Source organism: Chiloscyllium punctatum, chromosome 9, assembly GCF_047496795.1.
Source record: "Chiloscyllium punctatum isolate Juve2018m chromosome 9, sChiPun1.3, whole genome shotgun sequence".
NCBI lineage: Eukaryota > Metazoa > Chordata > Chondrichthyes > Orectolobiformes > Hemiscylliidae > Chiloscyllium > Chiloscyllium punctatum.
Window position 1 is genome coordinate 86,884,279 of NC_092747.1, and position 72,089 is coordinate 86,956,367.

Genomic DNA, 72,089 nt, shown 5'->3' on the forward strand with positions numbered 1-72,089 from the left:
GAGCATCCTCCTCCAGTTGTTTAATCATTCACCATCATTCACAACTGGATGTGGCAGGGCTGCAGAGCTTAGATCTGATCCATTGTTTACAGGAACATTTAGTTCTATCATTTTCTGCTTATGATGTTTGGCATGCAGGTAGTCATCCTCTTCAGGTATGCCTGGTGCTTCACCTGATATGCTCACCTGCACTCTTCATTGAACCAGGGTTGATCCTCTGGCTTAATGGTGATGGTTGAGTCGGGGATACGCTGGGCCATGAGGTTACAGATTGTGCTGGAGTATGATTCTGCTGTCGTTGATAGTCCAGAGCACCTCAGGATGCCCAGTCTTGATTTGCTAGATCTGTTTAAAGTCTGCCCCATTTAGCATGGTGATAGTGCCACACAACACAATAGAAGTTATTCTCAGTGTAAAGGTGGGACCTTGTCTCCAAATGGATTGTGTGGTAGTCACTCAAACCAATACTGTCATTGACAGATGCATCTACAGCTGGCAGATCGGTAAGGATGAGATCAAGTATGTTTTTCCCTTTTTTTGATTTCTTTACCATTTGCTGCAGACCCAGTCTAGGAGCTATGTCCTTTATGACCCGACCAGCTCGAACTGTAGTACTGCTGCCGAGCCACTCTTGGTAGTGAACATTGAAGTCCCCCATCCAGAGTACATTTTGTGCCCTTGGCATCCTCAGTGCTTCCTCTACGTATTGTTCAACATGGAGGAGTACTGGTTCATCAGCTGATTGAGTACGGCATGTGTAGTAACCAGCAAGAGGTTTTTTTTGCCCATGTTTAACCTGGAACCACAAGACTTCATAGAGTTCGGAGTCAATGTTGAGGATTCCCAGGGCAACTCTCTCCTGATTGTATACTATGGTGCCATTACCTCTACAGGGTCCGTCTTGCCAGTGGGACACATCCAGGGGTGTTGATGATGGTGTCTGGGACATTGAGTATGACTGTCAGGCTGTTGCTTGACTTGTCTGTGAGACAGCTCTTCCAATTTTGGCACTAGCCCCCAGATATTAGTGAGGAAGACTTTGCAGAGTTGACAGGGCTGCTTCTGCTGTTGTCTTTTCTGGTGCCTAGGTTGATGCTAGATGATCCGTCGGGCTTGATTTCTTTGAGACTTTATAGCGAATGATACATTTGAATTGCTTGCAAAGCCATTTCAGAGGACAACTGAGAGTCAACCACACTGCTGTTGGTCTGAAGTCACATGTAGGCCAGACCAGGTGAGGATGGCAGATTTCCTTACTTTAAGGCCATTAGTGAAACAGATGTTTTTTTGTCAGACAACTGACAATGGTTTCATAGTCATCGTTAGACCCTTATTTCCAGATTTTTTTTATTGAATACAAACTCCACCATCTGCTGTGACAGGATTCAAACATTATCTGGGACTCTGGATTAATAGTGTAACGATAATAACACTAGGACATCACCTTCCCAGCACCACTAGGACATTGTCTTTCCTGAGACACTTAAAAGAATCTAATAGTTAGTGGCATAAAAAGAGAACATGGCTTTGTCTTCCCCTCATGATCCAACATTAGGAGGCTGCAGTTTGATTAAAAGTGTACTCTACATTTCTGAAGAAGCTGGGTATGGAATTCATGGCCAAAAATGACAAGTTCAGTTGTAGCACAATATGGTATGAATGGAGTGGAAATCCAATTATGACCGCAGCTCCTTGGAAGGTTCAGCCCAGTGAAACTGATACCTGACTATAAAATAGGAATTGCAATATTCAACTTAGCCACATTGTTTGTCATTATCATCAATGGAAGGGAGCGCATGTAATGACAGATATACAACCAAGTCAGAGATTCAGTGTTATTGACAAGAACCTGAAGCAATAATAGTTATGATCAATATCACAGGTAATTGAGTGATTCAATTCTCTTTAGGTATATCTCTATAGCAAGAATCCTTCCCTATGAGAACATTTGTCTTTACTTTGCAATCCACAGTGTTCATATGTACTCATTTATAATCACATGTGTTCAAAAGCAGTCATTTGACATTAAATAATGATACAGCACCATAACTGGCAATCAACTGGTATGAATTGAAATTGGGAAAATCTCAAGAAAATATATAATTTTCGATCATCTAGCATTAATTTAGTGCTCAAAAATCATCAACTGACACTGAATGGGAACAAAGAGTTTTTTTTTCTTGTGAGGAAAGGTCTCGTTCTTGAGATCATGGCAAAATCGAATAAGTTTCAGTTATCATATTCTTCTCTAAGTACCAGCTAATGGGGTATATACAGCTCGTGTTTAAATTGTTTAACAGAAAGTCAAGACACAATTATAACAAGGTGCAAGAATCTGAAGGAACAATACCTTAAATAAACCTGGCAAAATGTTTCAGAGTTTCAGATTCAGAGCTTTCATTGACTTATGTAGAGGGGCACTTACTCATAATCCATTATATTTATTACCATTACCTGCTGACTTCTACCAGTCTCCAACTCTACCCACTAATGTTTATTTTAGACTTTCCATTCTCACATTAGGACATTGTTACAATTGAGGTTGACATGTTATTCTGATTCATTTCAAGTCCCATTTATAGGATAGTTCGAGAAACCAACATTTCACGATTGACTTAGTTTATTTATATATTTATATTTTGGTGAACCCAATATGATGGGAGACTGAATGGAACACTTGGTATGTTTAGCAAAGGATCTTGTTGAATCTGTCAGGCCAACAATACCATCAAGAAGGGAAACTGTAAAGGTGTGGGATCATTGTAAATCCACCTAAAGCTCAGACATTACTGCAAAGATGTCAGTTAAAATGATTTCCTCTCTCTGTCAAGTGACAAAGTGTCTAGCAAACGCCCTCATCTAACACTGCATATTATGGAGAAAGGAAACTGATCCTGTTTAAAGTTATGATTGTGTTAATCTGCAAAGGTTTTGATGAGATAGAGTTAAGCATTGAAACATTCATGAGATTTTTGGCTTATGGAACATAGCAACAAGCTCAGAAAGTAAATGAGTTTTCAAAAAAGTACCAGGAGGAGATGAAGAACTTGAGAAAATAATTGGAGCAGACGGATCAAGTGATAAATGGTTAAAGAGGCAGGTTTGCAAGTGAGAGTGAGGAGTAAGAAAATCAGTTATTGTGATAAAAGATTAATATCAAGTCTGCATGCAGATACAGCTTTTGTTAAGTTGCAACAACTGATGCAATTTAATGGTAAGGAATAAATGGGAGTCCTGCACAGGAACTATACGATACCAGAGAGAAAAGAACTTAAACAAGCTCAGAAGGATGCAGATTATTTTCTATTTGAACTGAGTAAGTTAGAATTAAAAGAGAAATTGGTTGGGCAACAATAATTAGCCACAGCCAATGTGAGTAAAGACAAGCACCTTTATTGCCACCTAATACATAGAATGGTATGTTTCTGACACAAATGGAGAACATTCTGACCTCTAACTCCCACTGCAAGCAGGTGTGAAAAAAAAGTTTAAAAGAAAAAGTTTTGAAGGAAACATGAAAGCAAGTTTGAAGACAACCAGCTTTGTTGTGTCAAAGGGAAAAATGAAGACATGCATGAGGATGAAAAGCTTATCTTTGTATTTTTTGGGGGGACTACATCTTTTCAGCTTGAATGTGATTTCCTTGAGTAAAGGCAAATTACTGAACTAAATGTTAACCCTCTGCAGTCTGTTCTGTATGTGATTTTGCTTCTTGGTTGTCAAACATTTTCTTACAAGTATTTGATTGAGATTTTTAATAAGTTCAAATTTTATCTTGCTTTTCATCACATTTTGTACTTCTAACTTATAATCTTTAATATTTATAGGGGGCAAAGAGATATGAAATTGTGGATGTGATTATGAGTGTGCCAGTCTCAGTTTAAAACACGTAAGTTTAAGTTGCAAAGTGGATTGTCCCCAAGATCTCACCAGTAACTTCCCCAAATTCCAAAGTCTTTACGTTTTTCTCCATAGTAAACACAGAGGAAAAATATTCATTGAGGACCTCACCTAACTCCTGTGCTTCCTTGAAGGGTCCTATTCTCTCTTTAGTTTTATTTTTCCTTTAATATATTTAAAGAACCTTTTTGGATTCACCCTAATCTTCTCATTTAAAGAGTATTTTTCTCCAAAATTGGAGGTGGTTCTGAAATTTATGGTTTATATGCACTTCAACAGCCAAGGAATGATCAGGGATATTCAGCATGATTTTATGTGAGAAAAACTTGATTGAATTTTTTGAGGAAGTGACCAAGAAGATTGATGACAACACGGCAGTAGACAAGGTTTAGTTGAATTTCATACAGCCTTTGACAAAGTTTGGCAAGGTAATTGATAGTAATTAGTAAAGTTAGATCACATGGGATTCAGGGTGAGTTTGTCAATTGGATACAAAATTGGCTTAACAGCAGGAAACAGAGTGGTGGTGAAGGGTGGCACAGTGGCTAGCACTGCTGCTTCACAGTGCCAGGGACCTAGGTTTGATTCCAACTTCGGGCAACTGTCTGTGTTGAGTTTGCATATTCTCTCCATATCTGCGTGGGTTTCCTCCCACAATCCACAGATGTGTAGGTTAGGTGAATTGGCCATGCTAAATTGCCTATTGTGTTCAGGGATATGTGGGTTAGATGCGTTAGTTGGGGTGAATATAGGGGAATGGGTCTGGGTGCATTGGAGTGGACTGTTGGGTCAAAGGGCCTATTTCCACACTCTAGGGATATGTTTTCTTTTAACTGGAGGCCTGTTACTAGCAGTGTTCTGCAGAGATCGGTGATGGGTTTGTTAATTATGTAAATGATGTAGATGAGACTATAGAAGGCATGGTTAATAAGTTTGTGGATGACACCAAATTTGGTGGCATACTGGACAGTGAAGATTACAAGGAAATCTATCTAAGATTACAAGGAAATCTTGATCAATTGGGTCAATGGGCTGAGGAGTGGCAGGTGGAGTTTAATTTGGTTAAATTTGAGGTATTGCATTTTGGTAAAACAAACAGGAGCTGGACTTATATAATTAAAAGCAGGGTGTTGGGTTGCGTCATAGAACAGAGAGACCTAAGAGTTGAAGTTCATAATTTTTTGGACTTTACATCACATGTAGAAAGGGTGGTTAAGAAGGCATTTAGCATGCTTGCATTCATTGCTCAGACCTTTGTGTCAAGGAGTTGGAACATCATGTTGAAATTAAACTGGACATTAGTGAAACCTCTTCCAGAGTATTGTGTGCAGTCATGGTCTCCCTGTTATAGGAAGGATATTATTAAGCTGGAAAGCATTCAGAAAATATTTCCCAGGATGTTGCTAGGAATGGAGAATTGGAAATACAAAAATTGATTGGAAAGACTTGGATGTCAGAGATTGAGGGGTAACCTCATAGAGATTTATCAAATAGTGAGGGGAATAGATTAGGTGAATGGCAGGTGACATTTTCTAAGGATGGGGGGGGGGAGGATTTCAAAATTAGCAGGCATATTTTTAAAGTGAGAGGAGAAAGATTTAAAAAAAGACGTGAGGGGCAATTTATTGACTCAGAGAGTGGTTCATTTGTGGAATTAACTTGCAGAGTAATGTGGGTACCATTACAACAGTTAAAAGGCATCTGAATAAGTAGATGAATAAGAAATGCTTAGAGAGATTGGGCCAAGCACAGACAGGTGGGACGAGTTTTGGGATTACAGTAGGCATGGGACTGGTTGGACCGAAGAGTCTGTGTCTGTGCCATATGACTCCATGACTAAGACTCTACATGTTCTACAATATGAGAGTATTGATATCAAATGCTGCTATGACTTTTTCAAGTTGTAAACAACATTTATGACTTGTAAAATATTGAATTTTTGTTTATCAATGTTGATGTGATTAGTAACTTGTTAATGGTTCTAATCACATTCAGTGAAATAAGAATTATGGTCTGTCCTGCTTCACTAATGAATTTAGTATAGTACGAATATAAGGTTGAGTTAGTAAGATCAGAATCACAACTTTTACATCTTCTCATCCAAACCTAATTAAACAGTGCGTGTGAGAATGCTTTGGAATTACAGGATGGCTTTTTGGAACAGCTTGTCATGGAGCCCACAAGACAGCAGGCTATTCTGGACCTAGTGCTTTGCAATGAAACAGACTCTATAAAAGATCTTAAAGTAAGGGAACCCTTAGGAAGTAGCGACCATAATATGGTAGAGTTCAGTCTGGAGTTTGAAAGGGAGAAGGCAAAATCGGATGTAATGGTGTTACAGTTGAATAAAGGTAATTATGAGGGCATGAGAGAGGAACTGACTAAAATAGACTGGAAGCAGAGGCTAACCGGGAAGACAGTAGAGCAAAAATGGCAGGAGTTTGTAGGTATAATTGAGGACACTGTACAGAGGTTCATTCCCAAGAAAAGAAAGATTAACCGGGGAGGGATTAGACAACCTTGGCTGACAAAGGAAGTCAGGAAATATATTAAAGAAAAAGAGAGATCCTATAAAGTGGCTAAGAACAGTGGGAAATCAGAAGATTGGGAAGGATACAAAAGCAAACAGAGAATAACAAAGAGTGTAATAAGAAATGAGAGGATCAAATATGAAGGTAGGCTAGCCAGTAATATTAGAAATAATAGTAAAAGTTTCTTTCAATACATAAGAAACAAACGACAGGCAAAAGTAGACATTGGGCCACTTCAAACTGATGCTGGAAGCCTAGTGATGGGAGATAAGGAAATAGCAGGAGAACTTAACAAGTACTTTGCGTCAGTTTTCACAGTGGAAGACATGAGTAATATCCCAAAAATTAAAGGGTGTCACGGGGCTGAGTTGTGTATGGTTGCCATTACGAAAGAGATAGTGCTAGAAAAGTTAAAAAGTCATAAAATTGATAAATCTTCTGGCCCCGATGGGATACATCCTAGAGTTCTGAGAGAGGTGGCTGAGGAAATAGCAGAGGCATTGGTTGAGATCTTTCAAGAGTCACTGGAGTCAGGAAAGGACCTGGATGATTGGAAGATGGCTGTTGTAACCCCCTTGTTCAAGAAAGGATCAAGGCAAAAGATGGAAAATTATAGGCCAATCAGCTTAACCTCAGTTGTTGGTAAAATTCTAGAATCCATCATTAAGGATGAGGTTTCTAAATTCTTGGAAGAGCAGAGTCTGATTAGAACAAGTCAATATGGATTTAGTAAACGGAGGTCATGCCTGACAAACCTGTTGGAATTTTTTGAAGAGATAACAAGTAGGTTAGACCAGGGGAACCCAGTGGATGTGGTCTATCTAGACTTTCAAAAGGCCTTTGATAAGGTGCCACACGGGAGGCTGCTGAGCAAGGTGAGGGCCCATGGTGTTCGAGGTGAGCTGCTGGGATGGATTGAGGATTGGCTGTCTAACAGAAGGCAGAGAGTTGGGATAAAAGGTTCTTTTTCAGAATGGCAGCCGGTGACGAGCGGTGTCCCGCAGGGTTCGGTGCTGGGGCCACAGCTGTTCGCATTATATATTAATGATTTGGATGAGGGAACCGGGGAATTCTAGCGAAGTTTGCCGATGATACGAAGTTAGGTGGACAGGCAGGTAGTACTGAGGAAGTGGAGAGGCTACAGAAGGATCTAGACAGGTTGGGAGAGTGGTCCAGGAAATGGCTGATGGAATTTAACGTGAGCAAGTGCGAGGTCTTGCACTTTGGCAAAAAGAATAAAAGCATGGACTACTTTCTAAATGGTGAGAAAATTAATAAAGCCAAAGCACAAAGGGATCTGAGAGTGCTAGTCGAGGATTCTCTAAAGGTGAACATGCAGGTTGAGTCTGTGATTAAGAAAGCGAATGCAATGTTGTCTCTTATCTCAAGAGGGTTGGAATATAAAAGCAGAGGTGTACTACTAAGACTTTATAAAGCTCTGGTTAGGGCCCATTTGGAGTACTGTGTCCAGTTTTGGTCCCCACACCTCAGGAAGGACATACTGGCACTGGAACGTGTCCAGCGGAGATTCACACGGATGATCCCTGGAATGACAGGTCTAGCATATGAGGAACGGCTGAGGATACTGGGATTGTATTCATTGGAGTTTAGAAGATTAAGGGGAGACTTAATAGAGACGTACAAAATAATACATGGCTTGGAAAAGGTGGATGCTAGGAAATTGTTTCCGTTAGACGAGGAGACTAGGACCCGTGGACACAGCCTTAGAATTAGAGGGGGTCATTTCAGAACAGAAATGCGGAGACATTTCTTCAGCCAGAGAGTGGTGGGCCTGTGGAATTCATTGCCACGGAGTGCAGTGGAAGCCGGGACGCTAAATGTCTTCAAGGCCGAGATTGATAGATTTTTGTTGTCTAGAGGAATTAAGGGCTACGGGGAAAACGCTGGTAAGTGGAGCTGAAATGCGCATCAGCCATGATTGAATGGCGGAGTGGACTCGATGGGCCGAATGGCCTTACTTCCACTCCTCTGTCTTATGGTCTTATGGTCTTATGGAATCAGAGTCACACTTCTATGATACTGACAATGCTATTTAGGGTAAAATAAATAAATAAATCAGTGAGCTACCTTCACCTTCAGTGACACACTCAGTGAGCGACAAATTACAAAATATTTAAGCATGGTAAAGGCAGATATCCCATGAAGAAACCCAACTTCTGTTTTAAACTAACTCTGTGCATGCAAAAAGGAGACAAAAGTTTTAGAATTTGGCATGGCAGTCACACAGTTAATCATACAATTAATGTTTATTATTGATCAACCTGATAAGTTATACTACAGTAAGCAGAACCAATGTACTTGTTGGTACTATAACACCATATAACTCTGCTTAGCTTCACTTGACAAAGAATTACACTGTAGAATTGCAAACAGGTTGAAGACAGTACCGTCAGAACTGAATGTTCTGAAGAAGGGTCATTAGACCCAATTCTTTAATTCTACTTTTCTGCACAGATACTGCCAGAACTGCTGAGATTTTCCAGCAATTTCTGTTTTGGTTTTTGATTTCCATCAACTGCAATTCTTTGTTTTTTGAAAACAATGCTCCAATATTTCAGCAGATCAGCTACAATGCTAAAGGGTCTTTTAGCTTATGTGTCAAATCCAAACTTCCAAAGTTGATAAAAGGGAGGGGGCATAATCTGGGCTAGTTAGCCCTTACCAAGAACATCATAACTGCAACTCTACTGGTATTTTTTAATTTGTTTGGAATTGTAGTTTTTCAGTAAATGTAACCGTAATATTAGAGTTAACATTCCAAAGTTTGCAATTGTACAATTTTACAAATTTCAACAAATTGTGTATAACATCGCTTTTAGATAAGTATTTTCTTTTTTTAAAAGTATAAAGAATAACATGAACCATTTTCAGGCATTCAAACATAGCAGGAGAAAACTAATTAGAACAGATGTGGCAAAGGAAAAGTGAATGCTCAACAATAAGGAAGTATCCAATTTAATGGGAACTTCAAAAATTAAGCAAAAATTGAGACATGAGTTCAAGAATATCAATCATTGGTCATGACTGCATATATCTCACTTTTTATTTAATTGAGAAGTAAAGAGCATTCCAAATTATTCTTTAATCGAAGTATAAAAGTCATAAACTAATAGTAACAAAATTAAGATGACAAATGAATTGATTTTTGACAACTTATGGAAGTAGTCAGGAGATAGTGGGAGGTAGTTTCAATCAACGTCCATCACCCTTAAGAGCCGATAAGAGATTGATCATGAGTCCCTTCAACCACTTAGTAATAAGCCTCCCCTAACCTAGACCAATCTGGATATAATAATATAATTGATCATGCTGTGGGTCATAGTTTGGAAAGTGATGATAGCCAACAGCTTTCAGTGACCAACACGTGAGAGAGGTTTGCAGTTATCCTATTTTTCAATTAGAGGTGGAAGGCCCTCAATGCATTGCAGAGAGAACAGAGAAGGGTGCTAACTTTTGTCCTGAGTTGAACTGGAACACAACAACCATAACACAATGTAAAGCCATTGCCCTGCTTTAACTGGTATTAGTGATAACCTAAGTAAGGTTTCCTGAGTTGATACACTAGATCGGTTCAGTTGTCTTATTGTTTAAAGTCGCAAATTAACAAATTAATATTGAGATTTGCGCTAAAGCAATATTATTTAGAACTTACACTGCTCCACTAGTAACAAAAATAAAATAACCAGAGTGGTGATAGAGCAAATTATGTAGTCATTAGATTGCAATAGCTAGTTCAGGAAACAATTCAGCCAGGTTACACGAATCAAAAAAGCTTAGCAAGTTTATTACAAATACAATTGAGATAAACATGCAAAGATTATTGACAAAAGCAAGGTTTACGATGTGCAAAGATAGATACTGCCAATATTCTAACATCCCAAACTTAACAACAGGCAAACGTGGTTAACACACAAGTTATTGTCACACATGAAACAGAACACACCAAACAGCAAATGTGATCAAGTCAACTCTTAAAGATTTCTTTACCATTTCCTTCCAGCCAGTAGTGACACTTTGTGTCACACAATCTCATTAAAACTTCACAATGGCTGACCTTTCGACCATCTGGTCTTAAAACTTCTTCAAAAGTTGTTCTGTCATAGACTAACTGAGTGACTGCTGGTGGTTCACATTTCTTTCCATCCCCAGGCACAACTTCAGCTTTACATAAACATCAAGCTTCTCCAAGCCAGTCCAATGCTCACCTTGCATTTGTTTCCAGAACATTAACCCAACTCAGTTACACAAAGAAATACGACCTGTAGTTTTCTTCACCCTTGTTTGCTGTTGCAGTGAACAATTAATGACATATGGCTCCTCCTGAACTATCACAGCTCCCAGGAATTTTCCAATCCTGGATTCAACACTTACATGCCTAAAGACATCTATTACTTCTGCCTGAACTCTAACAGCATACAGTTATCCAACTGCTCTTGATTTTTCACTGGATGTCCAATCATACAGACTCAATGTAAATGTTGCCTGTTTGCAGTCAAGCCACATAATTATTTTCTATTTGAAAGTTTTTTTTTCTCTCTCTGCCTTTCACTCCAACAACACTAACCTGAGATTTCTCTTCAATGTCCCCTGAAGTGCTTTCAGTGATTCATTAAATCTTGCAACAAACCCTGTCCTTGTTCCTCGGCAAAGTTGTATATGACTAATATTTTGAAACAGTCAAATGTGGCTAGCTCTTAGAACTGTGTATTCCCTGAATTTTATAATGTACTGAAAGCAGAGACATAAAGAAATTCATTACACCTTCTTTCAGTAATATCCCAAAAAATTCAGAAAAGTAAGGTGGCAGAGTTGAGAATGGTAGCCATCACGAAGTAGAAAGTACTAGAAAAACTGAATGACCTGAAAGTGGGTAAATCACCTGGTCCAGATGGACAACACCCCAGAATCGTAAGGGAAATCACTGATGAGACAGTGGAGGCAGTAGTGGTGATCTTGCAGGAAACGGAATCAGGGAGGACTGGAAATTCGCTAACACGACAACCCTGTTTAAAAAGGGAGCAAGGCTAAAGATAGAAAATTACAGACTGTGAGCAAAACCTCGGTCATGGGTAAGATCCTGGAATCCATTGTGATGGATGAAATTTCTGAATACTTGGAAATGTGTGGCAAAATAGGGCTATGTCAGCACAGTCATATCAAGGGGAGATCATGCATTACAAATCTGCTAGAATTCTTTGATGAAGTGATGAGCAGTTTAGACCAAGGGGTTAAGAAAAAGAAGGAAGCATATGTCAGGTATAGACAAGATATATCAAGTGAATCCTTAGAAGAGTATAAAGGAAGTAGGAGTATACTTAAGAGGAAAATCAGGAGGGCAGAAAGGGGACATGAGATAGCTTTTGCAAATAGAATTAAGGAGAATCCAAAGGGTTTTTACAAATATATTAAGGACAAAAGGGTAACGAGGGAGAGAATAGGGCCCCTCAAAGATCAACAAGGCGGCCTTTGTGTGGAGCCACAGAAAATGGGGGAGATACTAAATGAATATTTTGCAGCAGTATTTGCTGTGGAAAAGGATATGGAAGATATAGACTGTAGTGAAATAGATGGTGACATCTTGCAAAATGTCCAGATTACAGAGGAGGAAGTGCTGGATGTCTTGAAATGGTTAAAGGTGGATAAATCCCCAGGACCCGATCAGGTGTACCCGAGAACTCTGTGGGAAGCTAGAGAAGTGATTGCTGGGCCTCTTGCTGAGATATTTGTTTCGTCGACAGTCACAGGTGAGGTGCCAGAAGATGGAGGTTGGCTAACATTTAAGAAAGGTGGTAAGGACAAGCCAGGGAACTACAGACCAGTGAGCCTGATGTTGGTGGTGGACAAGTTGTTGGAGGGAATCCTGAGGGACAGGATGTACATGTATTTGGAAAGGCAAGGACTGATTAGGGATAGTCAACATGGCTTTGTGCGTGGGAAATCATGTCTCATAAACTTGATTGAGTTTTTTGAAAAAGTAACAAAGAAGATTGATGAGGGCAGAGCAGTAAATATGATCTATATGGACTTCAGTAAGGGTTCGACAAGGTTTCCCATGGGAGACTGATTAACAAGGTTATATCTCATGGAATACAGGGAGAACTAGCCATTTGGATACAGAACTGGTTCAAAGGTAGAAGACAGAGGGTGGTGGTGGAGGGTTGCTTTTCATATTGGAGGCCTGTGACCAGTGGAGTGCCACAAGGATCGGTGTTGAGCCCTTTACTTTTTGTCATTTACATAAATGATTTGGATGTGAGCATAAGAGGTATAGTTAGTAAGTTTGCAGATGACACCAAAAGTGGAGGTGTCGTGCACAGCGAAGACAGTTACCTCAGATTACAGATGGGCCAATCGGCTGAGAAGTGACTTATGGAGTTTAATTCAGATAAATGTGAGGTGCTGCATTTTGAGAAAGCAAATCTTAGCAGGACTTATACACTTAATGGTAAGGTCCTAGGGAGTGTTGCTGAACAAAGAGACCTTAGAGTGCAGGTTCATAGCACCTTGAAAGTGAAGTCTCACGTAGATAGGATAGTGAAGAAGGTATTTTGTATGCTTTCCTTTATTGGTCAGAGTATTGAGTACAGGAGTTGAGAGGTCATGTTGCGGCTGTACATGACATTGGTTAGGCCACTGTTGGAATATTGCATGCAATTCTGGTCTCCTTCCCATCGGAAAGATGTTGCGAAACTTGAAAGGGTTCAGAAAAGATGTTGCCAGGTGTTGGAGGATTTGAGTTATAGGGAGAGGCTGAACAGGCTGGTACTGCTTTCCCTGGAGTGCTGCAGGCTGAGGGGTGACCTTATAGACGTTTACAAAATTATGAGGGGCATGGATCGGGGAAATAGACAAAGTCTTTTCCCTGGGGTTGGGGAGTCCAGAACTAAGGGCATAGGTTTAGGGTGAGAGGGGAAAGATATAAAAGAGACATAAGGGGCATAAGGGACATGCAGAGGGTGGTATGTGTATGGAATAAGCTGCCAGAGGATGTGGTGGAGGCTGGTACAATTGCAACATTTAAGAGGCATTTGGATGGGTATATGAATAGGAAGGGTTTGGAGGGATATGGGCCAGGTGCTGGCTGGTGGGACTAGATTGGGTTGGGATATCTGGTCAGCATGGACGGGTTGGACCGAAGGGTCTGTTTCCATGCTGTACATCTCTATGACTCTATGAGAGACAATGAATGTTATCTATCTGGGACCTCAAGAACGTCTTTGACAATGTGCCACACAGGAGCCTACTGGGTAATTAAGAGCCCATTGTGATAGAGGCAAGGTACTAATGTGGATAGAAGATTGGCTGTTTGGCAAAAAACAGAGAGTGAGGATAAAAGGTCCCTTCTCAGGATGGCAGCTGGTGACAAGTGGTGTTTGTAAGCCTCAGTGTTTAGACCACAATGTTTCACTTTACACAATAATAATTTAGATGAAGGAACTGAGAACATTCTGGCTAAGTTTGCAGGTGACACAAAGATAGTTAGAGGGACAGGTAGCATTGAGGGGACAGGGAGACTGCAGAAGTATTTGGACAGGTTAGGAGAATGGGCAAATGGCAGATGGAATGCAACGTGGGAAAGTGTGAGGTCATGCACTTTGTTAGGAAGAATAGAGGCATGGAATATTTCCTAAATCAGGATGAAATTCAGAATTCTGAAGTGCAAAGACACTTGGGAGTTCTAGTCCAGAATTCTTGCAAGGTAGATGTGCAGTTTGGAAGGCAAATTGTAGTGATGGCACTTATTTTGAGAGGACTTAAATATAGAAACAGCAATGTGCTTATGAGGCTGTATAACACTATGTTCAGACCACATTTAGAGTATTGTGTGCAATTTTGGGCCCCATATCTCAGGAAGGATGTACTGGCCTTGGAGTGTGTTCAGAAGAGGTTCATGAGAATGGTCCCAGGAATGTAAAGCTTAACACATGAGAAAAGTTTGAGGACTCTTCATCTAAATTATTATTGTGTTTATACTTGTGGAATTTAGAAGGATGAGGGAGGATCTAACTGAATCATACAGACTACTGAATGTCCTGGTCAGAGTAGAAGTTGGGAAGGTGTTTCCACTGGTAGGAAGGACTAGGACCCGAGGGTATAGACTTTGAGTAAAAGAGAAGACCTTTTAGAATGGAGATAAGAAGAAACTTCTTCAGCCAGAGAGTGATGAATCTCTGAAATTCATTGCCACAGAAGGCTGTGGAGGGCAGATCATTGAGTATATTTAAGACTGAGAGAGATAGGTTCTTGAGTATCAAGGGGATCAAGGGTTACGAGGAGAAAGTGGAAGAATAGGGTTGAGGATCTTATCAGCCATGATTGAATGGCAGAGTAGACTCGATGGACTGAATGATCTGAGTTCTGCTCCAATGTTTTATGGTCTCTTTATGATTTAGACAGGAAATTATGAAATTTTTCAAGGTAAGTTACTACCCTAAGATGTTTCATTTGTGACATCTACTTAAAGTCCCCACCTTCAACAGTCAAAGGCATATTTATTTTTTACTCTATCTATGTCTACTGTAGCTGTCACAAAAATTTCAAAAAAAAATCTACGTATAAGTACAGAGAATGAAGCACTAAGGATAGCCTTTCTGGACATCTCAAAAGTCCCCTCACTGAACATGTCATAAATCTGTGAGATTTGCCAGTGAGCTGCATCTGGGTGAGGAGTGTCCAGTTTTCTGTGGATTTTTTTTTTCTTACCTTCAGGCAAAAGCTTCCTTGAATCTTATGGTTTATCTTTGCAGAGTAGCTGACAATGTATCAGGTCATTTGCCACAAAATACAAATTTTATTGCTTCTAGATATGTTTAATAAGCATTGATTTAAAATAACTTATTTCTAATTTTTTTTTGTTTGATAAATAGACTTTTTTTCAAGCAAGATTATCAATGTGAATGATTTTGAGGAATATGATTTTATGTTTCTTTTCTAGTTGTACTAATGGCTTATTAATAAACAACATTTTCTTTGTATCTTGTTGTGAGTTTGCCTCCAAGAGAGTTTCTTTTCCCCCTGATGTGCAATGCTTATGTGATTTCCCCTTATATTAAAAATTGGGTGTGGATAAAATGGTATTGACAAATCCAATAGACATTTGTACCCTCAAGTCACATACTCTGCGACAATGATAATATCATAAATCTTGTTAAGGTACACATACATTCAGGCCATAAGGTAATAAACAACACATCTCATGAGATATTTTCAAACTAGGTAGTCCCTAGTTTACATTGTTAAATTAATAATAGTTTGCCAATGATGCAGGTTGAATTTGTCGGAAAATGCCTCAAATTGCCATTCAGTCAGTTTTTTTTCAAATTGCTGCAAGTCATCGAACAAAGCTTTTTTGAAAGGTTGGATATTGTCTCAGAGGAATTTACATACCTTGTCTCCACAGAAAGTAAAATATATTGAAATTAAATAAATACATTAAGCATACATGAGACGAGAATAGAAAACAATGATAAGAACACATGCAACAGGGAAACAAGAGATGAGAAAATGTAAATACTCAAAATTTAAAAGGAAATATTATTGTAGTTATTATTTGGGTAATGAAATAAATTCTTAAGTTCTTATAAAATAAAGTATTGAAAGTGAAATAATGTTCTTTGGGAATATAAATTGTCATAATAAAATAGTTAATACAACATGTGTGATTATAAAAATATCTGTGGAGAATCAAAAGAATGGGTAGGAGGTATTTTTCCATCTGAGGGTAAAACATGGTCATTTGAAAAGTGAAACATTTTTGGTTGGATTGAAAGGTAAGGGATCTTGGTATGAGGCAGTTGATAAAAGTAAAACCAATATGTTTATAAAGTAGGAGGGAAGGACTCTTGTGGTCCATTAATAGTATCCCTATATCTGAGCTGTGGGGCCTGAGTTCAAATTTTACCTTCTCCAGAGGTGTGAAAGAGTACTTCTGAACAGGTTATTTAGAAAATATCTATAAATTAGGAGAGTGGCAGCTGAAATTTTGTGAATTTCATTTGGTACAGGAGGTCTTAACTAAGTTTTTTTTGCAAAATGTGATAAGCATAACTTTGAAAACATTATATAAGCTGTAGTATTTTGACTGGTGAAAATAATAGCACCTATTACATAACAGGAAAATAAATAAATTTATCTAATAAACATAGAGGTGATAACTTGCAACCACCTTTTATAAGAGTTCAACTTTGATTAGTACAAATTCTTTCAGGCTGCGCTGAAACTGTTGCTTGAGAGTAAGATGTTGTACATTTTGAGTTGTGAAATTAAATGTCAGGTTCATTTACAAGAACAGTGATTGTGAAGATGAAGCTCAAAATGTGATGACTAATTGTCAAGTTAATAGGGGATAAATGGTGATTAACAGTGCCATTCAGTCCAATTAGATAACTCAGAACTGGCGATTCTCAATACTTGACTGTGACTACTGTTGTTAATTGAGCATTTACACATTTGCTGAAATTTCAGTGTAAATATGTTGAAGAATAAAATATGAAGAAAAATAGGGTGAAGAGGATGAACCAACAAATGATGCAGCCAATCTTTGTATTTGACATTGTTCATGAGAAGCTGCACCTACATTGACAGCAATTTTATTCACGTTCATGATTGGGATTGTCTTACGATCCTGTCAGATCAGGATCACAAAACATCCTTTTTCCAAACTTGGCAGCTGAGGAAATATTTTGTAAGTTACAAAAATTCACATTGATATTTGAGAAAGTAAATATGATTATAAAATTACAAAAGCATATATACTAGCAGTTGACCTGAAACAAATGCCTCTGGAATCGAATAAATGCACTGCAATTAGTAATGGGAAATGCTTAGTTAAGTCATCCAACAAATTAGCAATGAGCAGTAAGATAATGTCTTTGAGAAATGTGTAGGCGATAAACATGTGTGAAAAGTTTGGGAAGTTGCTGTAATAAGTGCTCAATACAACCTCATGCGACACAGTAAATACACAGAAAATTCAATTTTTTAGTGACCACAACATTCAACATGTGCAAACTGAAATACTGGTAGTATAGCAGTGTTATCTATCATTAGAATATTAGAGAACTTATAAATGCTTCATTTTGATGATCATAGATTTAATAGCTCATCTTTTTTTAAAAAAAGCAAAACATTAATGAAGATTTGAAACTAGGATATCAGTGGTAATGACAGGAATAGCACTGGACTAAATTAAATAAATTCTGCAATGACAAATGAAGTTTGGGACAAAAATTACCTTCAAAATGATTATCTATGTGCACAGAACTGAATCCTTGACAGGAAGGAGCAACGGAAAAACATGGAGTGAATGACAACACTGCGAAGTTGGAATTGTTGATTATTGATTTGAGCCTTTTCTGTTATTCAATCTATGGCTGAGTATCAAACTAAGTGCCTTGTTCCCACTTTCACATCATACCCTGTGATCCTTTAGTCCTAAAAACTATATATAACTTTGAGTCATAGAGATGTACAGTACGGAAGTAAACCCTTCAGTCCAACTTGTTCATGCCGACCAGATAACCCAATCCAATCTAGTCCCACCTGCCAGCACCTAGCCCATATCCCTCCAAACCCTTCTATTCATATACCCATCCAGATGCCTTTCAAATGTTGCAATTGTACCTGCCTCCACCACTTCCTCTGGCAACTCATTGCATATACACCTCACACTGTATGAAAATGTTGCCCCTTAGGTCTATTTTAAGTCAATCCCCTCTCACCCTAAACCTATGTCCTCTAGTTCTGGACACCCTCACCCCAGGAAAAAGACCTTGACAATTTACTCTATCCATGCCCCTCATGATTTTATAAACCTCTATAAGGTTACCCCTCAGCCTCCGATGCTCCAGCGAAAACAGCACTAACTCATTCAACCTCTCACTATAGCATAAATCCTCCAATCCTGGCAACATCCTTGTAAATCTTTTCTGAACCCTTTCCAGTTTCACAACATCTTTCCAATAGGAAGGAGACCAGAATTACACACAATACTCCAAAAGTGGCCTAACCGATGTCCTGTACAGCTGCAACATGACCTCTCAACTCAGTTACTCAATACTCTGACCAATAAAGGAAAGCGTACCAAACGCTTTCTTCACTATACTATCTACCTGCGACTCTACTTTCAAGGAGCTATGAATCTGCACTCCAAGGTCTCTTTGTTTAGCAACACACCCAAGGAAATTACCATTAAGTGTATATGTCCTGCTAAGATTCACTTTCCCAAAATGCAGCACCTCACATTTATCTAAATTAAACTCCATCTGCCACTCCTCAGCTCATTGGCTCATCTGATCAAGATCCTATTGTAATCCGAGGTAATCTTCTTCGCCATCCACTACATCTCCAATTTTGGTGACATCTGCAAACTTACTAAGTATACCTCTTAAGCTCACATCCAAATGATAAAACAGTAGTGGACCCAGCACTGATCCTTGTGGCACTCCACTGGTCACAGGCCTCCAATATGAAAAGCAACCCTCCATCACCACCCTCTGTCTTCTACCTTTGAACCAGTTCTGTATCCAAATGGCTAGTTCTCCCTGTATTCCATGAGATCTAACTTTGCTAACCAGTTTCCCATGGGAACCTTGTCAAACGCTTTACTGAAGTCCATATAGATCACATCTACCACTCTGCTCTCATCAATCGTCTTTGTTACTTTTTCAAAAAACTCAATCAAGTTTATGAGACATGATTTCCCACGCACAAAGCCATGTTGACTATCACTAATCAATCCTTGCCTTTCCAAATATACATAAATTCTGTCCTTCAGGATTCCCTGCAACAACTTGTCCACTGCCAACATAAGGCTCACTGGTCTATAGTTCCCCGGCTTGTCCTTACCACCTTTCTTAAATATTCGCACCATGTTAGCCAACCTCCAGTCTTCTGGCACCTCACCTGTGACTATCAATGATACAAATATCTCAGCAAGAGGCCCAGCAGAGGTTCCTTAGCCTCCCACAGAGGTCTTGGGTACACCTGAGCAGGTCCTGTGGAGTTATACACTTTTATGCGCTTCAAGACATCCAGCACTTCCTCCTCTGTAATATGGACATTTTTCAAGATGTCATCATCTATTTCCCGACATTTTATTTCTTCCATGTCCTTTACCACAGTCAATATTAATGCAAAATACTCATTTATTACCTCCCCCATCTTCTGCAGTTCCACATAAAGGCTGCCTTGCTGACCTTTGAAACTTCTTCTTGAAAACATTCAAAGTTTTGGTCTCAACCACATTATGGAGGCAATGGTCTTGTGGTATTATCACTGGATGGTTGACTTAGAAACCCAGATAATGTTCTGGAGTTTAGGTTTGAATCATGCCATGACAGATAGTGGAATTTGAATTCAATAAAATATTTGGAATTGAGAGTTTAATAATGACTATGGATCCATTGCTGATTGTTGAAAATCCCATCTAGTTCACAAATGTTCTTTAATGAAGGAAACATCCATCCTTACTTGGTCTGGCCTACATATGGCTCCAGACCCACAGTGATATGGTTGACTCTTAATTGCCTTCTGGACTATTAGAAATAGGCACAAATGCTACCTGCCCAATAACACCTTCATCCAATGAATGAATGAGAAAAACTTTTCTCTGGCAGAAGATTCTACAGGTTCAACACTCTGAGTGAAGACATTTCTCCTCAACTCAGACCTAAATGGCCGACCCGGTATCCTTGAACCTTGACTGCAGTTCTGGACTCACCAGTCATTGGATATATACCCTGTCTAGTTTTGCAACAGGTTATGGATTTCTATTATGATGCTGCTGCTGCTCCTTTAACAAGGTCATGCTGCCCTTGGCATTTTTTTCAGAGAAGTCATAAAAGCATTGATTCCGAAAAGTCTAGGATTGGTTTAGGGCTTGTTTGATTATAGATAACAGATACTGCCTCAGGAAAAAAGGCTTTCAAGTTAAAAAAAAACACTTGTACAATTAACGGGGAGTGGCCAGTCCTCCCAGCTCAGCTTCATGCTAGTTTAGTTTGGTTTCAGCAGTCTGGCTGTTCACTGAAAGCAGTCAGTTGTGAAGCTGCTAGACCTACAGAAGCAGGTCCATGCTGATCTCTCTCTGAAATCTCTCCTGAAAGAACCTGTGTTTTATGTTTCCTTTTATTGCCAAGGGGTGTTTATGGGGTTTGTTGCAATTCTAGAATATCTGTTTTCAGCGGCAGGAAGAACGGGAGCTTGGACCAGGGGCCTGTTGGGAAAGGTGAGTCACTAACTTAAATCTTTAAAAGTTTACCTCAAAGAGCAGAGGTTTCTGGGAAAGGAGGGGCTTTTATTTTCCCCTCAGCTATATAACTGAGTGTTTTCTAAACCTGAGACCCTGCATTTGTAGGATGTCCCACCCATTCACCTCCTCTAACATTAAACACCAGGGACACATCAGGTAAATGTCACTTCTTTTTTACTTTCTGATGAGGGGGCTATCAGGGATGGCAGTGCAGGGAGAGGAATGTTCCTCCTGCATGATGTTTGAGGTGAGGGATGCCATTAGTGTCTCATCTAAGCACATCTGCAGTAAGTGCACCCGACTCTTGCTCCTTCAAGACTGCGTCAGGGAACTGGAGCGGGAGCTGGATGAACTTTGGATCATTCGGAAGGCAGAGTCTGTGATAGATAAGCGTTACAGGGAAGCTGGATAACTGAGGTGGGGGCGGGGGGGGTAAAGCAGTCAATGCAGGGATTCCCTGTGGTCATTCCCCTAAAAACAAGTATACCATTTTGGACACTGTTGGGGGTGTGACTTACCAGCGGCATTCATTGGGATGCAGGTCTCTGGCAAAGAGTCTGCCCCTCTTGCACAGAGGGAAGGAGGGAAAGGAGGAAAGTGTTAGTCATTGGGGACTCAATAACTAGGGGGTCAGATAGGTTTGTTGGAAATGAATGAGACTCACTGTTGGTGTGTTGCCTCCCAGGTGCCAAGGTCCGAGATGTCTCAGATCGAGTCTTTGGGGTCCTGAAGGGACAGGGTGACCAGCCCCAAGTCGTGGTCCACATGGGTACCAAAGACATAGGTAGAAAGAGGGATTGGGATGTTAGGCAGGATTTGAGGGAGCTATAGTGGAAGCTGAGAGCTCGAACAAACAGAGTTGTTATCTCTGGTTTGCTACCTGTGCCACGTGATAGCAAGGCGAAGAACAGGGAGAGATATCAGCTGAACACGTGGCTGCATGGATAGTGCAGGAAGGAGGGTTTCAGGTACTTGGATAATTGGGGCTCGTTCTGGGGAAGGTGGGACCTGTACAAACAGGATGGTCTTCACTCGAAATGGAGGGGTACTTATCTCCTAGGTTGGAAATTATCTAGTGCAATTTGGGTGAGTTTAAATCAGCTAAGCAGGGGAATGGGAACCTGTAGTGCAGTTCAGGTACACAGGAGGATGAGAGTGGGTAGAACATGGATAGGATTTCATGGTCTCAGGAGTGTGCTGGAAAATTGCAAGCTGGTTATAAGGTAGGTGAGCTTGCAGCATGGATAGGAACCTTGGACTTTGATGTTGTGGCCATTTCAGAGACATGGATAGAGCAGGTACAGAAATGGATATTGCAGGTTCCAAGGTTAGGTCTTTCATTAATATCAGGGAAGGTGGTAAAAGAGAGGGAGGTGTGGCTTTGTTAGACAAGGACAAAGTAAGTTTTGGAAAGAGTTATAAGAGATAGGATTTACAATCATCTAGCAAGGTGGTTGAAAGAACTTTTGACAAGTACTCATCTACTGTGGTGGTATGGACTGAGGTTAGAAACAGGAGAGGAGAGGTCACACTGCTGGGAGTTTTTTCATAGTCCTTCGCAAAGTTCCAGGAAGGTGGGAGAGAGGATTGGCAAAATTATTCTGGGTCGGAGTGAAAGGAATAGGGTGGTCATTATGGGGCTCTTTAACTTCTCCAATAGCGACTAGAAATGCTATAACTCTAGTACGCCGGATGGATCAGTTTTTGTCCAATGTGTGCAGGAGGGTTTCCTGACACAGTATGTCGAAGAGCCGATAAGTGGGGAGGCCACACTGGATCTGGTACTTGCTAATGAACCAGGACAGCTTTTTTTTTAAATTTAGTGGTAGGTGAGCACTTTGGAGAGAGTGACCATAATTCAGTTATGTTTAGTTCAGCAATGGAAATGGATAGGTACATGCCACAGGGAAAAAGTTATAGATGGGGCAAGGGCAATTATAATGTGATTAGGCAAGACTTAGGAGGTATAGAATGGGGTAGCAAAATGCAGGGGATGGGGACAATCAAAATGTAAAACTGGTTTAAGGAACAGGTATTGCATGACCTTGATAGGTATGTCCCTGTCAGGCAGGGAGGAAGTGATAAGGTAAGGGAACCATAGCTTACTAAATAAATTGTACCTCTTGTTAAGTGGAAGAGGGAGGCTTATGTTGCATTGAGATAAGATGATTCAGATGAGGCAATGGAGAGATACAGATTAGCTAAGAAGGATTTAAAGAGAGAGTTAAGAAGAGCAAAGAGGGAACATGAGCTGTCTTTAGCAGGTAGAAAAAAGGACCAGCTTAAAGCCTTCTATAGTAATGTTAGGGATAAAAGGATGATTAGGGTAGGAATACCACCAGTCAAAGATAGAAGTAGGAAGTTGTGTGTGGATCTTGTGAAGATTAGCGAGGTGCTAAATGAATATTTCTCACTGTTTTCACTCAAGAAAAAGAGAGTACTGAGATAGGACTATTAGACTTGAAAGTATTGAGGTTAGTAGGGAGGAGGTATTATCAATTTTAGAATGTGTGAAAGTAGATAAGTCCCCTAAGTCAGATGGGATTTATTGAAGGATTCTCTGGGAAGCTAGGGAGGAGATGACAGAGCCTTTAGCCTTGATCTTTGAGTCATCATTGTCTACAGGTTTAGTATTAGAGGACTGCAGGATTGCAAATGTTGTGACCTTGTTCAAGAAAGGCAGCAGAAATGATCCAGGTAATTATAGACCAGTGAGCTTAACGTCTGTCATAGGTAAAGTTTTGGAAAGCATTTCAAGAGAAAGGATTTATAATCATCTAGCAAGCAACAATTTGATTGGAGATAGTCAACATGGGTTTGTTAAGGACAGGTCGTGTCTCACAAACCTCAATGAGTTTTTTTGAGAAGGTGACCAAACATGTGGATGAGGGAGTAGGGTTGTTGACATGGTGTACATAGACTTCAATAAAGCCACATGTGTCGGCTATTGGAGAAAATACGAACGCATGGGCTTGAGGGTGATTTAGCAGTTTAGATTCAAACTGGCTTTCTGTAAGAAGGGAACGAGTGGTGGTTGGAAAATATTTAGCCTGGAGTCCAGTTACTATTGGTGTGCCACAAGGATCTATTTTGGGATCTCTGCTGTTTGTCATTTTGAAGAATTACCTGGATGCAGGCATAGGTGGGTGGATTAGTAAGTTTGCAGAAAGCACAAAAGTCAGTGGAGTTATGGACAGTGTAGAAGAATGCTGCAGGTTGCAGGGGGACTTGGATAAGTGGCAGAATTGGGCTGAGAGGTGGCAAATAGAGTTCAATGCAGATAAATGTGAGGTGATTCACTTTGGGAAGAATAACAGGAAGGCAGAATACTGTGTCAATGGAAAGATTCTTGGTAGTGTGGATGTGCAGACGGATCCCTCAAAGTTGCCACCCAGGTTGATAGTGCTGATAGGAAAAAGTGAGGACTGCAGATGCTGGAGATCAGAGCTTAAAAATGTGTTGCTGGAAAAGCGCAGCAGGTCAGGCAGCATCAAAGGAGAAGGAGAATCGATGTTTCAGGCATAAGCTCTGATTGTGCTGTTAAGGCGGCATATGGTTGTGGTAGGTTTTACTGGTACAAAAATTGAGTTCCAGAGCTGTGATGTCATACTGCAACTGTACAAAACACTATGAGGCCTAATTTGGAATATAGTGTGCAGTTCTAGTTGCCCCATTACAGGAAGGATGTGGAAGCATTGGAAAAGGTGCAGACGAGATTTACCAGGATGTTGTCTGGTCTGGAGGGAAGGTCTTATGAGGAAAGGCTGAGGGATGTGGGTCAGTTCTCATTGGAGAGAAGAAGGCGAAGAGGGGATTTAATAGAGACCTACAAGATGATCAGAGGATTAGATAGGGTGGACAGTGAGAATCGTTTTTCCAAGGATGATGACATCTGCTCATATGAGGGAGCATAGCTGCAAGTTGAGGGGTGGTAAATTTAAGACAGATGTCAGAGACAGGTTCTTTACTCAGAGAGTGGTAAGGGCATGGAATGCCCTGCCTGCCAATGTAGTTAACTCAGCCACTTTAGAGGCATTTAAACAGTCCTTGAAAAAGCACATGGATAATAATGGGATCGTGTAGGGCGAATGGGCTTAGATTAGTTCACAGGTCAGTGCAACATCGAGGGCTGAAGGGCCTGTTCTGTGCTGTATTGTTCTATATTTCTATCCACCTACACCTGCTTAAAACAACAAGCAAAGTTAGGGTCCGGGCTACGTTCTTGAAATGTTTTGAGAGTGTCTGTCCTGTTACAGATTATCTCCATCCACGAATAATTAATCTCTTCATTATGCAAGAAAAACTATAAACAATACATTCCTAATTATGTTGAAAATGCTTTGAAGGTACTAGAACATATTGCCTTCCACCATCAGCAGGAAAATTGGCATCTGAGAATGTAGGGTTAACAATTAAAACTGATGCCTATTTTTGTCCAAACTGCCAAAAGTTTGAAGTACTACTTGTTACATAGTGTGTAAAGTGGCAATGGTCTCTCTTTTGAAAGAAAATATTTTTGTCTATATGTAGCATGGCAATACTTGAAGCATTCCTCTCATTCAATCAGGTCATGGCTTATTCGTGCCATAACTGAGCTGAAAATGTATTGCTGGAAAAACGCAGCAGGTCAGGCAGCATCCAAGGAACAGAAGAATCGACGTTTTGGGCATGAGCCTTTCTTCAGGAATGAGGAAAGTGTGTCCAGCAGGCTAAGATAAAAGGTAGGGAGGAGGGACTTGGGGGAGGGGCATTGGAAATGCGATAGGTGGAAGGAGATCAAGGTGAGGGTGATAGGCCGGAGTGGGGTGGGGGCGGAGAGGTCAGGAAGAAGATTGCAGGTTAGGAAGGCGGTGCTGAGTTCGAGGGATTTGGCTGAGACAAGGTGGGGGGAGGGGAAATGAGGAAACTGGAGAAATCTGAGTCCATCCCTTGTGGTTGGAGGGTTCCTAGGCAGAAGATGAGGCGCTCTTCCTCCAACCGTCGTGTTGCTATGGTCTGGCGATGGAGGAGTCCAAGGACCTGCATGTCCTTGGTGGACTGGGAGGGGGAGTTGAAGTGCTGAGCAATGGGGTGGTTGGGTTGGTTGGTCCGGGTGTCCCAGAGGTGTTCTCTGAAATATTCCGCAAGTAGGCGGCCTGTCTCCCCAATATAGAGGGGGCCACATCGGATGCAGCGGTTGCAATAGATGATGTGTGTGGAGGTGCAGGTGAATTTGTGGCGGATATGGAAGTATCCCTTGGGGCCTTGGAGGGAAGTAAGGGGGGAGGTGTGGGCGCAAGTTTTGCAATTCTTGCGGTTGCAGGGGAAGGTGCCGTGAGTGGAGGTTGGGTTGGTGGGGGGTGTGGACCTCACGAGGGAGTCACGGAGGGAGTGGTCTTTTCAGAACGCTGATAGGGGAGGGAAGGGAAATATATCCCTGGTGGTGGGGTCCGTTTCGAGGTGGCGGAAATGACGAAGGATGATACGCTGTACATGGAGGTTGGTGGGGTGGTAGGTGAGGACCAGTGGGGTTCTGTCCTGGTGGTGGATGGAGGGGCGGGGCTCAAGGGCGGAGGAGCGGGAAGTGGAAGAGATGCGGTGGAGGGCATCGTCGACCACGTCTGGGGGGAAATTGCGGTCCTTGAAGAAGGAGGCCATCTGGGTTGTACGGTTTTGGAACTGGTGCTCCTGGGAGCAGATGTGGCGGAGACAAAGGAATTGGGAATATGGGATGGCATTTTTACAGGGGGCAGGGTGTGAGGAGGTGTAGTCTAGGTAGCTGTGGGAGTCGGTCGGTTTATAGTAAATGTCCGTGTTGATTCGGTCGACCGAGATAGAAATGGAAATGTCTAGGAAGGGGAGGGAGGAGTCTGAGACAGTCCAGGTGAATTTGAGGTCGGGGTGGAAGGTTTTGGTAAAGTGGATGAACTGTTCAACCTCCTCGTGGGAGCACGAGGCAGCGCCGATACAGTCATCCATGTAGCAGAGGAAAAGGTGGGGGGTGGTGCCAGTTTAGCTGCAGAAGATGGACTGTTCCACATATCCTACGAAGAGGCAGGCATAGGTAAGGCCCATGCGGGTGCCCATGGCTACTCCTTTGGTTTGGAGGAATTGGGAGGATTGGAAAGAGAAGTTGTTCATGGTGAGGACCAGTTCAGTCAGTCGAAAGAGGGTGTCAGTGGAAGGGTACTGGCTGGTACAGCGGGAAAGGAAGAAGCGGAGGGCTTTGAGTCCTTTGTGATGGGGGATGGAGGTGTACAGGGACTGGATGTCCATGGTGAAGATAAGGTGTTGGGGACCGGGGAAGCGAAAATCATGGAGGAGGTGGAGGACGTGGGTGGTGTCCCGAACGTAAGTGGGGAGTTCTTGGACTAAGGGGGACAGGACTGTGTCGAGGTATGTAGAGATGAGTTCGGTGGGGCAGGAGCAGGCTGAGACAATGGGTCAGCCGGGCAGGAGGTAGAAACGGGCGGTGCAGGGTTGTGGGACTATGAGGTTGGAGGCGGTGGATGGGAGATCCCCTGAGATGATGAGGTCATGCCATAATTCAATTTATCTGCCCTTGATCTAAGTCTCTCAAAATTGCTAATAAGAAACAATTTACATCAGTCTTCAAAATTTCAAGTGATACAGAATTCACAGCCTTTTGGAGAACAGCAACAAACACACATACAATTAGAATAATTAAATTATTCAGTATAAATTCAACATTAATTCTTTAAAAACACAATAGAAAATTATTCTACTACTTCTGAGGTATTATTGACAGGTCAAATGTCCTTATCCTTTCTGTCATAGAAATAAACAAGTCTCTAGAAGCTATCTTGAATTCCTGGGCAAGTCATTAAAACGCAACTAAGCATTGTGTGAATTAATGGCTCCATAACTGTTATTTCAAAATTATACCCACCATCATCTTGGTTTCAGAGTGAAATTCCAAAATAGTCAGTGTGAAGAAACTACCTAATCAGAAAGATATGCAAATAGATGAAACTCAACCACTACTTGTCAGAATAGTGAAAGATAACTAAAAATGTTCTGAACAGATGATAGAAACCAGGTTAATCAAAAAAGGGCCATGAATATTTCGGAGTATAGAGAGAGAGGGACAATTAGATCCAGAACAGCAACAGCACAGGAATCTGTTTAAAATCCATCAGGGAAGTCATTCAGGCTGAGTTTTATCTATCTATTTGAAGAACCATACTTGGGTTTTGCTATGGTTTGATCAGTGGACAAATGGTTTCACTGGACCTTGACTCGAGAGAAGACAGGGAAACCTGCTACTGAAAAGATCAAGCTGCTGCAAACCCACCATTGTAAATGCTCAACCTCAATTCCTTTACATTGGATCAAAAAAGAAATAAAAGGCCTGCAAACTAAGCTTTAATTTCGATAGAAGCAATTTGAGACACTGACGTTTTGGGCTCCCAAGAATTAAGTGTATGCTGGCTCTTATGTGATCATCTCCTCATGAGTGCAATTGAGTGCATGGGTGTGAGAGTCTCTATAAATGACTTAAGAGACTATGTGCTGTTGAAAATATATTTTTGCTGTTGAGCAATAATCATTTATTCTTCTTTTTAAAACCCAATGTGAAATCTGCCATTTATCTGATTTTTGGAGCTGCAACACTGAAGAAATGAAAACACTATTTTTACTTACACTTTTAATTTTACTTTTCTTTATCTGATTTCATTCAGTTCAGCAGTGGAAAAATGGAACTATCTGGCTGTCTCTTCCATATTCATAAAACATTTTACTAACATGCTTCTGGTTTCAATCTAGAATGATCAATTTTAATATTGTTACTGCTTTTATTCTAGATTCCCCTACAAGGTGAGTTAATTTATTGTTAGTTAATATACTGCTATATTTTAAAAACTCATATTAATGTTATAACAGATCCAATGTATGCACACTTCATTATTGCAATTGACAGTTCAATTTGAAACAACATTCTGAGGAAGCATAAAGCTTTTATTGTGTATAGCTTTATTCAGACTCATCTGAAATATTCTATTAAGTTTTGAACACCTTATCTCAAACAGGATAGATTAGAATTAGAGGAGATACAACACAGATTCACGATAATGATGGCATGTCTTAGAGAATGAAATTTTGACAGCAATTTGCATTAATGTAGTTTACAGAGGTACATGAAATGCAAAGCCATAAATATTTCAGTATTTTCACCAATTGATTCTATCCAAAAAGTACAGAAATTTATACTCAAAGAAAAAGTGGAGGGTAGCAGAAAGGCAGGTCAACTTCTGCGCGATTGGATGACAGGACGTCACAAAGCTTTTGCAGATGAACTACAATGGGCTGTGTGAGCATGGCCCAGGACGGACCAAGAATGCCAGACTGTGACAGTAAAAGTCCTGATAGACTGTAACTACAAGCAGCAGCATAGGCTTGGAAATTCAATTTTCAGCAGGGTCAGGAGGTTGAGACCAAGATGAGATGATCAATGATCATATTAAATGGCGGAGCAAGCTCCAGGACCTACTTCAGCTCCTAGTTCTTATGTTCAAATATTACTGTGAGCTTTCTGGAGGGTGGTATTGGTTTCTGCTATTTACAGAACATAATATAAATTTAAACAGGTGGAAGATGGGGAGCGGATGTTAGAATCTGTATTACATCCAGTTAAGTGATTGTTAAGCTTGGTGCAGAATGAACTAAAAAGCCTCACTGATCCAGATTGGATTTTCCAAAGCTGACAGATGAGATCTAAGCTCTCTGATCTTGCCACATTCAGTTTTGAATTGCATTACATAATTAATAACAACCAACAAGAGATGAAGGCTTTGCAAATATTCCCATCCTCAAAAGTGGGTGAGCCCAACACAACAGGGCAAAAATTGCGAATGAACTGTATGCATCCACTCTCAGCCAGAAGTGCCAGATCAACAATTGATTGCAGACAATCTCTGAGGCTTTCAACATGACAGTTGCCAGAATTAAAGCAAATGGATTCACTCCATGTGATATCAAAAACAGCCAATCGCATAGAATACTGAAACGACTATAGGCCTTGACAACCTTCTGGCAATAGTACTGAAAACTTGCACTTCGGAATTAGTACACCCTCAACCAATTTATTCCAGTATGATTCGAACACTGGCATCTACCCAACAATATGAAAAAGATTTTCCAGCTATGTCATAGAGTCATAGAGATGTACAGCATGGAAACAGACCCTTTGGTCCAACTCATCCATGCAGACCAGATATCCTAAATGAATCTAGTCCCATTTGCCAGTACTTGAACTATATCCCTCGAAATCCTTCCTATTCACATACCCATCCAGATGCCTTTTACAAGTTGTAATTATACCAGCCTCCAGCACTTCCTCTGGTAGTTTATTCCATGCACGCACCGCCACTTGCATGAAAATGTTCCCCCTTGGGTCCTTTTTAAATCTTTCCCTTCTCACCTTAAACCTATGCCATCTAGTTCTGGACTCCCCCACCCCAGGGAAAAGAGTTTGTCTATTTATCCTATCAATGCCCCTCATAATGTTATAAGGCTCTGAAGGTCACCCTCTCAGCCACTCCAGGGAAAACAGCCCCAGCTTATTTAACCTCTCCCTGTAGCTCAAACTTTCCAATCCTGGCAACATCCTTGTGAATATGTTCTGAACCCTTTCAAGTTACACAACATCCTTCCTTTAGGAGGGAGACCAGAATTGCGCACAATATTCTAAAAGTGGCCTAAACAATGTCATGAACATGAATGTCTTCCTCACAAAAGACAAATCTGAACCAGTCAATGGTTGCCTCATCATAGGATCCTTACAATGAGGGAAGAGGCCATTCTGCTCATCAAGTCAGCACTGGCCTTTCGAAGAGCATCCTACCAAACTCAGCCCTCTACTCCATCACCAAAAACCTTGGATTTACCATGGCTAATCCATATAACCTGCAGATCCATAATCACTACAGACAATTTAGCATGGCCAATCTACATAACTTGCATATATTTGGATTGTGGGAAGAAACCACAGATGCCAGTGGAAACTCAAGCGGGCACAGGGAGAACATGCAAACTCCAAACAGATAGCCACCCAGAGCTGGAATCAAGCCTGTGTCCCAGGTGCTGCGAGTCAACAATGTTAACAGTGAAAGATGTCATTAATGATTAATGCACCTTGTCTGGATGAAAAACTCTCCATAAAACATTAATGCAACTCGAACGCAGCCAGATAAATGGAAGATTCAGTCCCATGTTTCATTGTGGGTGTGTGGTGTTGGGGGTGGGGGTTGGGGGTGTTTGGTGTGGACACTAAACCTTCCAAACTGAACATTACATTTATCTAGCCACTTAGAAGTAGCCACTGGAGGACTATGGACTGCAAATATTGGAACAGCAACCCATTAACTGCTAGCCTCCAATGAATTTTCCCAATGCTGTACTAGGAACCATGTCAGCAGCCTCCTCCATGTAAGTGGGCTGCCAGTTAGACCAGTTACAACCCAATTAGAAGTTAGTATCAGAGGGCAAATATAGTTTTCTGACATTAGGATGATTCACTCTGCCACTACATCCTCCACCCTTGCTAAATGCAGAGCTCACCTTCAGGATATAGGAAAGAATGCAATGGCATGGAGTGATGATGGCTATTCTTCCACATGAGTCCTTCCAAATTAAGGGCTTTCACTCCATTATGTCGATCCACATTCAATGTGTGCTCCCTACATGTGCCATTCCATTCCAATGATAGGACTCAGATTACAGAGGAAAAGATCAATGGCACACAGCCCACTTGACAGCCAGCAATAGAAGTCCCCACCACAGCCAACCCAGATGCTTATTCTGAGAGAAAAAATCATTTATCCAACCCATTTTACAATCATTGGATATCTTCAAGTGTTTTACAGCCAAGGGATTTTTTTGAAGGATTAAAATTATTGTTTTCATATGGGAAGCCAACTTGCAAGAAGTAAATTCTCACAAACAACAATGTAATCATGAGCAAACATCTCTTGGAGGATTCCTTGCAGGAGTGAAGTAATAATTAACTTTTTTGACAAGGTTCAGCTGTTTCCACCAAGTACTGGCCTAGAGAGTACTGAGAAGCCAATGGAATCAATGTGAGTCAGAATCAAATACCCTCACATCAACATGAGAGCACTGATGCCTCATTTTTCTGTCAGCTGTGGCTCATCCTGACTCTGAGTCTTGAGGTCCTCAGTTCACATTCCTCTCCAGAACTTGAGTCCAAAAGTCCAGGCAGGTACTTTACTTCATAGATATTAATAGACACCGCTGAAGCACTTAGAATTTAACTTTAGATTCCCTACGGGCCCTTCGGCCCAGCAAGTCCATGCTGACCCTTTGAAGAGTAACCCACTCAGACCCCTTTCCTTCTGACTAATGCATCTAACACTATGGGCAATTTAGCATGGCCAATCCGCCTAACCTGCACATCTTTGGATGGTGGGATGGAACCAGAGCACCTGGAGGAAACCCATGCAGACACGAGGAGAATGTGCAAACTCTACACAGACAGACTTCCGAGGCTGGAATCAAACCTGGGTCCCTGGCATTGTGAGGTGGCACTGAGCCATAGTGCCACCAAGCAGGTGGGACTAGAACACTGCCAGTGCACCACAAGAGCACCTTTAGTTTGGCACTGTGGAAGTAGTACATTTTTGAAGTTATCACTGTTTACACAATGACAAACTGGTCCTCATCTAATCTCTCAGGTAGATGTGGAAGTCCACCTAACTCCATTTCAAATAACAGCAGTGGCTTTATCTCTCGGCTGATATTTTCTCTCAACCATATTCTTTAAAATAATTTATCTGGTCATTATCATATGGCTATTTGTGGAAATTTGTTTTACCAATTTGGATCGCACAGTTCAACAGTGACTGCACTCAAAAAGTAGAATCAAGAAAGAGCAGTATATAAATGCAAATCTTTCTGTTTTTAATTTTTTTCTGTTGTCACAGGACTTGGAAGTAAAAGATGCTCTAGTGACATTTTAACTGTTAGAAAACTGCTTCTCAACCTTTAGCACTGAGGTGTTCCTAAATGAGACCAGTGAAGAGTGCCTGGTGAGCAGTCAGCAGAAAGAAAGCAGCTCTACCTTGTTCAGTAATAAGAGTAGAAGTTTAGGCTTGTAATCCCATGTGCACAGAAGAATGAAGGCAGCTCTCATTCAGGTGATTAAAGGAGTGCATGGAGTAGTTAAAGAATAACTATTCCCTCTGGTGTGGCAGTCCTGAACAAGAGGGGGATTAAACTAAAAGTTAGAGACTGGACCTTTAATGATGACAGCAAACACATCTTGAAGCAAAGTTCATTTGTAATACCTCCAATCTGCTATCCAAAAATCAGGGGTGTTTGTAAAAGCAGCATTTATTTCATTTGCTATGTTATCATGTTCTAGTGTATAAAATAAAGCTGGGTTTGAAGAGCTGGATGCTGCACTAGCAAGGCAGTGTTTTCAGCTAATTATCAATTTCCACACCCTGAGTGGTTCAAGCAAACCTTGAGCGATGTGCAGCAGATGAGGTTTAGCAGAGGGGAGCAGGGATGGCTCTTTGTGATTGTGCAGGGTCTTGGAGAAACCACACCTGGAGTATTGAGGCAGTTTTGGTCTCCCTATCTGAAGGAGGAAGTTCTGACTATGGAAGGAGTGCAAATCCTATTTACCAGACTGATTCCTGGGAAGGCGGGACTGACATATGAAAAGAGACTGGATAGTTTGGGACTTCATTCACTTGAGTTTCGAAGAATGAGGGGGGGACTCATAGAAACCTATAAATTCTAATAAGACTAAATAGAGTAACTGCAGGAAGGATGCTTTTCTTACGACTGGGGAGTCTGGAACCAGGAGTCCCAGTTTCAGGATATGGGAGAGGTCAATTAGGTTTGAAACGAGAAGAAATTTCTTCTCTGAGAGAATATGGAAGCCTCTGCCAGACAAAAAAAAGTGGATGAGACCAAAACATTGAATGTTTTCAGAAAAGAGTTAAATATAATTCATAGTGTTAAAGGGACCAAACAGTAGAAAGCAGGAACTGGTTATTCAGTTGCATGATCAGATTGAATGGCAGAGCAGGCTCCAAGGGCTGGATGACCTACTCCTATTGCTATGTTCTTTGTTTCTGTGCTTCTATGGCCTGCTCTGATCCTGTCAAACTTACTGCTCCAAATTATCTGGCCCAATATCTGAAATGAACTGAACATCTAGGACAGACTGACTCCTGAAATAAAAACTAGTAGCATCTTTAGAAAGAGAATCAAGTTAATGTTTTGAGCAAAATATACATGCTCTTCAAAATTCCTCAGTGCTGTGATTGCTGGTTTTGAGACCGTGTACCTGAAATGCAAATCTAGAAGGGTCTCATCAAACAAATTTTGAAAAATATTAAAAACTGGAAGCAATAGATTTTTGTGTGGCTCAGCTTTTGAAGATTATGGAACAAAGGTTGGGAGAAAAGGTTAAGATATTGACCAGCCACAATCCAATTTAAAGCAATATATACTCAAGGGGTTGAATAGCCTTGGAATTGATTTGATAGGTATTGAATTTCTAAGTAGAATACCGAATCACTGTCAATGTAATCACATGGCAGATTCAATTTTATTGATGAGAAAGTATTTCCCAGGGTTACGTTTAGATCCCACTCTTTTTCCTTGTTTATGGAAATGACTTTGCAAAATCAGATTGAAGTAATTGATGACAATTTGTGAATGGCATTATCATTTAAGTATTGTGCGTGAATTCAGAGAAAAGCTAAATATTGACATGAGAATCCCAATGCTTTGGAAGACAATTGGTAAATTTGACTTTGCCCTACAAATCAAATTGACTGATTCTCTGCAATGTGAAACAAGCAGAGAAAAGGCTTGTTGAGCTGCTATCAATGCCATGGAATCATGGTTGTTTAGCACGGCAACATACACTTCTGTCCAACATATTCGCATTGACCAGATGTCTGAAGCTGAATCTATTCCCTTTTGTCAGCATTTGGCCCATATCCCTCGATACTGTACCTATTCATGTATCCATCCAGATGCCTTTCCAATGTTGTAATTGTACCCACCTCCACGACCTCTCTGGCAGCTCATCCATACGTGCACCACCCTCCATGCGAAACGTTGCCCCTCAGGTAATTTTTTAAATCATTCCCCTCTCACCTTAAACCTGTGCACTCTAGTTTTGGACTCCCCTACCCTGAGAAAACTGCCTTGCTATTCACCCTACCCTTCATGATTTTATAAACTTCTATAAGGTCATCCCTCAATTTTCAATGCTCCAAGGTTAAAAAAACCCAGCCTATTCAGCCTGTCCCTATAGCTCAATTTGCTAATCCTGGCAACATCTTTGTAAAGCTTTTCTGAACTCTTTCACAATTAATATCATCTTTCCTATAGCAGGGAGACAAGAACTGAACGCAGTGTTCTAAATGTGGTCTTATGAATGTTCTATACAGCCGTGACTTGACATTCCAACTTCTATGCTCCATGCACTTCCAATAAAGGCAAGTGTGCCAAATGCCTTCTTCACCACCTCATCTACCACATTACACCTGTACCCTCTGGTCTTTTTGTTTGGCAACACTCCCTAGGGCTCTACCATTAACAGCAGAAGTCCTGTCCTGGTTTGCCTTACGAAAATGTAACACCTCATATTTATTGAAATTAAACTCTGTCAATCACAAGCAATTGGGAGTTGAAGCAGCTGGCTATAACCTCACAGTTGTGATGTGACATAATTTTGACAAATCCCATGAACAAACAGTTGCCTAGACAATAGCAAAGATCTGCCCATTGTTATTTCCTTATAAATAAGGATATTCTTCCAACTTTACAAAACCCAAATTTGTCCAAACCTGGAAAATAATCGTCTCATCCAATGTACTGCAAGTCAGACATACATTGAGAGGCAACAAACAATCCATACTCAAGGTAAAGGCATCATATCATCTCGCAAACCTTATCTGCTCTGTTTATGTGTAGAGCATCCATGGACGCCACATATTAAAAGGATGGCTACTCACACTCCAACAGACATACCTGCACAAATTGAGGACAAAACAATTAACAATTGTTGATAGTGGAAGAGGAGTAGAACCAAATCAGCATGTCTGCAGTGCCAACATGTTCATAGGCTTCCTGTGCGTATCAGACGTTTGGAAGACCAATCTCAGAGATTTTATCAGAACATTCATCCATACCATAGATTTATAAATTGATCAGAATAGGTAAAATTATGTACTGAACATGTTATTGGTGTTTGCGGTGTATGTATGTTTTGCTGATGTTTCCCTTCTGGTGAAAACCAAAAAGATGGGCAATTAAAATCAATATGATTACTTACTTCTATAAAGTTACTATTCAGCCTGACTAAATTTGGTACTGCAAAAGCTGACAATATTCTACTGATCAGACACAAGAATATTGGCTACAAGCTGCAGCTAAGCATGTTAACTATCTTTGTTTTGAGACACAGAAATTGCCATTTTTGTTTATCAGTCGGAGCACAATGGGAAGAAGTGATCGACAGAATAATGATTTTATGGAAGGCAAAAACCCTTCCTAATGACACACAACCAATCTTTGCTGTCGGACTCTCTGGCATACATCTTGTAAGTAGGTTCTGTGTACCAGGAGCCTTGCTGCTGTACAATAAAATGGGTTATAATTACAGCAAATATGGACTATTGAATTTGAGTTGTAGTCTCATGATTGTAATACTTAAGTTATTCTATGTTTATTTGTTTTTTGGAAGTTGGAAGAGTGGACTTAGGTTAAGCTGTAACAGTAATTCAAACTCAAAGTGAAGTAAGCCTCATTAGACCAAACCATCTATCAAAAAACATCATTTTTATATAAAGACATTAAAAGCATGAAAATTGAATCAGTGTTAAAAAAAATTTGCAGCTGGAGTTTAGTCCACAATTGTATGACAATTTCACATGCTGGAAGATGAAAGGTTCAATTCCAAGTTAGCCAATTTGGAAAGACAACATGTATAGACTCTGGAATATACACTGAACAACATTTGTATAATATTTTAAAGCAGCAGAGCAGAAAGAATGTTTGTAGCAATAGAGCTGAAATTCTCTCTCACTCTGCTTGTTTCTCCTATTTTCTCAGAAAATAGCATTCAAAAGAAACAAATTAGGAAATAGTCATTCAAAAATATCAACAGATTCTGTTTTTGCTGAAGACATAGGTCAACCATCATATTCTTGTCTCAGGTTAAAAATTTAACACCTCAAGGACTCTTTTCCAGAATAAATTATATTATCCCTGTCTATTCTAGAGAGATAAAAAGAGAGGGAGGGAAAGAGTGGGTGGGTGGATTATGTGTGTGTGTGTGTGTGTGTGTGTGTGTTCTCAGAGTTTGGATGTAATAAAATTCCTCTGTTTCATTCAAAAAGTACTTAGTTAACTGGCTTCTTCATATTGTCGTGAACTTCACTTTAATTGGAACACAAAAACAAAGTGCTAGAAAAACTCAGCAAATCTAACAGCAAGGTTAATGTTTCAAGTCCAGAGACCCTTCATCAGAACATATTAATTGGAGTGTAATATAGGTACATGCTAAAAAGGAATAAAAATAGCTGTTACATCCATCCTAGGTGATTTTTAAAAAAAGAATGCTGATTCATTTTCCTTACCTGGTGAGTTTGAATTTAGAAGCTCACAGTCAGAGGTAATTCTCACTGACAAATAAAGAACTTGGAGTTGAGGAAGAATAAATTATTCATTCTAAAATTAAAATAAACTGAATTACAAGTTTCCTTGGGTCTTCATGCTTAAAAGTGCCAGTTTATCTCAGGAAAGTCATCCTCATACTTATCTCTGGTTGGTTTCTGATAGTTCCCAGACTTGAGTTTCCCTCTGTTTATGGCTCTGGATTAACTCAGAACCTTCAGGCAGAACAGCTGTTTTTTTGACGCAGCAGATATTACTGCCTTTGTAAGCCTGAGCAAAGTAAGTTACGAAAAATTGAAACCCTTGTGCTCAGGAGGATTAGAAGGGGAAGAAAGGCATTTAGAGATGCATTTCTACCTGAAAGCCAGGAAAACAGACTGGTGCAAAGCAAGTGGCAAAGTGCCCAGAAGTATAAACTGAGGATCATTAAATAGATAAGTTAAAATTCAAGCAGCTAAAATTAAGTTGATGAGGAAGAGGACACCTTCATGATCTTTTACGAAAGGTTAGCTCAGCAATTAAAGTGGTAAAAACAATGACCGCAGATGCTGGAAACCAGATTCTGGATTAGTGGTGCTGGAAGAGCACTGCAGTTCAGGCAGCATCCAAGGAGCTTCGAAATCAACGTTTCGGGCAAAAGCTGATGAAGGGCTTTTGCCCGAAACGTCGATTTCGAAGCTCCTTGGATGCTGCCTAAACTGCTGTGCTCTTCCAGCACCACTAATCCAGAATCAGCAATTAAGGTGGCCAGTTGGTTAATGGACTTTGCTATTACAGAGCAGATGACAGTGAAAGTTTATAAAGTTATCTCCATCATAACTAAGAAAAATACCATTGCCTATGAGAGAGCAAAAATATTTGTTTAAACATGTGCCGGTCAATATTAAATGGTTCCAGGCAAAATTGTAGAAATTCAAATCAAAAAGAAATTCATGAAATGGCAGGAACAATCGTACTTGGAAATTGAACAGTTCAAGCAGTTCTCTCAGTTGGTCAGAAGGGCCATTTGAAATTGAGACAATCAAATTCTCTTTGAGGAGTTCAAAAATGTAATGTCATTTCCAAAGTAGATCCATGTGGATGATCTCAAGGCCAAAAAAGCAGCTGTTCTGCCTGAAGGTTGTGAGTTCACCCAGAACCATAAAAAGAGGGAAACTCAAGTCTGGGAACTGTCAGAGACCAACCAGAGATAACTATGAGGACGATTTTCCTGAGATAGAGTGGTGAGAAAAGAGAAGGAGGCAGTGTAAATAAAACTGTTTCGAACTGTTAAAAGACAAGATCGGGATAAGTAGCTGAGAAACTAGCTTCTAAACAGGCAAACAATGACATGTGAAGGAAAATCGTTGTTCCAACATTCAGCAGAAACTCAAGCTACAAAACCAATGTCTGCAGCAAGAAAAGTGATCAGTGTCTGATCAGGAAAGACTGTTGACCAGAACAGATTTCAGGAATTTGAGTTCAAAGGAACAGTGACTACTAACGCTTTTAAAGAGCCAGAGAGAGAAATCAGCATGGTCTGAGACATTGGGCACTCACAGACTTTACCAATGACACAAATGAAATTTCAATGCCCTGATAAGATTGCGAATGAATATGGAGATGTCAATGGTTAAAGTTTGTTTGGAGAATAAACTTGTAACATGTCTGTGAACGAAAGGGCTAGATTCAAGTTTGCGAATGGATATATTTCTGGGAATGATTTGACTGCTCTAGAGGGAAAGGGAATTCCAGAGTGGCTGGATCAAAGGTGAAAACCAGCAATAAGTGGTAGAAAGATGGAAACTGGAAGAAATTCAGACACCCATAGGAAGCAGTAAATGGACTTTGAAGTGGCTTAGAAAGGATCACTTGAAATAAACTAGCAAGATGTGCCAAAAAGGCTGGGAATCAAGAGACCTTACGGAGTAAGAGGCAGTGATATTAAGTAGCATATGGGTGCCCTACCTATTTTGAGCTGTATTAAGGCACAGCTATCAGCGAAGCAATTATAAGTTACAATTAACTCAGACTAAAGGCGTTGAATGTTCATTTACAAGGCATAAATTTAAAACATAATGCTCCTGGAAGAGACGATCAAAGATTCACTGAATCTTTCGACATAAAACAAGCCATTTGATTCATCACACCAATGCCAGCACTTCGAAGGACATGTCTCATTTCTTTCACACACAAGTCTTAAAACCATAACCCTGCAGATTGGTCCTTTTTCTCAACTTTTAGTCAACACTCTGCCATGGACCCATCATTTCCAAGCATTTCTGACTTGTCAATCAAACTACAATGCATCAACATATCAAATGCTTTCAAAAAGGCCAAATGTACAATATCCGCAGCATGACGCTAATTCCCTGCTTGTGTCACCTCATCAAAGAATTCAATTAAATTTGTCAGACATGGCCTGCCCTTGACAAAGCCATGTGGACTGCTTAGTTTAATTTATTTTTCTCCAAGTGTATACTTACCATATCCCATATTTTGGCCTTCATTAGTTTTCCCACCATTGATGCCCATCTGACAGATCTGTAGTTTCATGGATTATTCTTTGCCCATTTCCTAAACAACAGCATTCCATTTACAATCCTCCAGTGCTCTGGTGCTATAGTAATCGTGTGTTCAGCGAGGCCTGGACAATTTGTCAATGGCCGTACAATTTGCTCCCTCGCCTCTCTCAGCAATCTAGGATGCATCCCATCTGGCCTGGCAACCTCTCTCTGTGAAGTGCTGCTAGCTTATATCGCACCTCTTCTTTATCTATCACTATACTGCTCAGGTGCTCAACTGGGCCATTGTCACCGTTTTCTAATTTGGTAAAGACAGAAGTGAAGTATTCATTCTGTAACTTTGCCTTACACTTTGCTTCAGTGACTTATTTACCCTGCATGTTTATTAGAGGCCCCACTCAATCTTTCACTAATCTTTTACTACTAATATATTTGAAGAACATTTTACTCTTTGTTTTAGTTCAGCCTGCTATCCTCTCCTCATGCTTCCTCTTCGCCTTCCTTGTTCCAGCACTAGCTTCCCTCTTGCATTTGACATACTTTTCCTAATTTCTATCGCTATTATTATTCTTGTATACATCATATGCCTCTTTTTTTCCCTTATCTTCTCATTAATATCCTTAGCCATTCAGGTTAATCTAGCTTTCGATATGCTGTATTTACTTCTCATGGGTACATACCTAACTTGCACCCCATTCAACTCTCTTTTGAAAGTCTCTCATATTTTATTCATTGTGTCATCCACCAAAATATGTTTCCAATCAACCTGTTGCAGATCTACTTTTAGATCCCTAAAATCTGTCCCTTTTCAGCCTGGGATCTTAATCCTGATTTTTATCCTTTTTCAACTTAATATTGAAACTTATATTATGATTGTTATTTCCTAAATGCTCCCGGAGTTTGACATTCTCCATGTGGCCTGTCTCATTTCCTAGGATCAGACCCAGTACAGCTTCCTCCTTGGATGACTACAAATGTACTGTTCCAGAAATTACTCCTGCAAACATTGCAGGATTTCTCACCTACTCTGTCCCACTCATTTTTACCCAGACTCCCTTTAGGGTAATTGAAATCACCAATTATCACTGCTGCTTTCCATAATCTGCCTACAAATACTTCATCTTCCTCATCTGGAGGTGTATTATAAATACCCAATAAAGTCAGCACTCCCTTCCTGTTTCTCATCTGCAACCACACAGATTCTGATTCAGGAACTGCATATTAGTTAAGGCTTATGATGCTATCTTTGACCAAGACTGCTACACCTTCTCCCTTTTACTTTGAATAATCTGAGATCTTGAGTATCCAGTGTCTTGCTTGAGCCATGTTCTTGTCAAAACGACTATGTCATGTCCCTCAGAGCAATTTCAGCTTCAAGTTCCCCAGTTTTGATCACTATACTATATGCATTTACATATATACAAATTACCTCTTCCCTTATCTCTTTCTTGCCAATTGGAAGGCAATCATTTCTTTATTTACTATCAACACTCAAGCTTTCCTTCACTTCTTTTACTCTGTTCTCCACCTTCTCTCTTTAATCAATTCACCTCCCCCACCACCTTAAAAATTTAAATTCCCCTCATTACACTATTTACTTTCTCAGCCAAGAGATTAGTGCAATTTCTGCTCGATAGGGAAGAAAATGCAGTCAGAAACCTGCAAGTTGCTGATAATACTTAAAAAAAACACTGGGGAGATTCTGTCCTGTTATTTCCAGATGTTTCAGTTAAGGGGGAGTTGTTAGAAGAGTGAGTTTGAAAATGGCAGTGCCAATGTTAAACCAGCATTACACGATACAATCTGCCTATGATACATACTTCCTTTGGATACTCAATTCTCTCACCAACATGGCATTCAGCAGAAACTATAGGCCTGGTTCTATGTTTTACTGACAAAACAATAACCATAATTCAAACTTTTGGAAATATCAGAGCTCAATTTTCCAGCTTATATGTTTTGAATGCAGATGAAAGAGATGGGATTCAATACAAAATCTGGAGCAGGGGATACATTCTTGAGTCTGGCCAGTATATAAAACAAAACCAAAATATTTAACATCATGAAATAAATGGTTTTCCTTGTTCATGTATGTTCATGTTTTCATAAAGAAATATTACAGATACTTTTGGTTCAGCATACGTTTCAGATTGATTAGTCACAATTCTTGGTTTCTTTTTAATTATGTTCATTATTAAATGTCAGGTAGCAGATATGACATAGACACTCAGTTCCAGTACTATTGCAAGCTTTCAAATACACATATTCACTAGGTCACAGCTGTCTTTATGAAAAAGTTTTGCAGTGTTTGCTTTTCTGGAAAAAAAGGAGCAAAATTATACCCAATAATATTTTTTTCTAATTTTATTATACTCCCACAGGTCTCCAGTATAATTGGTGGTCTATATGTTACCATCCCTAGTGAAGTTGAAGAGGATTTCATTGAATTAATATAAAAGCAGAGAGTAATACAAAACCTATCACAAATGTGGATCCTACTTGATGCAACTGTAATTCCTTCATTCTATTAAACAACCAAAACTAATACCTTTAAAACGGTTTGGTTGGAAACAGTGTCGATGGATTGAAACATGGTTAACACCATCTGTTCAAAAGCTCCACTTACATGCAGAGAGACATACAAGCCAAGTGTATCAAAACAAATGTTCTATAATTGTAATGACAGTTGGGAAATTAAAAATATATGATAAAGATGCTCCAATCTGTCTTGTTATGTACTATGATATGAACCTCTCAAGGAATGCCATGTATTATTTTTGGCATGCGGTGACAGTTTAACTTTGCTTTCTGCCAAGTGATGATGTCTGCTACTCTTTTGTACCTGAAAAATCCTAATAATATCAGACAAGATCTTGAAAGAGTCTAGGCATTCCAGCCACCTACAGTTCAGTTTGTTGAACCTAACTTAAATACTTCAACACATCAACAACATCCAAGCATGAAAGAACAAAGGTTTTCTGTGACACAGACAGTAATCACCCTAAATGAATCACTACCTGCACACCCCAGCTAATTTGGCAATTTCTGTTTTTGTTTTAGATTTCCAGTCTCTGCAGTTCTTTTGGTTTTTAAAAATATTTTTGAACACAAATGCTGTTTCAAAGAAGGGAATTGGAACCAAATTTCAACAGGGCAATGTCCCACAAACAGCAATCAGTATTAACCAGATAACTTTCTTTTAATGATGATGGCTGGATGTTAAACATTGTCAAGATGAGAATTGTTCGGAAATGATAGAGAATAGTTTTGAAAGCACAGAACAGTCCATTTGGCTCAACAAGTCGATTCTCCACACAAAACTTCTCACTATTCATATGTGACTTTCTTAACGTAACCTCAATTTCTCTCTCTCTTTCATGAATTCATGCAGCTTCCCCTCAAAGGTAGCTACACCTCAGTTACACAATGTGATTGGCGAAAGTGAGGAACTGCAGATGCTGGAGATTAGAGTCGAGAGTGTGGTGCTGGAAAAGCACAACAACTCAGGCAGCATCCGAGGATCAGGAGAATCAACATTTCGTCAAAAGCTCTTCATCAGGAATGAGGCTGTGAGCCAAGGTGGTGGTGAGATAAGGGGGGCGGTGGGGGTGGGGGGGAGTTGGGGGCTGGGGAGAAGGTAGCTGAGAATGTGATAGATCGATGCAGGTAGGGTAATGGTGATAGGTTGGAGAGGAGGGTGGAGCGGATAGGTGGGAAGGAAGATGGACAGCTGCCGAAACATCGATTCTCCTACACAATGTGATAGTAAATTCCACATTCTCAACATTTCTTTCAGAAAGGCATTTCTCATGGATGTCTCAGTGGACTTTCCAGGAGTCATCTTGTAATCGAGCACATCGGAGTGTGTCTAAGAAAACTTAACAAACAGTGAAATTCACAACTGATCTTGGAGGAACCTGTTTAGGAGATGTCACAGCACAGAAGTAGATAAGTGAACAGTTTTGAATATAGCCTTGCTATAAATATACAACAGTGAATAGAGTGGGTTCTTTCTTGATTGTTTTTATTGGGATCTGCCTCTTGATTAAATTTTAAAAATATAACCCCGAAGTATTAAGTTATCCTGGAGCAGTATTTTCTCGGTCTGTTGAAAGGAGCAAAATGGCCTTTAGTAGTGATATGTTAATCTTGTTAGATGTGGGAATTTTGGGAGAGTTTAAGAGTTACTAAGGATTATATCTGCAATACATGCCATTGGTTGCGAATCCTGTCAGATTGAATGAATTGGTTAGAACGACAATTAGAGGCAATGAGGAATTTACAAGAGCTGGGGTGGGGGTGTGATGGATGGCAGTTATAGGAAGGGAGAAAAGCCACAGATACAGTCAGTTATAGGGTTAACTCCAAGAAAGGTAGAAGAGGTAGGCGGGTAGTACAGGAGTCTTCTGTGGCTATCCCCATTTCAAACAAGTGTGTTATTTTGGAAAATGTAGGGGCTCATGGACTTTCAGGGGAAAGTGGCACAAACAGCCACTTTTATATATAGACTGGCTCTAATGTAATGAGGGGTACATCAGGTTCCAAGCGATTCTGAAACTGAATGAGAGAGTGGGCACAGCAGATTCTGAAACTGAATGATATTTCTGCCAAAATCTGTTTGGTAGCATTGGAAATAGTTAGTTATTTGTCTGAAGTTGCCTTGTTCAAGAATATAATTGATTGCAAATACAAACTGAATGAAGTGTTCGGGGACTTTCTAGTGAGGGACACAGACAGATGTTTCTGCAGCTAACAGCGAAAAACCAGAATGGTGTGTTGCCTCCCTGGTGCTAGGATAAAGGAAGGGAAAAGGATGAGATTCTGAATGGAGAATATAGAAAGGTAGGCAAGAATTTAAAAAGGAGGTTCTTGAGGGTAGTAATATCTGGATTACTGCCAATGCTATGAGATAGTTAGGGTAGGAATGGGAAGGTAGAACAAATGAATGCATGGCTGAAGAGCTGGTGTATGGGAGAAGGATTCACATTTTTGGATCATTGAAATCTCTTCTGTGTAGAAGTGACCTGTACAAGAAGGATGGATTGCACCTGAATTGAGAGGGGTCTAATATACTGGCAGGGAGATTTGCTTGAGTTGCTCGGGCGGTGGTCGTTGATGGTGGGACCCAGAGAGATAGTGAACAAAGAGATCATTCTGAGACTAGTACAGTTGGGAAAAGAAGCAAGTCAAATAGTCAGAGCAGGCAGGAACAAAGCAAAGAACAAAGCAAAGGACTGATAAATTAAACTGCATTTACTTCAAAACAAGAGGCCTAACAGGGAAGGCAGATGAACTTAGGGCATGGTTAGGAACATGGGACCTGAATATCATAGCAATTACGGAAAAGTGGCTCAGGGATAGACAGGACTGGCAGCTGTTCCAGGATACAAATGCTATGAGAAGTATAGAAAGGGAGGCAAGAGAGGAGGGGGAGTGGCATTTTTGAAAAGGGATAACATTACAGCTGTACTTAGGGAGGAAATTCCTGGAAGTACATCCAGGGAAGTTATTTGGGTGGAACTGAGAAATAGGAAAGGGATGATCACCTTATTGGGATTGTATTACAGAGCAGGAAATTGAGAAGTTTGTAAGGAGATTTCATTTACCTGTAAGAATAATAGGGTCGTTATGGCAGGGGAGTTTAATTTTCCAAACATAGACTGGGATTGCCATAGTGTTAAGGGTTTAGATGGACAGGAATTATTGAAAGGTGAACAAGAAAAATTTCTGACTCAGTATGTGTATGTACCTACTGGAGAAAGTGCAAAACTTGACCTACTCTTGGCAAATAAGGCAGGGCAGGTGACAGAGTGTCAATGGGGGAGCACTGTGGGGCCAACGAACATAATTTTACTAGTTTTAAAATAGTGATGAGAAAGGATAGACCAGATCTAAAAGTTGAAGTTCTAAATTGGAGGAAGGCTAATTTTGAATTTTAGGCAAGAATTTCAAAAGCTGATTGGGTGCACATGTTCACAGGTAAAGGGACGGCTAGAAAATGGGAAGCCTTCAGTAATGAGATAACGAGAATCCAGAGACAGTACATTCCTGTTTGGGTGAAAGGAAAAGCTGGTAGGTGTAGGGAATGCTGGCTGATGAGAGAAAGTGAGGGTTTGGTTAAGAAAAAGAAGGAAACATATGTCAGGTATAGACAGGAGAGATCAAGTGAATCCTTAGAAGAGTATAAAGGTAGTAGATGTATACTTAAGAGGGCAATCAGGAGTGCAAAACGGGGACATGAGATAGCTATGGCAAATACAAGTAAGGGGAATCCAAAGGGTTTTTACAAATACATTAAGGACAAAAGGGTAACTAAGAAGAGAATAGGGCCCCTCAAAGATTTACAAGGTGGCATTTGTGTGGAGCCGCAGGAGATGGGGGAGATAATAAACATATATTTTGCATCAGTGTTTACTGTAGAGAAGACTATGGAAGATATAGAATGCAGAGAAATAGATGGTGACACCTTGTATTATGTCCATATTACAGAGGAGGAAGTGCTAGATATCTTGAAATGCATAAAGATGGATAAATCCCCAGGAACTGATCAGGTGTACCCTAGAATTCTGTGGGAAGCTAAGGAAGTGATTGTTGGGCCCCTTGATGAGATATTTATATCATCGATAGTCATAGGCGAGGTGCCAGAAGACTGGAGGTTGGCTAATTTAGTACCATTATTTAAGAAAGGTAGTAAGGACAAGCCAGGGAACTATAGACCGGTGAGCCTGACGTCAGTGGTGGGCAAGTTGTTGGAGGGAATCCTGAGGGACAGGATGTACATGTATTTGGAAAGGCAAAGACTAAGTAGGGATAGTCAACATGGCTTTGTGCATGGGAAATCATGTCTCGCAAACTTGATTGAGTTTTCTGAAAAAGTAACAAAGAGGATTGATGAGGGCAGAGTGGTGGACTTGATCTATATGGACTTCAGTAAGGCGTCCAAGAAGGTTCCCCATGGGAGACTGGTTCCCAAGGTTAGAACTCATGGAATATAGGGAGAACTAGCCATTTGGATATAGATCTTGCTAAAAAGGTAGAAGACAGAGGGTGGTGGTGGAGGGTTGTCTGTCAGATTGGAGGCCTGTGACCAGTGGAGTGCCACATGAATCCATGCTCATTCCATTACTTTTTATCATTTATATAAAAGATTTGAATGTGAGCTTTAGAGGTATGGTTAGTAAGTTTGCAGATGACACCAAAAGTGGAGGTGTACTGGACAGCGAGGAAAGTTACCTCAGATTACAACGGGATCTTCATGAAATGGGCCAATGGGCTGAGGAGTGGCAGATGGAGTTTAATTCAGATAAATGTGAGATGCTGCATTTTGGGAAAGCAAATCTTAGCAGGACTTATACACTTAATGGTAAGATTCTTGGGAGCGTTGCTGAACAAAGAGACTTTAGAGTGCACGTTCAGAGTTCCTTGAAAGTAGAGTTGCAGGTAGGTAGGATAGTGAAGAAGGAATTTGGTATGCTTTCCTTTATTGGTCAGAGCATTAAGTAGAAAAGTTGGGAGGTCATGTTACGGCTGTACAGGACATTGGTTAGGCCACTTTTGGAATATTGTGTGCAGTCCTGGTCTCCATCATTTTGGAAGGACGTTGTGAAACTTGAAAGGGTTCAGAAAATATTAACAATAATGTTGCCAGGGTTGGAAGATTTGAGCTATAGAGAGAGACTGAGTAGGCTGGGGCTGTCTTCCCTGAAGCATCGAAGGCTGAGGGGTGACCTTACAGAGGTTTATAAAATAATGAGGGCATGGATAGGATAAATAGACAAGGTCTTTCCCTGGAGTGAGGGAGTCCAGAACTGGAGGTTTAGAGTGACAGGGAAAGATATAAAAGAGACCTAAGGGGCAACCTTTTCACAAAGAGCATGGTGCATGTATAGAATGAGCTGCCAGAGGAAGTGGTGGAGGCTGGTACAATTGCAACATTTTAAAGGCATCTGGATCGGTATATGAATAGGAAATTTTTAGAAGGACATGGTCCAAGTGCTGGCAAATGGGACAAGATTGGGTTGGGATATCTGGAGGGCATAGATGAGTTGGATCGAATGGTTCTGTTTCCGTGCTGTACATCTCTGTGACATTACCTGCCCTGTCCACTTCCCACATATCCCGCCACCACCACTACTATGACCATACCTCACCAAACAATTGGTTAGAGCTGCAAGTGGAAAGCTCTCTATTTCTACCCTAGCAAATTCCTTCATAATTTGGAAGATTTCTGCTCGTCATCCCTTGTACTTTTCTTATTCAAAGTAGAGACCACACCCTTTTCTAATAGCTTTTCCTTCAGATTTGTGACATGTTTGTCTAATATTTTCGGATTCATGATACCATCATAAAATTTTCATAAGATGGAGACCAGAACTGCATATAATATAGATGATCCGGTGTTGGACTCCGCCTTGTCAACATTAACCTTTTGAGACTTAGGTGACTGTCAAATTATGGAGAGTACTGAACCTGTTACAAACAAACTTTCAGCATATATGGGAGGTAGAATATGGCTGACCCGGTGTGGGTTGACGCACAAGCCCTATTTTGATGACATTAAACACTTTCAATGTATGTACATTACACGCAATTTTAAAAATCGTCTCACCAACTTAAAGTCAGTTCACATTTATTGTATTGGTAAGTCATTGATCTCTTTCCTAACTGTGCAAAATCTGAGATAAACCATATCCACTTCCGATTCAGACAGGCAGGGAATATTTCAAAATAAAATGATCAAAGATAGTTGTGCAAGATTGCCAGAAGACCATAGCCCAAGTGAGAATATTCAGAAATTATCTTGTTTAAGTCAAATAAGACACCTGGCCTCTATGGAAGAATGTGGTGTGCTCATTATCTTGTTTTAGCACGCACAGACATGCTGTCAGCATTGAACTATAAGAGTCAGATCATATCTAATATTTGTATATTCACTTAGCTGTGAAATAAAACTGTTCATTGCTGTGTGTTCAGCTTCTGTTCACTAAGTATCTGGTCTGTCTTTCTGCAGAGAATAAAGATCTTTGTATGTAAAAGACATGAATATCCAATGCAGTTAGAGAAAATATTACATCTCCAGTTTTTGCAGTTGTAGATGTAGATAAAAAGCTGTTTATATCAGCTTCCATAGAGGTAACAAAAACAACAATTGCTGGAAAAAAAATCAGCAATTCTGGCAGAATCTACAGAGAGAAAGCAATGTCAACATTTTGGGTCCAGTGACCCTTCATCAGAAATTTATAAAGCTAAGTTGTTCAATTGATTGCAGAAGCAGCTTTTTTCAATATTGTATGGGATTTGAGCATTGCTGGCTGAGTGAGCTTGAGGTGCTTAGGAAGGTGATGGTGATCTACTTTCTTGAGCTGCTGCAGTCCATCTGCTATGAGGTATGCTGGATAATGAATGGAGTTCCTGGAGTTTGCTCCAGTGGCAGTAGATAGTGCAGACTGCTGCCACTATGCATCAATGATGGAGTGTGTGATTGTTGAAGGTGGCAATTTGTGACTGTGCAAGTATCACATGATATTACTGTCCATAACTTTCTTGATCATGTAGTTTAGACTGATTGCATGCTAAGTGGCATGGATGGATTTGTCCTCCCTTTTCTGGGCAATTTTTGACATTGCCAGCTAGAAGCCGGTTACCGGTGTAACAGCTTTTCTAAAGGAAGAGTTAGTTCTGGAGCACAAATTGCCAAAGCTGTTTTTGTCGAGGCTGAAATGTTAGCAGTGTCCAGTGCCTTCAGCTGCTTTTGGATATCACATGAAATAAATCAAATTGGCTGAAAACTGGTAACTGTTATACTGGGCACCTCTAGTGGAGGATGAGATGGTTCATCCAATCAGGATTTCTGCCTGAAGGTGTTTGCAAATGATTCAGAATGGTAATTTGCACTGATGCACTAGGCTCTTTCATTATTGGGAATGGGGATATTTACAGAGCTTCTTCCTTCTTCTAATTGCTTAATTATCAAGTATCATTCATGACTAGATGGGACAGAGCTTTAATCTGATCAGTTGAGGCATCACCTATCCTGAAGGGACATTTCTTCCTTTGTTTGGCAAGAAAATTTAACTCCAGCAAGACCCAAGTTTACAGCCCATGGCTTCTCTATTTCAGGGCCCCACTTGCACAGGGGTGAGAGAACTTTCCTTTGTTTAATTTCATAAAGAAAAAGGCCATGGCTCTTTAATCTTTTTCCAAGTTTCACTGGGATCATGGGATCTATTGCCCTCTACTTCATTTAGGTTTCCACAGTCTATTTAATGAATTGTGCAACATCTTGACTGATATACCTTGTAATCCTTGGACTGATTGCAACTGACCTGCAGGACCAACTCCTTAACGAACCCTGGTGGCACTCCCTGACTGACCAGAATCACCCTTGAGTCCTCACTAAGAGCTAGCACCTTTTGATGTTCAGATATGGCCATTTACTTGGAGCAATTACAGTTTGAGTGTTGCATTAGCAGCTGGCACAAGTTGTAGGTTCGGCATTGAATTAACACTGTGCCACATAACAACATATGCACTCAGTTAACTGTTCAATGTTCCTCACATGATAAGCTGTCTGCCTCTCAGTGGACACTGAAAATCAATTCAAGCCAGTGCCACTGGCGATCTGCAAATAAATGAGACACTATTGTGACAGGCCAGGTGCCATGGAGGAGGATGATGTCCATGTGATGAAGACAAAATTGGATGAAACAAAGAGCGAACTGTAACAGAAAGGTAACTTTCCTGTTTGGAACTAATGCTATCTAGTTTATTGGAGAAAGAGGAAAGAATATGTAATTGCATATAAATGAGGTCAAAGAGAGAGGGGGAGAGAGAAAATGGTAGGTAGACAAATCTTATATTTTCTTTTTCTCTCTGGACTCCCTCACCATCTCTTGAACTTCCTGCTCATGCCACCTCTCCAACCCCACCAACCCCATCACCTCTTCCTAGCTGCTATCAATTCTAGAGGAGGATTACTGGACACAAAATGTTAACTTTGTTCTCTCTTTCCAAGTGCTGCCAGACATGTTAAGTTTCACCAGCAATTTCTCTTTTTGTTTGTTTCAGATCACTAGTATTTGCTGTTATTTGTTTTATACAAAGGATGCATCATTACACTGATTATTCACAAACTTAAACCAGATAATAGTGTAAAATACACTTGTGATGTTGGAGATCAACAAATTAGTGCTTTCTTGTAATTTAATTCTCCAAAAGTTTTCAAAGAAGTGCCTCCAGAACAAGGAATCTGATGAAGGCAACACCACCATTCTATGTTTAAATTTATTAAATCTAATGCTCCCATAGACTGCAGAAAGAAGACGGGGGCGTTTTAGCCCAGTGACAAATGGGTTCTATTGTTGAACTGTCAATCAGCAATCTGAAATGAGATGAGGCAGGAGAATATGCCTATAATTCAGGAAACCAAGATGCCACAGGTTTCCTTAAAGTAAAAGAAAAGCCAGTGGTCTTCATGAATCTTGAGGATTCATGAGGAAGAGAGAGGAATGATCACCCTCGAGTGTGAAGTATTGAAGCACATAGTCAATCTTATCTGGAAAAAGGACAATGTGGTTCGTGGTTGAAGTGACAAATATGACCTTCTGCAATCTGGTAAAACACATGGCCTTATAGCAAACGACCTGAATACAAGCAATGCTGGATTGTATATTTGTGACATAGGCACCAACACAACTGGTTGCCATCCAAGATTTGGCCAGTGGAATCACCATTTGGCTAAATAACACGAAAATTAAAAAGGTGAAAATGGATCTTTTGAATGCATGCTTTCTAAAGAAAGTATTGATGAATATAACTAGGCTGTAAGTGGGGTGTTTGGCAGAAGGCAACAAACCATTTGACACTTAATATTGGCTGAAAATGCATCCTTAATATTAAGGAGATAGCTTTTTCAGATGCTGAAGAAGTAATTTTCTTATACCTCATCTCCCAATCTCAGCTCAAAAGCTTCATTGATGGTGAAAGAAAAACCCACAGAAATCACAAAATAACTTAAGAACTTGATAGTGATAGTAAGTACACAAATTATTCAGAGCTGTGAAACTTCTCAGACTGATTCTTTAGTGAAGTAGTTTAAGGATGATAAAAGAAAGAGTCATACATATGATATATCTCAGCAAGGGACTGTAAACAAATTTATAATTCATGAAGTCGCTACAAAGGACTTGGAAGATTTTCATGTGAATGAGGCACTTCTAAAACCTGAATCTCCGTCATTATAAATAGCGTGAAATCGATTCACTAAAGAATTACAAAATGTAAAAACAGAAGAGAAAGTAACTGCTGTTTCTAAGTGTAAAACAGAACAGCCAACACAAAAAGGTTGTCTCAAGAAAAGAGAATGGCCAGAAAATCAACAAGAAAAATAAAAGACTTCTGAGGTGTGCTGACAGCCACACAAGATTCAAAGTCTTCTGGAGTATCTTGCCTACTGACATTTCTATATATGATTGCAAATATTGTGTATGTTTTCATGCTGGAACCTTGGATGTAAAGGGAGAACGATGTTATGTATTTATATAAATACAGTGGACTGTTTCTTTTTAATTCTGATCACATGATATCACAACGATGTCATTGGCTATTTTGAAGGGAAACAGCCTATCCAACCTTGCTGCCTTGCAGAATGTACACCTTGTGGAATAAAGGTCTTGCTGTTGTTGAACAATTCAGCCTCCTATCATTCTTGAAATAGCAAGGCATGAAACCTGTGTGTAGGCCATTCACTACATTTTAAAAGTCCCTCTGGACATGGAATCATAAAGTTCTGAGGATGGGTCATTCAACCCAAAATATTAACTCCGATTTCTCTCCACAGATGCTGCCGGACCTGCTGAGTTATTTCAGCAATTTCTATTTTTGTTTCTGATTTATGGCATGCACAGTTGTTCCGGTTTCATAAAGTTTCACACCTAATTTATCGGAAAAAAAACTCTGCCTCCTAGCTACTGCTGCTAGAATGTGGTGGGATGGTGCTAGAGTCATCTAAACATTTTTGCAGTTCTGTGCTCCAACACAAATTGCCCACAATTCAGTATAAATTGATCACAAAAATGATCAACCGCATAATGCCAATCATGAAACTTACTGTTGCAAGGTATTGCACACTGCCAACAACTAAATAAGGTGAAGTTTATTTGCAAGGGTGCAAGAAACCATAAGGTTTGAACACAGTAAAGGGACTTTGTCATGCATCTAACTCGGCTAAGTAAATTTGGAAGCATTTCATGGTCTCTGCAAGTATGAGTTCCAAACCTATGTTAACCTTACAGTGTAATGTGCTTTGGTTGACGAAGACATAAATCATTCAAAAAAAATGTAATTACTGTCTGATATGTAATACATCATTTGATTGGCAGCTTTCCATCTTCCAGAAATGATAGGACGGCAGCCTCAGAAATATTTCAAGGCCAGAAGAGATTATTATTGTAAAATATAATGAGCAAAATATGTAATAATGATGTTTAATGACAGAGAAAGGTTGTATTAATAAAGCATCTTGAACTCAGTCCCACTATGCTTGAGATTTTGGACACTGAATAACAGATGGCAATAACAGGAATAGCCTGAAGCTTGGTTTATGAGTTAGGTTTTAAGCAACATTTTGAAAGGAATAGATAAATATTGTAGGTGTTGAGGTTTAAGGAAGAGATTTCAGAGTCAAAGAATTTTGTTTTATTTTAAAAAATACAAGATTTTTATATTGTAGTACATAAAACAATAACAGCAACCACTTTTATATATCATCATTGATGCAATGAGACACTCTAAGGCATTCACAAAAAACATTATGAACAATTTTTGATACTGTGCCGCATAAGAGGATATCAGACCAGAGGTTTGGTTAAAGTTATAGGCTTTAGGGAGTGTCAGAAAGGAGAAAAGAGGCAGACAACTAAAAGCACAATTGCCATTAACTTTCGGACTGCTCAGTCAGGCAAACTTTCTGCAACACAAGGTTTTACAATGGGCTTGTTAAGCTGATAAATGTTATGGAGACAGTGCACAGCCAAATGATGAAGGATTTTTTTCAAAATGAGAATTTTTAAATCAAGATATCTCTTGAACTCACGTCAGCTGAGATCAAGCCCAAGGGAGATAGATGATTGAGATTTAGTATATTTCAAGACACAGGCTAAAGATGACTTCCAGTTAGTGGAGACCAAAATGTAGGAGACTGGCCCGGTGTGCATTGGAATAATCAAATCAGAAAATCATAGACTAAAGATGATCGTTACTACATAGAGGGAGGCTATTCAGTCCATGATTAACAGTGATCCTCAAGCCCTGAAAAACTATATTTAGCTATTTCTTGAAAACATTGAATGTTTCAGCCTCAAACACTTTCTGGGGCAGAGAATCCAATGAGCTCACCATTTTCTGAATGATGACATTCCTCTTTAGCTTAGTCATAAATCACCTACCCCATATTCTTAGGCTATACCCCTAACTTCTAGACTCCCCTATCATTGGGCACCACCATCCTGTGTTTAATCTGTCTAGTCCTGCTAGCATTTTATAGGTTTCTGTGAGATTGATTATTGTTCTATACTCCATCGAATATAGTTCCAACTACTCCAATCTCTCTATATTCCATCCCAGGAATCAGCCTGGTAAATCTTTGTTGCACTCACTCCATAGCCAGAACATCCATCCACAGGTAAAATACCAAAACTGCACATAACACACCAGGAGCGGTCTCATTAAGGCACTGTAAAATTGCAGTAAGTCATCCTTATTCCTGTATTCAAATTCTCTCACTGTGAAGTCCAACAAGCTATTTTACTTCCCCATTGCTTGCCTACTTTCAATGACTGGTGTACAAGAATACCCAGGTTTTATTGAACCACCTTCTTTCCCAGTCTATCACAATTCAGATCGTAATCTTTTGTTCTGTTTGCTGCCATCAAAGTGGGTAACCTCATATTTATGAACATTTAACTTGATATACCATGCATTTGCCCTCTAAATCTGCCTAAAGTACACGAAAGCACCCCTACATCTTCTTTACAGTTCACCCTCCCACCCAGCTTTCTCTTGTCAGCATTAAGGAATGGTGGAGCAGTCTTGAGAGGTAGAATCAGCTTCTAATTCCCATATTCTTATGTTGTTATTTGGGGCTGCATGCCAGCACATTGAGCAATGACCTTGAGAGTCAAAAAGCTTGGTGCTGGAAAAGCACTGCAGGTCAGGCAGCATCTAAAAGGCAGGAGAATCGATGTTTTAGGCATAAGCTCTTCATCAGGAATGCAAACCAAGTGAGTTGTTCTACCATCAAATCTCTAAAGTGAAAATTGACCTTTAGTTTAGATTAAAAATGATTAAATTAGAATAGGTAAGGTAAAATCTATAGTGTATATTTAATATTTTTTTAAACTAGAGGAAGTAAATGGAAAGAGAATAATTTAAGGCTAAGCCATTACAAGGCAGTTGAGCTAGGTGTAAATCTTTTCTTGTATGTGATAAGTCAGTGACATTTCCAGTATCAAGACCAGAAAAATGTGCAGGATGCGTCTTGAGCTGCAGTAACGAGAAATCTGTATTTCTGAACTGGAATTTGTGGTTGATGTCGCTGTGGAATATCCACATGGCTGAGCTTTTTGTGGATAATGCATACTGTGCGAGAAAAACAACTCAGGTAAAAATGGAATGGGTGACCACCAAACTGAGGAAGAGTGGCAGGATGTTAGTGCAGGTATCCCCGGGGGGGGTCATCTGTCACTCGAACAGATTTTGTGTTTGGGTTACTGCTGGAGAAAATGGTTTCTCAGGGGAATATAGGGAGAGCCAATTCCATGGAGCCAGGAGTGTCTTATCTGCATAGCGAGGGAGGAAGGAAAAAGTCTGTTGAAACAACAATGAGGGAGGATTCTATTTTAGGGAGAACAGACAGATAGCTGCAGATATAATATCAGTAGGGTATGTCATCACCCTGGTGCCAGCAAACGAGGAAGTTAGTGAGCAGCTGCAGGATATTCTAAACGTGGAAGAGAAAAGGTGGTGATCCATCTTTGTTACAATGACTTAGGTAAAAAGCGGGATGACGTCCTGTCATGAGAATATAGGAGCTGAAAAATAAATGAAAGTGCAGAACCTCAAAGGCAGCAATGTCAGGGTTTCTCCCAGTGCCATGTGATAGACAGATCAAGAAAAGAAGAACAGACCAGGTGAATGTATGGCTGGAGGGATGTTGTAAGAGAAAGGAATTTTCTTTCTTGAGATGCTGAGACTGATTCTCAGGACAATGGCATCTATCCTATCAAGGGAACAGGAACATGAAAGGAGAGACAAGAGTGAGGGAAACAAGTACAAAAGAAAAGATAGGAAGGAAGAAGAGAACGTGTAAAGATATCAAAAATACAAATCTAAACGTACTGTATCTGAAAGTACAAGCATTTGCAATATGGTAGACAAATTTGCAACATAGATAGTTGTACATGGGTATTATATAACTATGGAGACAAAATTGGAGGGTGACCAGGACTAGCAACTGAATATCTCTTGGTATTCAATTTCTGGGAAGGACACACAAAAGAGAAAAGCAGATGTGATAGCATTTTTAGTGAAAGATGAAATTAGTGTAACAGTGAAATATCACACTGATGCAAGAAATCTAGATGTAGAATCAGTCTGAACGAAGCTAAGACCCAACAAGGGGCAGGAAACATTAATCAGGTTTCTGTCTAGACCTCCAAACATTAGTGGTGAAGGAAGGGATGGCATTAAATGGGAAATTAGAGTTCCATTCCACAAGAATGCCACACTAACTTTACAGGTACATTAAGGAGGTAAAAAAATGACTGCAGATGCTGGAAAGCAGATTCTGGATTATTGGTGCTGGAAGAGCACAGCAGTTCAGGCATTAAGGAACCAACTCAAGGGCAGGGCTATCTCAGATTTGGTCTTGTGCAATGAAAATGGGCTAATTAATAGTCTTATGGTGAGAGATTCAAACAGAAAAAGTGACCTTAACCTGATAAACGTCTTCAATGAGATACAAAGCAAAGTAGTCCAGCCTAAAGTTAGGATCCTACATCTAAATAAAGTAAAAAGGTTTGCAAGTTGAATTGGCTGCAATATGTTAGTTGTTCTTTATTAAAAATCTTAACAGCAGATAACCAATGATTCATATATTAGGAGCATATGTATGAAAGCAATAGTCACACATTCTTTTTAAGCAACAGGAAAAATAGCCCAATCATGGTTGAAAAGAGCAATTAACGATAGGATTACAACCAAATAGAACAAAATTTATGTTTTCTGTAAAGAACAGCAAGCCTGAGGAATTGGAGCAGTTTAGAATTCAGCAAAGGAGAACTAAAAGATGATTAAGAGTTTAAAAATAAAGTATAAGCACCTAAAGAATATAAAAACAGATTGTTTGGATTTCTATAACTATGCCATGAAAAATTAGTGAAGGCTAATGTCAGCCTCTAACAATCTGAAATGGGAAAGTTCATAATGGAGAACAAGGAAATGGCAGAGCAATTAAACAATTATTTTTGTTCAGTCTTCATAGGAGTAGAAACAAATAACTTCCAATAAATCTAAGGAAAATAAGTTTCTTTTGGAAAAGAAATTCGTGAATACAGCTGGGAAAGTAATGGGACTGAAAGCTGATAAATACACAAGGTCTGACAATCTACAGCACAGGCTAAGGGAGATGACCATGAAAATAGTTGAAGTGTTGTTTGTCTTCTTCCAAACTTTTACAGATTTTGGAAAAATTCTATCAGCTTAGTGGCTGGCAAATATAGTCACACTATTTAAAAAAAAGGGAGAAAACCAAGAATTGTAGACTTGTTAGCTTAGCAAAGATTAAAGAATTCTATTTTTAAAAATGTGATAAAAAGACACTTAAAATATCAACGGTTTTACACAAAATCAACATGGATTTATGAATGAGAAATCATGTATAAAAAATCCTACTGGAGATTTTGAGCATGTAACCAGTTGAATCGAGGGAGAACCAGCAAACATGGTGCATTTGTATTTACTGAAAACAAGTCTGAAGTAAGAGATTAGTGCAAAGTCAAATTACAAGAGGATTGGTAATAATATACTGGCATGGATTGAAAATTGGTAGTGGCCAGGAATAAATAGGTCATGTTCAGGGTGGAAGGCAGTGACAACTATAGGGATTAGTGCTTGGGCTCCAACTATTCTCCAGTTTCCTCATTTCCCCTCCCCCCACCTTGTCTCAGTCAAATCCCTCGAACTCAGCACCGCCTTCCTAAACTGCAATCTTCTTCCTGACCTCTCCGCCCCCACCCCCACTCAGGCCTCTCACCCTCACCTTGACCTCCTTCCACCTATCACATTTCCAACACCCCTCTCCCAAGTGCCTCCTCCCTACCTTTTATCTTAGCCTGCTGGACACACTTTCCTCATTCCTGAAGAAGGGCACATGCCCGAAACATTGATTCTCCTGCTCCTTGGATGTTGCCTGATCTGCTGTGCTTTTCCAGCAACACATTTTCACCGTAAATACTAGCAAACATTGAAACAAGAATAGTAGTTGGCCTAACACAAATGTTGGCATAGTTGAAGTAAATATTAAAATCATATATTTTAATGAAATAATTCAATAAATTTGACATTTTACCCTGAAAATCTGGAAGATAAATTGAAGGGCTTTCTGAGTTACCGTGCTGTATTAAGGCAGGGGCTGAGGGTCATCATCAGCATTATCATTGCTTTCAGGTACAGTCTGGGTGCAAGGTATGACAGAGAAAAAATATAATTTAGAAATGGATGGCTGTAGTTCATTGTCCTTAAATGGTTTCTTGGGGGTTGACTTAAAAAAAATAGTTATTTTTATTACTGTGTCATATTTCTTCTTTCATGTAGAAGCTGTTCATAGGTTGCTAGATAAGACTTTATGCCATTACTGCTATCCTGTTGCATTCTGCATTGTAGTCATTGTCTTCTAAGAGCTGTAATTGTTTCTCAGCTTCCATCAGGATAAAAGACAGAAGAGAAGTGGAGAAGTTTTATGGTGCTGCCTCCTGGGCTTCATTCCCTTCATCTCCAGCTTCTGTTTCTGCTGCAACAACAAGTTGTAGATCAGCTGTGGAAGGATCCTCGCAATGGGATGCAAGTAGCTCCTTGAAATCCTCAGTCTTCACTTGTTCCTATTCAACTTGCTTTGCAAGAGTGACACAATGTTCTTTGATTGCTGGAAGATCCTCTGACATTTAATGCCTTTAAAATCATGAAGAAAATCTGGGAGCAGCTGCCGTTAAACTGCATGCAAGCACTACTTACTGACATCGGCCCAGGCCTCCACAATGATGTCAATCGTATTCTTAATGTTAAAGCTGTTCCATAAATAAAGAGTACTGTACTCATTATCCCCCTCTGTGGCTGCAATCAACTTCCTGAATATGCACTTTAAATAATAAGCTTTAAAAGAATCTAATGGTCCATGGCTTGAACGTGAATGACTATGTTCGGAGATAGAAATAGCATTTTGATGTTTTTAGAAAGCTCATCAATAGTGGAGGATGGCTTGGTGCATTGTTCAGAATGAGGAGAATCTTGATGTCCAAATGTTTTATCCTGCAATAACTTCTAATAATGTCCTTGAAAACATCAACAATAGGATCAGAAAAAAATTGTCCCGTCATCCAACCTCTTTTGCTTGACCTGAAGTAAAAACCTCGAGTGGACTTAAGGTAACCTTTCAAGGCTCGTGGTTGGCAGAGTGGCACAGCACCACAGGTTTAAGCATCAAGTCCGCGCTAACATTGGCACCCAACAACACAGTCATATGATCCTTCGTGATGATAAAACCTGGAGCATGTGCTTCATTCATAGAAATGTATGTTCTGGATGGCATTTACATCCAGTGTAAAACTGTCTCATCTAAACTGAAGATTTGCTCTAAAGTGTAGCTTCTGTTTAAGTATTATAACCTAACTTCTACCACCACCACCCATTAATTTTTCACCTGGATGCTTCGTGTCGATATTCTTGCAACTCTTTCCTTCCACATTAATGGAAAACACAGCGAGACTTGCAATAAGCAGGACTGAAAATTACTGAGTACAGCACTGTACCTTTCAGGAAACACATCACCACAAAAAACACGAGCCAACTGACCATGTGATGTTGACACGAGTCTAGTCCTCAGTGCAATGCAACACCTAATGATAGCCAATGGGAGTTTGCATTTTAAAAAATCATTCTCCAATCCACCAATCACATTACAGTCAACTTGCATTGAAAAAAACACGTGTTACAGGAGAAACACCCTGTACCAGCTCCTTACAGTTCTGATCAAGAGTCATATTGGACTTGAAACATTAATTCTGTTTCTTTCACCACAGATGTGTCAGATCTGCTGAGCTTCTTCAGTACTTCCTGCTTTTTACTTCAGATTGCAATCATCCTCAATGATTTTTTAATATAAAGTTTTGAGTGGGTTGGACCCCACTATGAATGGTAGTGAAATTTGACTTCACTAAAAATCTGGAATAAAATATTAGCCCATATTGTGACCATGTAACTACTATCAATTGTCATAAACCCATCAGGTTCAATAATGACCTTTCAGAAAGATCATCTGGCCTACATGTGGCTCCAAACCCACAGCAATGCAGATGACTCTTGGCAGCCCTTGAAGCAATTCAGGATGGCCAATAAATGCTAACCAGTGAGTGATGTTTGTATCCCATGAACAAATAAGAAAAAAACATCACGATGAGAGATTCATTGTTACTTATATCATTGGCCTAATAAAGAGAAATTTGAGTTTTTAATCCATTTTATAACCCACTTGAATCTTTTTTCCATCATCAAATTAAGCAGATGCTGGAATTTGTACTGAAAACAACAAATACTAGAGATCAAAGTGAGTCAGAAAGCATTTCTCTCCATGGATGCTCTCTGGCTCACTGTGATCACCAGCATTTGTTGTTTTCAATTGTATAGCAATTGATCCTATATCTTATGGTCTATGGAAAGCTAATAAAATTATATGGTTCATTGCAAATGGAATTGCACGTTAGAGCATGGAGATTACACTTCAGGACATTGGTGAGAGTGCATCTGAAGTACTGATTACATGGATTCTTATTACCAAAGGGATGAAAGATTATTGGGTTGACAGTTTTTGAAATTCCCTTCCAGATAGTGCAGTGAGAGCAGAATCTTGAATTGCAGTACTTTTAAGCTAGCAGTTGATAAATTCTTGATTACCAAGGTGATGAAAGATTGTCAGAAATTTTCAGAAACTTAGAGTTGAGGTTAAAATCCACCTGATGAAGAACTTATGCTCAAAACATTGACTCTGGTGCTGCCTGACTGTGCTTTCCCAGTACCACATTCTTCATTCTGATCTCCAGCATCTGCAATCCTCACTTTCTCCTATCAGATTCACCATGGTCTTATTGAATGAGTGGCTTACTCGTGTTCCGTATTTGTATGTTTGTATGATGCCTTCACAAAAGTAGTTCATTAGAAGCAATATAATTTTCTCATATTCCAAATTAAATACCTGCAATTTATTTGCTGTGCTGCTTCCGCAATTCCACAATGATTTTATTCTGGCCCAAAGGTTCAAGCAAGTATAAATGTATGCTAGTCACATAATAAAGAATGTTTGTTTAAATTTCAGAATTTAAGTTTCCAATCTTTGAATGAGTGGGTGATTATCTTAATTTAATTTAACTTTAAGTAGATATTTTTGACTCTATCAGTTCAGTGATATGACTATATACCTCTGGAGTAGGATGGAACTTGAACCCAGGTCTCCTGGCTCAGAGATAGGAAAATTACCATTGCACCACAAGAGTCCTTATTGTTAATTATACCGAAACTAATGGTTGCAGATTTGATGCTCGAGAGCTAATTCAATACAATTTTCATGGTATAATGTATGTCAAGTGCATTCACTCAGTTTCACAAAGCTGTGGAGAGTTCTGGCTGCAAGAGAAGTCAAATATGAAAGACAACTTCAATGACAGAGGTAAAGAGACTGAGAGAGAGAGAGAGAGAGGGAGACAGAGAGGGAGAGACAGAGAGAGAGAGAGACAGAGAGAGAGACAGAGAGAGAGAGAGACAGAGAGATTGGGTTTTCAATGTGTTTTATTCTCTACACTGTTATTACTAATAAGTAAGTCTAATAAATGTATTTTTACTTACTGTTACCACACAGTAAACACTCTAGTTATCTAAAAGCAGTGCCTCCTCTGTTTATTGAGTATCATGGTGTATCTCCAAGCACTAATGTGACAATTCTAAGGCCTTGAGAGTTGTATTTTACCTTTATTCTTGAAGGAAGGATTTAAGGCAAAGGTAATGAGTACATTATTGGGAACCAATAAAGTAAACAGCTTGTGAGACCCTTTTTTAAACCTTAAATAGGAACAAGAGAAGCAGCTTGAATGGGTGAGGTCAAGCTCTCACAGAACCAGGATTTTTAGTTTTAGTTTTCAGTAGTTGTTGCTGGGTCTTGAAGCTTGTTGGAAGCTACGGTACTTCACTCCCTGCTACTCTCTCTCTCTGCGTTTTCTCTTTATGTTTTTCCTCCTGAACTGGAGAATTATCTGTGAGACAATCTATTTTGCTGAACTTGACTTTGTAAAATGTATAACCCTGCTCCTCGGATGCTGCCTGATCTGCTGTGTTTTTCCAGTACCACTCTGATCTAAACTTTGTGAAATGTATGTTTATGGAATGTTACTTTATTGAAAAAGTTACTGTGAATCATAAAATAATCTATTATCTGGTAAAGCTTTCCAATAGAGTTGTTTTTCTAATTCCTTCTTCCTTTTGTTGTGTTCTAACTATCATTATGAATAAAAGTCTGTTTTGCTTCAAATCTCGTAGTTTGACCTGTCCTTACATTTAAAATAAGAAAAAGTGAGGGTGTACACTATTTTCTCTCCATATTTTGAGGGAGTTTAGTCTGGTCCAGAACACTAATCACTAGATTAGCCCAAGACAAAGAAGCATTAGTCACAGGTGACCTACATCAAACAACTCTTATCCAGTGCCACACACTGATAAAAGGTGGCAAGGTCTACCAGGTACGAGGAGTGATCATCTGGCAAAAAATAATAAACCCACAAAAGGAAGAAAATCATGGAGGCAGCTTCCCGTCTCAGGCGACTAACTGTGTGGAGTTTGCATGTTCTCCCCGTGTCTGCGTGGGTTTCCTCCGGGTGCTCCGGTTTCCTCCCACACTCCACAGATGTGCAGGTCAGATGAATTGGCCATGCTAAATTGCCCGTAGTGTTAGGTAAGGGGTAAATGTAGGGGTATGGGTGGGTTGCACTTCGGCGGGGCGGTGTGGACTTGTTGGGCCGAAGGGCCTGATTCCTCACTGTAAGTAATCTAATCTAATCTAATCTAATCTAATCTGCTCCAATATATAAAGGGGATTAGCTGGGAGTAGTGACAATCAAGTTCCAAAGGCAAAAGTAAGGACTGCAGATCCTGGAGATTCGAGTCGAGATTGTGATGCTGGAAAAGCACAGCAGGTCAGGCAGCACCCAAGGAGCAGGAGAAACAATGTTTCGGGCAAAAGCCGCAAAATCAGGAAATCCATCAGGGCAGGGAGGGATGTAAAATTCCGGACTTTGATCATTATTCAATGAGTGGTGACTGAAGTTACAGCGTCTATTAAAACATTTGCAGTTTACTTGGAATGTCTGGATCCTAGACTGAAAAGTAACTGCAGCGTTTCTCTAATGGTCAAAGTTTTGCCCTCTAACAAATCAGTGGGCAGTCAAAATAATGGCCCACATTCATAATTTAACAGTGCTGAAAATGTAACCACCTAGCTGCCTGCATTTACTGTGCTGTTTTCTTCAAAGGTACTCATGTCTCATTTTGAAAATCTTAATTGTTAAGCAATTAGTTACTGAGCAGACCTTACGAAATGTGTCTGTGAATATGACAAATATGAAGTATGAGATGTGAAGAAGTCAAGGAGAACCAGTTGAATTGACTTATTCATTAGAATAGAAGAAAACTGTTGTCATTTTTGCTGTCTGCCACATACTGACATCAAAATGCATCAGAATCACAAAGACACAATAGAAATTGAACTGCAAGAGAAAGTGGAAAGAGCATACTGTTCTTTGTTCTTGAAGCATGAATTGAATCCAAACCAAAAAAAAAGTGTGGTCTCTTTCCTCCTGGAATTAAGCCCTCAATGCAAAGTAAGTGCTGAGGTAATGGCAGTCCAATTCTTTCTGTTATCATGGTGCAGAATAGGCAAACCTTTGCTTTAATTCAGTTTGCCTTACAAAATCTAGATAGCATGACTCCAAAGTATGTGAAATATTACAGAAAGCCTAGTATGATTTCACAATGGAATTGGCTGGTAGGAGACTCAATAACTGGCTAAAAATGGGAACCTTAACATATAAATACCTTATAATCTGAGCAAGATTACAAACAATATGACATATTGGAGTATTTATTTTCTGGTTATACTGACCCAAAAACAGAAAGTCTCGTGTCTATAACTGAGGATAACAGAGTCAGTTCTTATTTTCCCCTGTGTCTGTCTCCAGCAAGCAAGAGTTCCTGCTGGAGTTGAGTATAAAGTCTAAATAAGGGTGGATAGGTATGACTGGAACTTTCATTTTCCTCAGCTTTCTTTGCTGGAAATTAATCCAGTTATGGGTGTTGATGGTTAGAAAGTCCAAGAACTGTCTCTGAATGGGAGAAGAGAGAGGACACCATACCTTAAGCTGATATTGTACAGCTTGAGCAGAATGTTAACTCTCGGACACCATTCTCAACTAACAAACAAGAAGTGGACACCACTTTACCTCGTTTTTTTTGTCAATCCCAATCTGATTTTAATTTAAATTTGAATAATTGGCAGTAGACATAGGAGATTCATGGAATTCAATGGTTAGGAAAATGTTTCAGTTGTGAAACCTGCCTTTAGATGAAACTGTGGACTACAAAAGAACTGCCTGGATGAAAAGGGAGACAGTGCATAACAGTAACATTGTTGCCAAATGCAATAGCTATTTCCATTACCACAGATTTATTGAGAACACAAGGATGGCACAGTGTTTTTCATATTTAAATTTCACACATAAATATTTCACATTACACTGGATTTCAAAAAACCCATGTGTGCATCATCTGGAAGTGAACTGTTAATCATCATTGTTGCATTCTTCCTGACAGCACCTCTATCTGGACCCATGTGAAAACCAACTAGCACTCTCCTTATATAACATAAATGCTATATTTCCCCTCATATTGGTATTCTTGCAAAATGTCCCAATGAGTGTTGGACAAAAATCCTTTGTATTATCTGTCCTTTCTCAGCAATGATTAAGCAAAAAATATGTTTGACGACAACTGCCCGGAACTGACCAATGCTCTACCCAGTTTTAAATCTCAAAAGGTAAAACTTCAGCTTCCCTTAAAGACCAACTTTTTCATATCCAATACTTTATACAATATTTTCCCAACAACATTGATGGTGAATCCACACCTAAGGACTATAAGGGTTAAAATAGAAAGCTCACCACAACTTTCACAAAGGCAGTCAAGAATGGGCCAGTGATACTGATATTCCATCACTGAATATAAAAGGTATTCAAGCCATTTCCTTCATCCACACCCTCACTTCCCATCCTCACACATGAACTGAAGGAAATCAAGCAATGATTTCAAAGTGTTACCCCACACATAAAATGAACCTGCATCAATAGAATGTTGAGGATTGTAAGTAATGTTTGGTGTGCTCGAGCAAGTCCTACATGGTAAAAAGACGTTTCAGTCCTTTGACAGGTGTACCTCAGCTTGTTAATTTATTTTATTATATACCAGGATTTGCAGCAATATCAATTTGATGAAAAAGGATTTGATTTACCTCATAAAATATCTCAGTGAAAGTCCAGCTGCAAACCAGTTTTAAGTAATAGAATAAATAAACATAACCTGATCAGAATCCATTGATTTCTTTGAGAATTGAATAAAAGAAGCAATATAAGAATTTGTAATCCTGATAGGCAATTACAGTAAATTCAGCTTTAAATATGATTAGATTATTGACAGTGTGGAAACAGGCCTTTCAGCCCAAACCAACCCTCCAAAATCCATTCCCCAAGACCTAACACTACAGGTAATTTAGTATGGCCAACTCACCTAACTGTGGGAGGAAACCCACGCAGACATGGGGAGAGTGTACAAACTCTGCACAGACAGTTGCCTGAGGTGGGAATTGAACCCAGATCTCTGGCACTGGGAGGCAGCAGTGCTAACCACTGGTCCACCATGCTGCCCTTATGAGAGGGTAGCACCTGAGTAAGTGGTCTAAATTATGCAGACGGAATAAGCTTTGCACGACCATGAAGGAGACACCTGCAGTGACTCAGGCTGTGTTTGCATATAATTGCTGGACTTTGGTGGCAGAGTGGGAATCAATTGTAAAAGGGAAGTTGTTCATTTGACTTGTTTTTAAGGCTCAGCATTTATGAGGTCTTTTTACAGAATAAATTGCACTCCAGGATCACGGCACGAAACTAAGTGTGACATCACAGAAAAATTATAAGTTCATTGTCTGGTATTAGCTGTTTATTTGTCTGTCTGTTCTAGATTGCTTTCAGCTTGAGAGTAAATAAGAGAGATATTCACAGATTATAAACTAAAAGACGAGTAGAACATTTTTAGGGAAACAAGTTAAGAATTAAGTAAATAAAACAGAGACACAGAGCCAGGCAAAGCTGGTGCTGGTGGACCCTATTGTGTGACTATTGTTTATAGAAACCACATCTGTAGCAAGTCATAGAGATGTACAGCATGGAAACAGAACCTTTGGTCCAATGTGTCCATTCCAACTTAAATTTAGATATCCTAAATTAATCCAGTCCCATTTGCCAGCATTTGTCCAAATCCTTCTAAGCCCTTTCTATCGTATGTACCCATTCAAATGCCTTTTAAATCCTGTGGCAGTTCATTCCATACACAAACCACCTAATGTGAAAATGTTGCCCCTGAGCTCCCTTTTTTAATATTGCCTCTCTCACCTTAAATCTATGCCTTATAATTTTGAAATCATGGACCCCTGGGAAAAAGACATTTGTTATTCACCCTATCCATGCCCTTCTTGATTTTATAAATCTCTATAAGGTCACCATTCAACCTCCGACCTTCCAAGGAAAATAACCCCAGCCTATTCAACCTCTCCCTGTGGCTCAAACCCATTGATCTTGCCAACATCCTTATGAATCTTTTCTGAACCCTTTCAAGTTTAACAAAAGCTTTCCTTTAGCAAGGAGACTAGGATTGAATGTAGTATTCAAAAAGTGGTCGAAACAAGTGTTGGTTGCTTGAGGAACTTTGGCTCACAGTTGTTGAGTCAAAGTCTGAGCTTCAGAATCTGTGAAAGAATCAGGGAGGGAGAGAGTTACCTGGATGCTGTGTTTCTGGAGGCAGTCACACTTCTTACATTAATCACCTTGAATCTGGTCAGTGGTCAGGAAAGGAAGGAGTGGCTATAAGCGAGGCAAGTAGAGGGATCCAAGAGGTGGTGTGACAGGAACTTCAGCCCTTGACTTTATCTAACAGATTTGAGATTTTTGCTGCCTGTGTGGATGAGATTTGGGGCTGGAAAGAGGATGGGCAAATTGACTCTCCCACCATGGTATGGACAGTTTTTTAAGAGAGGGGACAGAAGACAAATGTAGTTTGCTTTCAGGGATAGTATAGTCAAGGGAATTGACACTGGTCTCAGTGACCAGAACTGAGAGTCCCATAGGTTGTGTTGCCTGCCTGGTGCCTGGGTTCAGGACATCTCATCCAAGCTACAGGAGAAATTAGAGTGAGAGGGGAAAAATCCAGTTGTCATGGTCCACATATGTACCAACGATATAGGTAAAAAGAGAAAAGAGGTTCTGCTGAGGGGATATGATCAGTTAAAAAGCAGACCCATAAAGATAATAATCTCAAATTATTACCTGAACCATGAGCTAATTAGCACATGGTTGACATGATTAAAGAAGTAAATGTATGGCTCAAAGATTGGTGTGGGAGAAACAGGTTTGAATTCATGGGACATTAGCACCTGTACTGAGAAGGAGAGAACTGTTCAGGTGAGATGGGCTCCATCGAATCAAATTGCATAAGTAGGGTTGTAAACAGAGTTTCAACTCAAATAGTACTTTTTTGGGGAGAGGGTTCAGTTGCATGAATATTATGGAAAATGTTCAAGGGTGTATGGGCTCAGGAGAGGCTATTAGAGTTTCCAGAACAAGTAACAAAACATAAATTATGGAAAGTGTCTGGAGTCTAACTTCAGGTACAGCAGTAAAGGGAACAACTGAGAAGAGAGGTAGTCAATGCAAGACTGAGAGTGTTGTATTTAAATGCAAGCAGTATACAAAACAAGGTTAATGTGCTCATAGTGCAGATTGAAATTGGTGTGCCAGACATTGCGTGTATCACAGAGACATGGCTGTATGGATATTGAGGCTGGGAACTCAATAACTAAGGATACATGTCCCATCGAAAAGACAGACAGATGAGCAGAGGGGGAAGGTTTGTCTTGTCGGTAAGAAATGAAATTAAATAGATAGTAAAAAGCAATATAGCGTCAAAGGTATTAGAATCTGTGTAGACACTGAATAGAGTTATGTATGCGATTCTCAGCAATAGTCAGGATGTGGGGCAGAAAATAAATCTGGAGTTAGAAAAGGTATGAGAAAAAGGCACAATTACATTAATCAAGAGGGATTTCAGCAGCAGATCCCAAGAAAAGGATTTTGTGGAATGTCTACGAGATAGTTTGTTTTGGAGCAGCTTGTCCTCACTAGGGAACAGGCAGTTTTGGATTTGGTGATGGGTAGAGTCAAACTTGATTTAGCAGCTTAAGATGAAGACGCATCTAGGGGACATTGACAATAATATCGTAGAATTCAACCTGCAGTTTGAGAGGGAGGAGATGGAATTAGTTAGAATGGTATTACAATTGAGTAAAGGTAACTGCAAAGACCTGATGGAGCAACCTAGCAGGGAGGAAGGTGGAACAGAAATGACAGAAGTTTCTGGATGTAATTTTGGAGAAACAGAAGGTATTCATTCCAAAGAAGAAGAAATATATTTAGGAGTGAATAAAGCAATCTTGGGTGACAAGGAAAGTCAGGGAGCAGCATAAAAGCAAAAGATAAAGCATACAATGTAGTGAAGGTCTGTGGGAAGCTAGAAAATTGGGAACTTTCAAAAACTACCGGAGGATAACCAAGAATGGGAGAAGATAAATTATGAAGGTGAGTTAGATATATATATATATATATATATATATATATACAAGAAAAGATTTATTTATGGATGTATAAAAGTTAAGAGTAGAAATAGGACTGCTGGAAAATAAGGCTGCAGAAGTAATAATCAGGAAGAAAGAAATGTTGTAGGAACTGAATAGATACATTACAAACAATCTTCACGGTTGAAGAAATCAACAGTTTCCCAGAATGTCTAGACAGTCAGGGGGCAGAGTTAAGTCTACTGACCACCACGAAGGTACTGGGAAAACTAAAATGTATGAAGGTGGATAAATCATCCAGACCTGGTAGAATGCATTCAGGTTTCTGAAAGAGATAGTTGAGTAGATTGAGGAAGCATTAATCATCTTTCAAAAATCACTGGAGTCCAGGACATTCCCAGATGTCTGGAAAATGACTAATGTGACTCTCTTGTTTAACAAGGGAGGAACATGAAAGATGGAAAAAATATATGATGGGTAGCCTGCCATCTGTTATTTGTAAGTTTTCAGAGACCATTAATTAAGGATGAGATTGTGGAGTACTTGGAAGTGAATGGCAAAATAGGGCTCGGACAACATGGCTTCCTCAAGGGGAGGTAGTGTCTAGCAAATCTATTAGAATTGATTGAGGAGGTAAAGAGCAAGTTAATAAAAGAGAGCTTTTGACCTGATCTTTTTGGATTTCTAGAAGGCTTTGGACAAAGCGCTTCACAGGAAGCTGTTAAATAAAATAGAGACCATGGCGCCAGAGGCAAAATTGTGGCACAGATTGACAGAAGACATAGGGATAAATGGGTCTTATTCAGGAAGGCATCCAGTGATTAGCGAAGCTCTGCAGCATCCTGTGTTGGGACGACTATTTGTGTTATAGATTAACAATCTGAATGAAGAAACGGAGGGCATTGTTGCTAAATTTGCAGATGACACAAAGGTAGATTAAGGAACAGTGGTTTTGAGGAGACAGGGAAGCTGCAGAAGGACTTGGACAGTGAACAAAGAAGTGGCAGATGGAATACAATGTGGGAAAGTGTGAGATTATGCACTTTCTCACACTCACAACCCCCACCCCAGACAGACAGACACACACAGACAGACCCACATGCACACATATATTTTGTGGGGTGAATTTGTACTTTCAGGGTTACATTGCATTTTGCTCAAAAACTGCACACATTCATGTAGAACTCTGAGCTCAAAAACTGCATGAATTTATGTAAAACTCTGTTATCTCACTCTTTAGATTAGAATCAATCTAAACATCAGGTCATAGACAGAGGACACAGGGGGCCAACATCTTCAACATATTGTCTAGCTATTACCATTGTTAACAGCTAACCCGAGAATGCAACTTTAAAGAAAAGGTTTTGTGATTTACACATGAAAGAAGTGAAACTATCACTGTATTCTAACAGATGAAAGGCTGAACAGACAATCAATTTTTCAATGTATAATTTCAGTTACATCACACTGTAAATTTTTGCTATAAGTTCTGTGTTACGATTGAGCCCTCCACTATCACCTGATGAAGGAGCGTCGCTCCGAAAGTGAGTGTGCTTCCAATTAAACCTGTTGGTCTATAACCTGGTGTTGTGTGATTTCTAACTTTGTATTTTTTTTAGGTTTTTGTGAATGTTTAAAATACATGTATAAATCAACCATTAGGAGAAGTATATCTCTGTTCTTGTTCTGGAATTTCCAGTGTAATTATTTTTATCATCCTTTGGAACTTCCTTCAAATTTTGCCTTAAAAAAATCCTCTTAAAATGATGGGTTTTTTTGGTCACCTGTGCTAATATTACCTTCAGTATTAAATCTACTGAAACTCATTGGGATAATTTGCTGCATTAAACACATTTGCCTTGATCTTCAAATAACCATAAAGTTGTGAGATCAAGTGACCATGGGTCCATAATTGGACATTCTAAATTGACTAACAATGGAGACATCAGGCCTGACTAAAAATGGGACAACCTGAATTAAACAGCTGACAGTAGCTCAGAGAACAGTGGAAACCAGTTACAGCTGGACAATTTTTGTTCAGAGTTCCTGGCAGCTTGGTTTTCAGTTAAAGTCTGATGATGTGTACTTTACACTTTCCTGTCAACAGTGAAGGGGGTTGGCATGACCCCATTCAATGCTTTGAACCCAGGTCATGTCCACATTGGCCAAAGATCACATAACATTCAAGAAGGTCTGGGTGAGAGGAATAAAAACACACACCTGGAAGTCACCCCCTCAACAAAGACTCACAGCAAAGACTTGTAGCAAGACTCTTGGCACAACACCATGTGGCAACCCAAGAAGATCCTTGAGAAGATCTACCCTGGCCAGCGAGACTCACCTTCATGGAAGAGAGATTGCCCGACATTGGAAAAGAAGGAGATTCAAATAGCCAATTTCAAACACACAGATCATTGTAGGGAATATCTTTTCTCAGACGGATAGAGCAAGAAAAAGAGTAAACATTGTGGAAGTTTAGAAAATGCCCAGTTGATGTTTTTTATTGAGGAATATATGGTTGCTAAAATAGAGTTGAACTACAAACTAAATTCTATGTCCCTTTGTCCGCCTAACTGACAAGAGCACTTGGGTAAAGTGTTTTTATACCGAAACTGATGAAAGTGTCCAAAGCACAAACAACAGGCCTAACACATCTTTGCAACTGGATCTGACCATATCCCGACACTCTACCTATTCACAGCCATCTCTCTTTCCAGTTCGAATCCTACTATCTGGCATCCTTCTCCTGGCACACTGCACCCTACTTAGCTGGCACCCTACCTATGTCTCGCCCTATCACGTACTTATCTGTTATCCTATCCCATGATAGCTAAATGCTTACCAAGCTGGGACCCTGCTTATCTGACACCCTACTCCACATCTCCACCCTTCAAATTTCCTAATTTCTCAGTACCCTAATGTCACACTTAGCTGATGTACTTACCATTTGACAG